The sequence below is a fragment of the Corvus moneduloides genome, chromosome 6 (assembly GCF_009650955.1).
Source record: "Corvus moneduloides isolate bCorMon1 chromosome 6, bCorMon1.pri, whole genome shotgun sequence".
NCBI lineage: Eukaryota > Metazoa > Chordata > Aves > Passeriformes > Corvidae > Corvus > Corvus moneduloides.
In genome coordinates, this window is record NC_045481.1 from 16,898,703 (window position 1) to 16,951,205 (window position 52,503).

General features: G+C 40.5%; 1 protein-coding gene and 1 long non-coding RNA gene across 2 annotated transcripts; one reads left to right on the forward strand and one right to left on the reverse strand.

Moving 5' to 3' along the window:
* Positions 1 to 15,141: 15,141 nt before the first annotated feature.
* On the reverse strand, positions 15,142 to 24,335 carry CALM1 (calmodulin 1). The gene is made up of 6 exons (XM_032112173.1): positions 24,124 to 24,335; positions 21,085 to 21,115; positions 20,013 to 20,156; positions 17,862 to 17,968; positions 16,274 to 16,409; positions 15,142 to 16,042 (listed from the first exon to the last, which is right to left on the reverse strand). The coding sequence occupies exons 1-6, from the start codon at positions 24,124 to 24,126 to the stop codon at positions 16,014 to 16,016; spliced, it is 450 nt and encodes a 149-aa protein (XP_031968064.1). The 5' UTR covers positions 24,127 to 24,335; the 3' UTR covers positions 15,142 to 16,013.
* Positions 24,336 to 31,896: 7,561 nt separating this feature from the next.
* Positions 31,897 to 35,830, forward strand: LOC116445520. The gene is made up of 2 exons (XR_004240802.1): positions 31,897 to 32,844; positions 33,227 to 35,830. It is a non-coding gene; the product is annotated as an uncharacterized LOC116445520 (long non-coding RNA).
* Positions 35,831 to 52,503: the final 16,673 nt, after the last annotated feature.

The following is a 52,503-nucleotide window of genomic DNA, read 5'->3' on the forward strand; positions in this document are numbered from 1 at the left end:
TAAATAAGCTGTCCAACTCTATTATTTGTGACATTGTGTATTTGTTCCAATGATCTTTACTGGGTAATGGGACTGCACTGCTTTGTGTCTTTTCATTCCAAATGACTAAAACAAGCTTTGTAAAACCTCCCCAGAAAAACATGATGTCCTGTTAAATCACTACTCCAATATGATTATAAAAACCCCTGACTCTTACTACTCTGTTAGTTTGTCATAAGCTGTAATAAAGCAGAGCAATAACTAGCCAGCACAAAAGAATGAGCATTTCCAGCAAAAGTGCAGAGAAGCATATAGGACATAATTTGTGTTCTGCAGAGCCTCAAGCCAGCCAGAGGCTGACACTCTCCCTCTCGCTGACTTCACTAGAAATGTCTCAGCATCTCATAGGATTGCAGAGCACCTGGTAAAATCAACCTCATCAGTGCAGTTCCAAGTACTCAGTGTTCACATCAGCTGTTAACATAAATTGTAGTTGAGGGGATGCAGTACTTGGTAAGAGCTAATTCAAACACTGGTGAACACCTTCACTGGGTCAAAAAGGGTGCACCCACTCAGCCACCCATGAAGGTATCATATCATAGCCATGTGGATGAAGCCATGTAAAATGATTTTGCAATATTTCCATATCATAAAATATGTACATACCTTGAATCCACCACTAAGCCATCCACAGAGCTTTTTGAACTGTCTTTAGGACCTGACCAAACCCCAGGTCCTGAGCCTTCTTTGATGCTAGGACCACTTTTATAGCACCCAATTACAGCTGTTTTTCTTATTTTAATTAACCAATTTCTTAATAGCAACAAGATACTTGTTAGACACGCATGCATTTCACTGTGAGGAGATAATGGCACAATAAATTTTGAAAATTCATTTGGTCTGTGACCTTGCATCCTCTAACATCATCCAAGTAGGCACTGGATTTACAGAATAGCACTGCATTGCCTGCAGCATCCAGACACCTAAGCCCTTGCACTTCACACAGAGACACTCATTAAAAACTGGCCTGATAGAGTGGAAATAAAATAAAAACAAAACATGGAAACTGTTGTTGCAAAGTAAAAAGTGGCCCAAAAAGGGCAATTCCAGTAGTACATTTGTTAATGTAAGGCAAAATTACAACTCTAATGGAGACTTTCAGTAGGAATCATAAATGAGCAATGAAGATACTGGTCTTTTCAAGTGCCACATGGTTCAGTAGAGAACTCACACCATTTTAATGAACAATTTGTTAAAGAGAAGAGACATAGACAATTTTTTCCTCAATTAAAGTCAATGGGATTGTATGTATAAGTCAACTATAACTCGAAGTGACATTCTTTAAATACTGATTGAAATTCTGTATTGATACATCTGTTGTTCTAATAATTTTATTCTTTGTGAGTGCAAAATTCCCTTTTTTCATCATAGCACACTACATTGCCTAAACACATCAAGAAAACATACAGAATTTCAAAATTATGCACTGTACAAAGTTTTTAAAACTGACTGCAAACCCAATGCCATCTCAGCAACCTTATTCAGAGGGAACTGGGGGGAGACTGATTACTTCTCTATTCATCAAGGGAAGTCTTGAATACCTAAGAAAGAGGCTGGATTTTTTTCCAAAATAATTGCCATTCTGCAGTTTCTGTTCTCTTTTCAACTGAGATATTACTGACTTTGAAAACCTGGCCCCTGGATAGTCTGCAAGGTATGAGTTAAACTAGAGAAAATATTTTATATAACTTTATATTAACCCTAGTGTTGTACAATGAGGTGATTAGGACACCTCACATATATTCACATATCCTGGAACTTGTCCACTTGAACACTTTGCATTTAATTTCTTTGTTAACTTTCTTTTTAAAGGAAAAAAAAAAAAAAACCACTTATGGGTGAAGGCATAAAGATGATAGTCAAACTCCCCCATAATATTAATGTTGGAGGGTGACTAACCGAAATGTATTTTCTTCAAAATTGATGTTTCTCTTTTCATTTTATTTTCTAAGTTAGGAAGGTGTGAGAAAAGGAGATTGTAATGGAAGCTCGGTTTCATTCTTGACCACAGCAGGCACTGGGAAGATCTCACTATGATTTATGTGCATATATCTGGTATTTAATGTCCTTATCTTTTTAAATGAGCTGTGAATAATTCAGGAAATGACTGTTTGGATAACAGAGTTTGTGCACCCCTGAAGATTGAAATCTTCTAATTACCCCATAACAGATACAGCTTGGAAGTCGTAACACCAGGTTTCCTTATCCCACCTACCCACAGCCCAGGGCTCATCCCTATGCATGAGCCCTTTGCTATCCAGCTCCCAATTAGTTCTCAGCTTGTCCTTCAAGACATCCAACAAGGCTGACAGTGAAGATAACATTCATAAGAGGCCACTTGCCCTAGGGGAAGTCAACTGTCACTATCAAACTTGTTCCAGCAAAAAATTAAATATTTGGCATATGATAATAACATACCTGTCACTATTGCCTCAGATCAGCCTTCAACCTCACCAGAGAGAGGGTCATAAATCCTTATTGAGCTCTTCATTTTATTTCCCAGTAAGTCCTCCTCTTTGAGCATTAGCTCTTGAGCTCATTGACCTGAGTACACACTTAAGAAACTCTGTTAGTTATCTAAAAAAAGATAAAATTAAGACAGGCAGAAGCTGAGTTAATCACTTGGACATATGGAAATAACGTGGCAATGCTGTTTATATGCAGGCAGGCAGTTCCCCAATAGCATCACTGCAAAACACTCAGGGTTTTTAAACTGGGAAAAAACCCCAAAACAAAAGAAGGGAGATATCCATGAGATAGCCAGAATTTGATGGACTTGATTGAAAGCTCTTCTGCTTAGTTTGCAGTGGGCATAATGAGCATGATCTGTAATTGCTACACAATATTTAAAAACAAAGGCCAAATTAAAGCTAAAAAACAAGAAAATTTTTCAGTTAGGTAAGGGAGGCTGGTTGGACAAAGGAAAAACAATGATTTTGCCATAAAACTCTTCTTGAAATACACTATAATGGACAGTCCTGGCTGCTTAACTTCTCTTCAAGTGCCGTAAGGGAGGTGAGAGATAGGCTTGGTTTTGGTGTTTGGAGATTCAGGTCACCATATAGTCTACTCCATTTGGTAAGGCTTGAGCAAAAATTAGCCATTTTTTTTCTCCCATGGCTACTCACAGAGTGGTGGCTCCAGAGCTGTGCTCTTCTGATGCCAGGAAAGCTTTCATTTCCAAGGTGGGTTTATGTGGGGACCCTCCTACCCATTTGTCCTTCTAGAATTATCCCTTGATTTAAATGACTTTTATTTTCTGGAATTTGCTTTCCTGGTAATTTTTATAGAGACCAATCATAAAAGTATTAAAGATGTTCATATTGATCCAGAAAGGAAAAACCCAGGAACCACCTGACTGACACAATATAAACAGCTGGGGGATGGGGAGGTTTAAAGGCGTAAAATTTCTCTTTGCGCAAGAATATCAAACATACTGTGTTTCACTTGATTAACAAGAGAGAGGCCAGTAATTAAGTTCAATTCTGAATTTGCCAATTGTTTTTGATGGTTCAGCTGCCAGTGTTTCATTCACAAAGCTGCATACAGCCAGCATCCAGTCGTAAGATGTTTCCTTCCCTGCATTTATATACCCAGGCGGCAGCACTGGGAGCTGCCAAGCAGAGACCAGTTTCCTCCAGTCCTTCCCACCTGCCGGCGTGCAAATGTCCTGCCACATTTCCCTGGGCAGTTGGGTGCCGTGGGCCAGTGAGCTGCAGGTGCCAGGTTTGGGGAACCAATCAGCTGGCCACAGGATCTGGCCCGGTGGCTGCTGTGCTCCTGTGGGCACAGGGAAGTTTTGGCTGGGCAGGAAGGAACCAGCTCCATGGCTGACTTCCTTGTGAAGGACAATAAAAGCAGTGAGGGAGCTCACACCAGCCTGTTTGCTTGAATAATGATATCAACAATAACAATAACTCCCCTTTTCCAGCCCACTTCTGTGGAGCAGCCAGAATGGACTTTAAGGATGTAATTCCCAGCAGCCGGAGCATTGTGTGGGGCTCCCACGGTTGGTTTAGGCTGGACTCATCAGCTGCCAGTGCTGATGTGAGCTGCAGAGTGCTTGGCACAGGCTGCAAAACCTGCCCAGAAAGGTACTGGTGCCCATCAGGTACCTGAGCCCAAGTCTCCAGCAGGCCAGCATGTGTGCCACCACAGCAGTGAGTCCCTGCCCCTCCACAAAGGGTGACAATGAGGACACTTGGCGAAACCTTGCTGGTTGAGCAGGTCCTGGTCACCACTGCAACATATGGAGGCTCGGACTCTGTTTGCAGGGTGGCCTGTAGAGCCATGTCCTTAAACTTCACATCTGTGTGTCCTCAGCCTGCTGAAAACGAGGACATCTCTTTAGCAGCTGGAGTATCACCAGACTGGGAGACAGTAGGTCCCCTGCCATAGCAACACCCACGAAAGGGAAATAGGCAACCATAGGTGAGGCAACATTTCAGGGAGGTCTCCTCTGCAGACTGAGAGCAGACATTTGCTGGCAGTAACTCAACTTGCAAGTCGCATCTGAGCTGATGAACTTGAGCTGGATGCTTCAGCACCATATTCCTTTCTCTAGGCCATTTCCTAAAATATTCAAAATGAGGAAAGTGCTTGCATTTGATTTTGCCACTAAGTGTTAATTTGGGACCTGCTATACCTTCTTTGTAGTCTCTGTTTCATTCTGTTTTAAAACTGGTGGGATGAAATAGAAAAATAGGCCTAGAGGTTAAAAAAGGAACTGGAAAATACAGTTCTGTCTTTTAAACCACTCATAACTGTTCTGTTATGTTTTAAGCTCTCATCTGACAGTTTTCAGTCAACCAGCTCATATTCAAGCTTAGTCACTTGTAAGGTTTCAGTCCTAAGCTGTGGTCTGCTAATATTTTAAAAATTGAGGAGAACCACTTGTGGGCAATAACTGGATATAGAGAAAACACCCTAAGAAATAGTACCCAGCTTGGAAACATGGATTGCAGCACAGGACACAGAGTCAGCTTTGAAGACTAGGCAGAAAGCCAAGCCATCCCTAGTCATGGCTGGAACTGGAAACACAAAGGATTGCATCCCACTCCTCCCAAGTCACTGTTCCCTAAACCCTTGCTCAGCTTAATGCAGGCTGTGGCAGCTTTGCCTCTGCAGCAGGGCTGCTATCATTTGTTGTAGGTTGCATTCCCAAGGCCATTTGCATGTTTCACGTTTTTTTAATCTATTTTAGATCTTCCCTCACACACTTCTGCCCCCGCTTGCCTCTATTCTCTGCAGGGATTCTCCCAGAGCTGGCTCCACAGAAATCTCTCATCATCCTTAGCAGAGCTCTTCTGTGTGAGTGCTTTGCCAAACACACTCGTCTTTTATTCCTCCCTAAGTCCATCAGTCAGGCTTTTCTACCTTTGTTTATATCAGTAACACCTTTTCCCTTTTAAACCTTTCTTCTCCTTTTATAGAGGGTATAATAAAAAAATACGTTAAACTACAAAACCTCATTTTGTAAAACCTTGTCTGACCTAGATCGCCAGAATCCAAGAAATTCTGAGCTAATGGTGAATCTGCCTTGTTCAGCTAATCATGCCTAATTGCCAGAGTTCACGGGCACTGAGTTGTCAGTGTAGGAACAGAACAAAATGATCACAGATTGGTGCTTTCACTGGTTTGTGCTGAAAAGAGTGATGAAGTTTTCTTATTTGGAAACATAAAATTGAGATAAAATTTGCTGGAAGGTGATAAATTTGCAAAATGGGTCAAATCCCAGACTGAAATATTTAACAGCAACCTATTCACTCAGCAGGGTGTATACCCAATTCATTAGAAAATCTGCACATAAGAGGACTGTGCCAATCTAATAGAGTAAAACTGAAGACACTAAATAAATTCCCAAACTAGCAGTCAACAGTGTGCAGCCAGCAATAGATCTTAAAAAATGGTTCCATTTTCTCACCAATTCAGCTGTGTGACCTAATGCTGCTTCCAATTGCTATTGTATTAACTGTTCATATTAATTTAATCTAGAATTTGGTCAAGACAATACCTGGCATGTTGCAAATCACTAAAAATACCTACACTGCCATACAAGTAGATTATATGACCTCTGGGTAATATCTTAGGAACTAAAGCTGCATGTGAGATTCAGTATTGTTCTAGTAATTAACAATCTGCAAACAGATTCGCTTCATACTTCATCCTTGAACTAATAACATAATTTGACTGGCAGTGTGAAGTAGCTTGCATGTGATGGACATTAATTGTGAATAAGAACCTGAACTCTTCCCTATTCTATTAAAGAGAGAAACATTGAATTACATTCCATTATTTCATAGTAAGCAATGTACTGAAAAAGTCTAAAAAAGGTACCTAGCTAGATATATTTTATTAAATATTACTTTTTCATTTATACATACTCACTAGTGGCAACAGCTTTGCTATGAAGAAGCTTTTTGCCACATCAGAGAAGGAAGGTTATTTTCCCCCAAATAGCAACTGCCTACAGTATGGAATCAGGTCTAATGTGTTTAAGTACAGAGTACTAAAATGACATTATTGTGAATGTTGCTTCATGAAACTTCAAACTACCACAATAATTTAATATCAGTGCAATAAACCTTTATGTGACTTTTTGTGCAGGCATACTTCTGCAATTGAGAGCTTCTTGTACTTCTTCTGTGTGGGTACTCCTGCAGTAGTTTAGCAAATAGTAACTGATGTCCTAATCTAAAGCTGCCTATTAACAGAATTAGGTTCAATGAGGTGGTCTTTGTAGAATAGGTAAATTGTGCCATGACATATAAGAAGAGATGGAGATTAGGTAAGAAGGGAAGACAAAGGGAGAGGAGAGTTGGTAGGAGAAGAGGGCTGGGAGGGATCTCTGTGTCAGTCCCTGGTATCACTTTCCTCCCTGTCTCACACTTATTCTGCACCACATTAAAGCCCTAAGTCCAAAACTTAGTGTCCAAACCTCTGCTGGCAACAACCCATGTGCAAAGACTCTCTTATAAATCTGCCACATTTTAGGCTCAAGATGGCTGGTTATCAGTGGTGGATGAAGTGAGTGCTTAAGCTTACCTCTAGTATGATGCTGCTCAGAAGTGGACAGTGAGGCTCTTCTTGATTGCAGGAAGATATGAGAGTGGTGCAGAAGATATGAGAGTGGGGCACTCCACGTTTACAAAAGCAGTAACTCTTCTAAGACAAAAGCAGCATTTCAGGAAAGTGGTGAGGCAGAGCAGTGGAGCCTCGCAGCCAGCACTCATAACCAAGGTAGACTCCCAAAAGCTGCCTAACCCTGGACTAAGTATCCCCAGCTTGAAGCTCGGGGCAACCTCCTCTGTATCTTCTTCTTTTGCAACCACAGCTCTCTGCTGCTGTGAGCCAGACAAGTCGGGAAGGCTCAGATCCACACCTGCAACCTGGGGCCTGAGCAGAGCGCAGGAATACTATCTTCTATGCCCTGACCTGAGTGATCGCCCTGTTTTAGGCAACACAGAGGATAAAGTTGCTTGGTGAGAAATCAACTAGTTAGGACAGAAAGTTGGTGCTTGTGAGATCTGAAAGAAGATGTATCATCGGCAGCCCTCACTAGTGAGAGAAACAGATGGGCTGATGTACTGGTTTGGGCTGAGGTAGAGTTCGTTTTCTTCATAGTTGCTCATATGGTGCTCAGTTTTGGACTTGTGAGACACAAAAAATGTTGATAACAAAGGGATGCTTTAGCTATCACTGAGCAGTGCTTGCACATCATCAAGACTTTTTTAGCCTCTCACCCTACCCCACCAGCGAGCAGGCTGGGGGTGCACAGAGACTGGGGGGGAACGCAGCCAGGAGAGCCGACTTCAACTGTCCAAAGGGCACTGCCCAGAGAAATCATGGATGCCCCATCCCTGGCAGTGTTCAAGGCCAGGCTGGATGGGGCATTGAGCAACCTGGTCTAGTGGAAGATGGGTTGGAACTAGATGATCTTTTAGATTTCTTCCAACTCAAACCATTCTATGATATCCCATACCATATGGCATCATGCTCAGCAACAATATCTGGGGGAAGAAGGAAGAGGGGATGTTGTTGGAGTTACTGTGTTTGCTTTCTCAAATAATCGTTATGTGGGATAGAGCCCTTCTTTCCTATGGATGGCTGAACACCTCCCTGCCCATGGGGAGTAATGAATTAATTCCTTGTTTTGCTTTATTTGTGCATGTGTCTTTTACTTTCCTGATCAAATTCTCTATATCTCAACCCACGAATTTTCTCACTTCTATTCTTCTGATTCTCTCCCCCATCCCACTGGGGAGGGGAGCTGAGTGGGGCTGAGTTCCCAATTAGGGTTAGCCAGAGATGAAAACTGAGAGCAGAGATGAAAAAGGAGCAAGGACTGTGGGACAAGGAAACCTGGTAAAGTCTGAGAGGCACAAGCTGGGCCTGACATGGGTAGGGAATAAAATGGAGAGGAAGGGGGCAGGCAGGACAGGAAGAGGGCAGGAGGTACGGGATCATAGTTACAGGGGATGAGTGGAAAAGCTTAGGACCATTAAAGCACAGCCTCCTGCAGAGCCCTGAGCTGCTCCCATGGTCCTGAATCCACCTTCCCTCTGCAAACCCATGGGCAAAGTGCTCCCTCCCCATGTTTGGTTGGCTGAGGAAGCTGAAGAGCTTTGGTTGCTGTCCCTCTCCTACCTCAAGAGGTCACAGAGATCTGTGCCAAACCCAATGGCAGCAGCTCAGATAATGACTCACTGGGGTGTCACCATGATGCCACACAACCAAGTTTCCTGTGCTGGGGGTGTAGTTCTGCTTTCCCTTTTGTCGTAGTAAATTACAGGATTGAAACAGCAATGAAAGTACAAAGTTACGCTGGAAAGCACAAAGTGCTGGAATTGAGGGGTTTTGCCACTTTTATTCCCCTACTTTCCTTTCACAAGCCATCACCACCACCCTATTTTGTGGTCCTAGCATGAAATCACCCTGGTTTTTTCAGTTTGTTCTCTTCCCTGCTGCTCAGGATGTGAATCAGTGTGGTGCAATGAAAGAAATGTTGCATAGTTGATGTCTTTTCTTCTTTTGCATGAACAATGCAATGCATAGTGAGTGATATAGGGGCTGAAAGAAGCAAGCTGACCTGCTGGGCAATGCAGGCCACTGCTGCCCTGGAACACAAGTGCTCGTGGTCTCTGCGTGGAGCCCGGTGTGGGGTGGGATGGACCGCTCAGACTCAGCTGTCTATAGGCAGTTGCTTCCTCCAGGCACGTTGGACAACAGTGGTCTGACCCAGAAGTTTAGACTGGTTTTCCGACTTGAAAGATGCTCATACTGACAAGGTGTCTTTGTACCACACATAAGGCACGATTATGATTCTGACAAATGAAAATGTCTCAGACTGATCTCTCAGAAATACTGCTTTGGACTTCAGTGCACCTCAGCTCCTTTGTTTGGTGAGGATAAAGCATGTCCTCAATTCACTGCGTGTCCTTAAAAGAAACCAGCATTTGTGAAGCACTCAGATACCTAAGTGTCATAGGAAAATAGTAATTCTGACTTTGGAACAAGACCTGGGTAGTGGGTAGTGACTAGGGTATGGATGGAATGTTGCGTTCAAAAGGAAAGTTGCAGTGAAATATTCAATACACTGATAGAAAGATGCTGAGGGCAGTATAGAATGAGACAAGACAGTGTCACAATGTTTTGCAAACACATTTGCAATAGGCCAGTCTGGAGTTTCATGGACAACCTTCATTGTCTGTTTTTTTTAAATTTTGAGTACTTAGTTTTGTAACCCTAAGACCATTTTTGTGCAATAGTATTTTCCAAGTGTGCAAGTGTTTAATATAGAAAATAATAACCTGAGCTATTTAAGAAATTGCCTTCCTCTATAAATTAATTTGATGGAAAATAAATCAAAATAAATTTTCGCACTTTAGCTACGCTTTTGTAACTGTACCATAGAGAAAGATATCTTTTTTGGTACTAAAAATATGTTTTACTGACTTTACTCATTGAATCTACTTGTCTTTAATTCATCTGTGTAAGGTGGACAGCATCACGCACACTGATTGTCAGGGCATCTGGTATATTTGTGTAGGAATTTTTATTTATTAATATCTAAATAAACAAATGAGTTATTAGGAAATATCCATCAAATTTCTTGTCAAAACCCTTGAGAGACTAATTTTAATTGACATTGCACAGAGATTCCTAGAGGGCTAAATAATCTGGGCTAAAATTTCACTTCACAAGATAGTCAGTAAAATCCTTCTGAAATCGTGGTTGTATTTTGTCTCCTAACAGAGTGTCTGGAGGAAATTATTCTTTTTAATATATTTTTTAAGAAAGCTGAGAATAAGCAGAGCACATTTGGCAAGTTCTGAACAGAGCAGCCTTACAACTTTTCCAGGTTGCATATTTTCAGGTAAATGTGAAGTTAGCATGGAGCAGGGGGAGTTATGGGGGACCAGAAAAAACCAGACAAACAGAGTAACAGCACCACTGCTAAAAAAACTTAATGCCCAGGGAGCCCACAGTTAAATATTTATAGCCTTATGGACAACAAATACTCTGCAGGACAAGACCACAAAGCAATATCATGCACAGGTATTCTTTTTGCTCTCCCTCTATCCATTTCTTTCACCTTACCTTTTTTCAGAACACTTATTACACTGGCAGCATTATTATTGCCAATCCCACTGCAAACTAGTAAACTGGGGAATGCTTTTTAATGCCTTTTTATGGATTCAGTTGATTCCTATTCAAACACTGTGTTCATTTTAAATGCTGCAAATTTTAGGGCAAGCATGACTTCTGTTCAGGAATCTGTTTTTCAAATGCATCATATTTAGAGATCTAGAAATAAAAAATATTCAGAAATAATTTTAATTAATTTTTAGATGATTAGAACAGTTTTCATATTGTACTTCAACCACTATTTTAGGAGGGGTTTTTTTGTCAGGAAAAGCCTGCACTATGAATAATTCTTTCAGTATTTCTGTGGATGCCAACTTCTAAGGCAACTGAAATGAAAGCAGCTCTTCAGAGGAGATCTGTGCAGTATTTCCCAGTCAATGAAACTTCTATGAAAGATCAAAACAAGAAGACACCACAAATGAGGCAGTGGTACCCACGGCCAGGCAGATCTAGCTTTGTCCATCACCCAGAGGGATGCTGGAAAGGACAACTTGCAACCTCTTTTTGAGGGTCACTGGTGGCAATGCTGGCACACCTGCTTCTCAACTACGGGAAATTTTGGATGTGGGAGAAATTTAACCCCCTGCTGCAATACACTATTTTTTGTATTAAATGTTTGTGGTTTTTTCTCCTGGAGTTTAATAGTTTGAGGGCCAAAAGGGCTGTGCTGTACTCTGAAGTGTGCTCTGCTCCCAGTTACAGTCAGCAGTTGGATAGAGCGTGACACACTCATTTACTGCTAGGTAACAACTGTGCTTAATCATCTATGAGACTGCAAGAGGTTCTCTTGGTGTCTACCTAATCAGCAGCTCTGCCATTTACTGGGATACTTGTTCATTTCAGTGCATAACCCAATTTATTACTACAAAAGAAATTACCAACTCTTTCAAATATCCTCTGACTGCTTCCCTAGGATACTCACTGATAGGGGTTCTTAGAAAATATAAAATCTGCTAAGTACTTGAGCCTTCATGCAAAGTTTCTATAGCAAACAACATCAAGAATCTTTGGAACCCCAGTTCTTTACACAATTCATCATGTAATTCATTAGTTCACAATCTTTTGTGATTTCAAAAAATCCCAATACCATTAATATTTTGGAATTGCAATGCTGTTAGCAAAAAAATCCCCACACAACTTGATACGTTTGTCTTGCTGATTTTAAAGATCCACCCACCCTATTTGAAAGTGTACCATTTGGTTTCCTAAATGTCAGTCAAGAGAACCAGGGCATCAGTCTTCACTGCCCATGTTCACTTGACAGTTGTATGTCTTGTGTATCAGAAGAACATGCTGTGGTTCTACCAGGCCTATGTCAAATTTCACTTGGTAAATTGAAAAAAAGCCCCAAACAATAAAACACCATAACTTAAACCAACAAAACCCCCCCATGAACAAACACACAAACAAAAAAAACTCCAAAACAAAACCATGAAACAAAAAGAACTCAAACCCTAATTAGATTGCAGCAAAACAAATGTTCCAGTTAGTTTCATGGCAGGGGAAAACCGAGCTCTATTAACTCCGGTATTTCTAAACCCCAAGACTGTGGTTTTAGTTTAGGATGTTGTCATCTGGGAACAAGAATCTGCATTCACATCACACACATGCTGCAATCAGGGACCAGGACACAACTTCACCCTACTCCACACTGCCCTGGGCAGGGTGCAGGGACTGGCAGCACTGTCCATGGCCCACAGATCAGCCCCACACCCACATGTACATCTAAGGCATCAATAAGTTATAGGGTCCTTTCTTGAACAGCTTTTTATGATGTCTGTGCTTCTGAAGCTGTGCAAGTGTGACAAATGGTTGGGGGAACTTTCTACATCAGTAGCCCTCCCCACCCCTTGCTCCAGCCCACCCCAGCAAACAGAACAAATGCCCCTACCTGGAGACATTTTTGATGCCTGAATTATTAATAAAATAAGCATGATTAATGAATAATCTATGTTAAGCATTTTCTTACCCTTTATTTTTTCATTATGATCAGAAGAGGAATATGATTAACAGCAGTTTAAACTTTAGCAGTACAAGTTCAGTATTAAATATAAAACTACACTGCAAGTTGATGTGTTTTAAAAATGGTTACGTATACTCTAGCCTTAAATTTATGTATCAAATACAAGTAACTCAATTGTTTCTTGCCTTGACAATTAACATATCTAACAGGTTTCAACAAGCCAGACATCCATCTTTTTCATTAAAAAAAATAAGCAAGCACACCAACTCTTATTCATAGCAAGGAGGGTAAAGACTCAACACTTTCCTGAGTGTTGTGCAAATAATAACAGGTTCAAGAAAGTCAGTTAAATAAATGTAATGATAAATCTAAAGCTAAGCTGGAGGACCTTTTGATTAACTTCATATTTCATATATTATTTGCATCAGTTGAGAGCAACATGAGTTACAGAACTTCCATGAAAACAAGCCACTTACAAGCAGGTGTTCAAGCTTGATCAGTTTATTAAAAGGATTATATGACACGGTTGCCTGCAATAGCAGGGGACTGGATCTGATGACCCAGGAAGTTCTTTCCAGTCCCATGTTTCTAAGCCATGCACCAAGTGTATCCAGCCCACACTTTCACATTTGGAAAAAGCCAAAGCCACACACACACACTCACAGGAAAAAAAAAATTAAAAAAAAAAAAAAAAAAAAAAAAGAAGACCTTGATGACACCATTTCATTTTTCTATTCACTATGCAGAAGGGAACAGAGCTTAAGTCCTGTACAGAGGATACATTTACTCGAGGTTGATGTGGTACTGAAGTCAGTTAATAATTAGATACCTCCAGGCAGATTCAGTTACAGGGCATACCAACACTGCACACTGCCAGACAATTTCTAATCAAGCCAAGAACCTCTTGCAGGATGAGGTCTCTGCTAGCAAGCACAGAGCACACTGAGTAAGCTAAAAGCAGCTGTTCTTAGGTGAACTACCCTACCAACCATGAGTGAATGACAGATGGTAAGAAGCATTTACCTACTAGACAAGATCTCTGCACACTCAGGCAGAAGTAATTAGTTCAGAGCCGCAACCATTGTTCCTACCTTGCCTGTCTCTTGAGTACATTCTCTTTAAAAGCTGGTCTACAGAATCAGTGCAGCCATTCTCAAGCACTACTAAAGTAGCAGTTTGCAGCTGCTATGCAAGACTCTACTTTCAAATGTTAGTCAGACATTCCTATCATTGAGGCCAGTTTGCCAGGACAGCATTCACAGCCACAGCAATAAGCCTTTGCAACAAATAGGTATCTAAGCAATTGCCTACATTCAGCCCATCTAACTTTTAGGCACTTGGTTAAGGTGTCTGGGTCCCTTGTCACCCCGAACTCCCCCCACCCCCCCAGAGGGGAGGGAAAAAAAAAAAAAAAAAAAAAAAAAAATCACTGAAGGCAGGTAGTCTCAATTGCCTTCTGGAGGTGTCTCTTGACCCCCACTGAGCAAACCAAGTTCTTAACACACGCACCTCAGTTAGACAGGATGAATGGAGACTTGCATCTCTTCCTAGAGACAATATCAATACTCTCCAAAACCAAATGCAACCAAGCAATTATGGTTTGCAACCCATTACATTTGGAAACAAAAACTTAGTCGGTAATTATGCTGCAGTCCCTCCCTCCCAAGCATAAAAGCCTTCCACATGGAGGCTCTGCTTAAAAAAAATAAGAAAAAAGAAAGGTAAGCATTCTTCTTTCAGACAAAGAAGAGTGCACACGGATGCTTTGCCACTCATTCATGGGAAAGCTGAAGGATCAGAGAACACTTATTCAGAGAACTGGAATGACTAAGCACTGCTAGTGCATGCAAAGCAGAAGTAACAAGATCATTTTTAAATTAACCCTAGTCCTCTTCTCCACCCCACAAAATTCATGCAAGTGTTTGAGAAGATAAGTCAAGACATAATAGCCCCAGTTTCCAAAAAGGCTTAGTTTGTTTTTTTTAATACATATCGTAAAATGTCCTTTTGTTTTCTTTCTGCGGGTAGATAAATGCATTTTTGGCATGTTCGAGAATCACAGATATCTATGAAGTCCATGCTGTTTAAATTCTCCAACTAGTTTTTATATCCTGTCAAAAAAACATAAGCAACCTATACATGTTTCCCCAGTATTGACATGCATGCTCAGAGCTCTCCACTGTAGTGAAATGAGGTGTTACTTCTGTGCTGACAGTTGACGAGTCAGCATTACACGACTTTGAGACCAACTAAATTAACATTGTCGTAATATGAAAGGCAAGCACAAGTTCATTTATTTATAGCAAAGGTCTTGGGTTACAGGAGGTCAGTTCTTGCCATCTTGAAAAGATAGGGGATAACTTATTGCATACATGTGCATTATAATTTAGCAGCAAGTCATTCATAGAAACACTTCCCTCCTACTGCTTTTTTTGGTTTATTATCTCAATTATATATATATATTTTAACTTTACAAAGCATTTAACACCACCTTTAAGTTAATGGTCTTTTATTGGAAAAAAAAGACTAGCATTTACAACTTGGAATGGACATAAATTGTAATATCTTGAACAGCAATGTTGATAGTTGTGCTGAAGTCCACAGGCTACTCCGCCAGCTCCAAGTCATGGTACAGAAGGTTTTAAAAATATGAGAGTCCAAAGATGCTCCCTTGGTGAAGGTTTCTTTTAAAAATTTTGTGAACGGTAACAGCCTGACACCCGTTTCACTATAGTGCAATGCAGACAATGTTAAACCAACCAGTATTTTAAAACAGACATGCCATCCATAGTTAAGATCATCCTATTTTTGGAGCACACTGCTACGTACAGGAGAACCACTCAACCTTTAGGGCATTTTCTTTAAGTTTTACATCCTTCAACCATTTTGCTGCATACCATCCTGAGGTATAAACCAATTTTAAAGTAAACCAGCTATGACAATTTATACTACAAATTGAACTAGAATCCACTGTTGAACAAAAGAGTGGATCCTTTAGGTTTTTTTTTTTTCCTTTTAATACACATGTCTGACTGTGCTCAATTGTCAAGCTGCATGCATGAAAAACTGGCCAGCCCAAACAGTGTAATAGTCATTAGCAAATGGAACTTTCGAGTTCACTAAGTGCTTCCTTTTTTTTTATTTTCAAGGTAGTACAATTATTTATATTGTAAAACTGATGTTTAACTTTATCTTTTGGGGACAGGACCACCAACCATTACATGCAGTTTGTGGACAGAAGGTAATTTGACATTCAGTTTTGCTATACAGAAACAGAATGAATAAATGAACATTTTTTTGCAAGAGGTAAGTAAAAGATTCAATTTGATTCTTCTAGAGGAAAAAAGGTGTAAAGGAGGTCTCTTCACTTTGCAGTCATCATCTGTACGAATTCTGAAAAGATAAAAAGTCACTGTGATTTACTGTCTCCAGAGTACTTCAAGTCAAAAATGTCTTAAACACAGTTGGCATAAAAAAAGGCACCTTTCACAGCATCTAAGGTTTTGTCCACAGAAGCAGACAAACAAATAAACTAGTGTCTCAAGTATTAAAAATTAATGCCCTATGCAACAGGCTTTTCTCAGTCTGAATAATGGTGTTAAGTAAAGATAAGCATCTTTTTACCTTCATAGTTGACTTGCCCATCCCCATCAATGTCTGCTTCTCTGATCATTTCATCTACTTCTTCATCTGTTAGCTTTTCTCCTAAGTTTGTCATAACATGGCGTAGTTCTGCTGCACTGATATAGCCATTGCCATCCTACAAGAAAAGTGTTACACAAGACCATGAACAACAATCCTGACATGGACTAACTTGGAACCTACACCTAGGTTTCCAGTCACTGCTTCTGAAGTAGCCTTATGGCTTATGCTTATGAAGTAGCCTTGGGACAGATGTACAGACCTGGCACACTGTACATACTGCAATATGTATTAGTTCCACTGCCTTCTGAGGCATGCATGACACCATATCCTTCTACACAATTACTGTGCTGTAATAACAACTGCATGCTTGACTTGTACTTGTGATAAGGTATTTTTAATGCTTTTAAAGAGCTTTCAAAAATAAACACAGAAACAAAACCAAAGAAGTTTTTGTTTAGTCTTTGCTGCCTAAGCAAGGCAAAAAAGAGACCCATTTCCCACCAGCAAGAATGAAGTCAACTTTCTCTTCTGTGTTAACACTACCTATATAACCAGACTGCAGCTGGCTATGTTAGGCTTCTTGGATAAGATGATTTAGAAAAAAATCAAAGAAAGTATTTAAATTTTACTCAAAAGGAGTTTTGAGAAGTTTTATGGCAAAACTGAAGAGAAATTGACGCTTCTAAGCCAGTGTCCCCATTTATAATATCCAAACCTAAAGCTCACCCTGAGCCACTTCAGTAATTCCATACACTGAACAAGTGCACTGTCTTAGAGCAGGATATAGCTATCACCAGTAGATAACCTACCTCAGTGGCTTTAAATACTAATCTAGTCTGCAAAAATATCCCCAAATTTTCAGCAAAGTACTGCAGACTGACACTTTTTTCTATAAAAAGTAGTAGTAAGGTCTTCTTCCATACATGTGTGTGCATCAGTTTTACAGCTGCACCAGACATTACTCAACACAATTCTTGTATAACATCTGTCATATCCAAACAACCCAAACAGGGGAACCCCTGTTCTAGAAAACTGACACATGCCCACCCAGGTATTCTTAAGCAAGGTCAAGGGAGCCGAGCTCTTGAGTTTTCACAAAAGCAATCTCAAGGTTTATATGTTGAAAACGGAACTTTGTGTCCCTCTAAATACTGATGACATCATCTTGACTTCAAAAGCTTCCATAAGGTAGTATAAAACCTCATGCATCCACACAAATGTTTTCCCATTACCCCCAAAGTCAAAAGATACAGAAAAATTCCCCTCCTCTACCCACACATCTCAAAAAAACCCCACGCTCCCCCAAGCATTAAGTTCTGCTAATCTGTTTCTAAGGAAAGGCCAGAAATGGTTTTTTTAGGATGAGCCTAAAGCTTAGACCTTGCTGTATAAAGCAAGTAGAAGCAGGCTGCAACAGTTCTGGTTCTACATTCAGAACCATCTCTGCTCTGTTTCCAATTCCTCTGCCTCTCCTAGAGAACTCCTTCTAGAGAAGAAGGGAGAAAACACTGAGGAAAATATAGATATCATTATTGCTTTTGAAGACTAGCTGTCCTTTTATTAATACCTTGTCAAAGACTCGGAATGCCTCACGGATTTCTTCCTCGCTGTCTGTGTCCTTCATTTTTCTGGCCATCATGGTTAAAAATTCAGGGAAGTCGATAGTGCCATTGCCTTAATAAAAAGAAACTTTCAAAAATTAAACTTCCACGCTTTTCTTCATTAACAAAAAAAAAAAAAATCTGGCATTTAACTTAGCCAGGGACAAGACTAACAGATCCTGTTAAGTGTTCTTGTAGACTAACTGGTTCTTCTCTCTAAATTGCTACCACTGCCTTTTTTGTTATTACAACATGCAGTAGCCACAGCAGCCACTTGTTTCAGCACAGAATCAGCCACTGCCTTCTCTCCAGGTCAAGCCACACCATTTGCCACTGAAGCTGCAAGTAAAATGTCACACTGATGCTTCAAGATTAACCAATAATGAGGCTTATCTTTACCTCAAATTGCTCCCACAAAATTAACCTTTTAATTTCTTTATAATCTCCCAATTGTTGTGGGATACTCCAGGAAGAAAATATATTAAAATGGCATTACAAACCCAGGTTATCTAGTATTTGGGAAAAAAATCACACTTCACTAAACTGTTCATAAATACTTTTTTCTTTCTAAAAATCAACTACCTTATCAACCAAAGTTGCACACCACAAAAGCAACATACCATTTTAAGGGGCAACAGGGATCTGCAAATTCCAGTGACTAAGAAAAGCTGCCATTATTTGTTATTACTGATAAGCTTAGCTGTAGGTGTTCTTATGGGTATTTTACTGCAAAACTGGAAGTCCCTGCTGACATCCAGGCCTCACCTCTAAGATTAAGCTTTAATTCAAATCACAGATTTAAATTTCAGGCTGCTCAAAGCTAGGAAAAAGTGGTATGGTGAAGAAACTAGATTTTTAGTCAGGATTCAGCTCTATATGCCAAAAGGCACATTAAGTAGTTCACAAAAACCACATTAAACAGTTCACTGTGCAACTAAGACCTACCCATTGATTTAAAGAAGCATACAAATTCATTGTGCAAGTACAGCTAAGAAGCTAAACAAATACAGTTTAAGAAAATCCTTGCATCCTAGGAATGCCAGCCTGAGACATACAAAGCTATTTATCATCCTGGCCAGCTTTCTGTACCAGTTAAATATGAACACAGGTCTCACACTGAGTTTTGAAAAAATCCTCATTGAACATGTAGAAGAGTAGCAAAGCATTCTGTGTAACCCAAATTTAAACAGTTGGGCAGGCATACTTATCTGAAATCCTCAGTCTCCTGTTTTAAATCCACCAGAGCAATATTCTGTCTGCAGCCTAAAGCCACTATACACAAACTCTACATACCACTGCAGACTCTGAAGCTTTTCAGTTTCTGCAAAGACTTAGCAATTAAGGTCAACTTACACTTTTAACAAAGTAGTTTAATTGATATGGCCTGATAATCCAATAATTTATACTCTTGTCAATACACTTCCACTTTTCTTTCACAAAAAGGTTAAAAGAAAAATCACTATCACAACCAACATACAAGACCAAAGGCTTGACATCACTGAGCAGGTGAAGTATTATTCCTTTTCGAAACTGTTAGCCTATGTGGAGTTCAGAAACACAGTATGTAGCTACCCTTTCTGGTGTCCATTTAAAATAATCCTGTTAGCCTTGATATGGGAAGGGTTTTCTGCCTTTGCCTCCAATAGCCCCTCTCCATCTATTAGGGATTTAATGCATTAGATAGACTATAGAGTGTCTTCCTGTTGTGCTAAACATTCCAAGAATTGAAAACACTATTCCACTCCTAACACATTTTTTGCCTTAGCCAAAACCACAGACATTGGTAAAGCTATCAAAACCAACATGGGCTGACAAAACATATACAGAAAAGCTGGATGGAAAGACAGGTTAATGGCAGGTCAGGGAAAGTCAGATAGCAATAGGAAGCCTGTGACCCATAAAATATTAAAGACAAATAGCATAACTTTGTCTCTGCCCATTGCCTGTTTTTACTCTCATGAATACTGCTAGCATCTTTGACATCCTTCTGAGTTTAGATTCTACCAGCATTTTGAAACTGCTTTAAGAGATCTATGTCAGTCTTCCCTATGCAGTTTAAGCCTAGGTGTGGAGGTCATACATATTAAAGATGATCACAGCACCTTCCCAACACTTACCATCAGCATCTACCTCGTTGATCATATCCTGCAATTCTGCTTCTGTTGGATTTTGACCCAGTGACCTCATGACAGTTCCCAGTTCTTTTGTTGTGATAGTACCATCACCATCTTTGTCAAATAGGGAAAAGGCTTCCTTGAATTCTAGAGGCAGAAACAGTCCCAGTGTTTAGAGACATTACCAGCATGAGAAAACTGCAGACTAAAAATGCACTCCATTGACAAAGCCTGGTACAAGTCTAAGAAACATTTTCTCTTTATCTAACTGTCCCTGTATTGAGAAAATCAACACTCTCAAGCACAAATAAAAAATTATTTACAGTATCAACACAATTTCCACAGTAAATTCAAACTTATTTCATGTGGCTATTATCTGCATTGCAACTCTGTAATTCATTTCCATGCATCTGCATCTTGCCTGAGGCACAGTTGTTCCACAAACAGCAGCTGTTTGAAGTAAGTGAAAGGAGCCACTGGGTTCCCTTTACAATTAAGACTTACAGGAACAAAAGTGTTGTGACTTATTTTTAAGTCAGCAGACAATAAGAATTAGCGTCAGCCACAAGTGGGGGACTGGTCTCCAGAAGGTCAAGTAATGCTCCTTCTCCTAACTAGGCTGAAGTACAGCCAGTCCACTAAAAGTTTTATTTAAAAGACACTGGCTTGTAACAATGCTCAATAAACCCATGTGAGGTTTATTTGTTGCTACTTCACTTGTAGTTTATCTTCTCTCTTTAATAGAGTACCTAGGCCTGCTTTGACTCTAAGTAGTTCACTTGAGTCTAGCAATTATTTGTTTGCAAGAAATCTAGCAGAACTTGGCTCAAGTCTGAATATCTAAAAAAAAAAATCATTATCTGTAGTCCAAGGAATAAGCAGTCTAAATTAAGAGGCAATGAACCAGTAATCTTCCAGAATATTTTTGTCTGGGCTTTTTTAAGTGAGTGCTTTTCAAAAGTGGTAGTACAGATTTAAAATTGTCAAAGACTGTTTTTTCCACTATGCTTGAGATAATATATTTTCTTTTAGTCACAAGAGTTAGCAAAAAAAAAATTATCATCAAAACACTTACCAGCAATCTGTTCTTCAGTCAGCTGATCAGCCTACATGAAGAATAGAACATTTTAGAATACTGTTTACCTCTAGCTATGTCAATCCATGAGACACTTCCTTTAAATTTCAGAAGTGATTTACCATTACTTTCACGAAGTCACTTTCAAAACCAGGAATTCTGTCTCTACAAGGAGACTCCACTCACCTACACCATGCAGCTGTTTCCAAAAGCATATAGGCTAACTTGGTTTGAAAATGCACATGAAGAAGCAAACACCATCCTGCAACTTGGTGAATCCAACTTGGTCCAGTGAAGGACAGAGGGCAGGCTCCTCGTAATTGGTCAGAGAGGCATGAAATCCCCAATGCCATGTGTTGGGGTTTCACAGCACATGCCATTCCCAGCGGTGCAGTGCCCCAGCACAGCATGGGCGTATATGCGTGGGCTGCCATGCCGCCCACGGCTCCAGCCCTGCCTGCCCTCCCCACCTCACAGCAGCAGCTTCCAGCCCTCTGCGAGCCCCACAGAAGGGGCTCTGCTGCAATATTACAAATTACATCTCGGTATTAGAGAGATTTTTGCCACCTCTGACAAAGAAAATTACAGTTTTTACGCATCCTATTATTTTTCCATTCAACCAAACAGTTTAAGGTGCCTCATCTGACATGCAGGTTGTTTCATATATAATTTTAACTGGCAAGATTTAAAATGCCTGCTTATGACCTTCTGTACATCAAGAAGCTACTGCTGCATACAAAGGTATACAGCTCAGCAGGCAATCAAACGGCCTTTCTAGAGCTTAAATGTGACAGCCACATCCTTCCAGAAGCCTCTTCCTATGCATGGATAGAGCATCACAAAAAGCTCCACTGTTTGGACTCAAAGGAGCTAACTAATTCTTCATGGAAAAATACGTCTTTTCCTAGTAAGGAAAAAAAAAAAAAAGAGGATTTTACATGCCAAATCACAGATACTGAAGAATACAAGGTACTAACTCGCTTTAAACACATTTTACTGGACAGTTTTTACAAATAGAACAGAAAATTTTGTAGGTCAGAGAAGGCAGGCAAACACTTTGCTCTAAAATATTATTATTTTAGTATAAAAACCATCTAATTGCAGCAAAGAACAACAAATACAATGGAGAATTAATCAGCTATACAATGTTAAGCTCTTGCATATGGGAATAGGGTAGGGTTGAAAATCTGCTTTATATTTTAAGGGGAATACACAGATATCATCTGTAATTAGGCAGGGGGTTTGTTTTAATGTCTGTATGTAATGATTAAACAATTCCCCATTGTGTGTTGGAGGAGGGAGAAAAGGGTAGAAATGCTAACAGCTAAAGACAGTCTTCTTTAATAACAGCAAAAAGCTTGTGTCCAGCTCGACTTCCTCTACTCTTTGTGACTTTCCAGAAAATGCGAGGTTTCACCTAAAGATTATCTAAGGAATTTACATAACAGACTCACTGCCCTGCAGAACAGGAAACGGAGCCACACCTTGGCAAAAAACCTCCAGCCCACAGCACTAGTTCATTGCCCCATTAATCAGGGCTTATTGAATGTTTATAAAAATCGTATTTCAAATGAAAAAAAAAAAACCAACAAAAAACCCACAAAAAACCCACACAAGAAAACCCCAAAACCTTTGCATACCCGGCGATGCCGAGGACACAACCCGACCCTACACTGCCGAGGGGTTCACCTTCCCGAGCAACAGGCACAGCCACTACCCCTTACCACAGCTACAGGACAAAGGTACCCAGCCAGGAGCCATCACCCACCCAGCCAAGTCATCAAATCCTGTCCTGGTGATGTCAGCCCTTCTCCTATGGGAAGGGGAGATGGAGAGACAGTAGTCGAGGAACACCCAGATTGCCAAAAAGCGATTAGACGTCAGTCTGCAACTGTTTCACTGCTCTCGTAGGAAGCGAAAAATGGCCGGGAAAATCCCAGCCCTTCCTCTTGCTCTCTTTTGTGAGCAGCGCTGGCTGGCTCCGCAGCAGCCGGCAGATGATGCGATGCGTTCCGGCGGGCATCGCCCGGCCGGCGGGGCGGGAGGCTCGCAGCCCGCCGGCGCAACAGGCGCCCTTCTCGGCCAGCAGCCACCCACTGCTGCAGTGCGTCCCCGTTTCCCCTCCCTCCCTCTCCAGCCGGCGGCCACACCACGTCCTCATCATTCAACAGCGAGGGCGCCCGGGCTCCGCGGCCAGCCTTTCCTCCCCATCGCCTTTCCTCCAGCGGGCGGCTGGGGGCAGGAGCTTTTCCCCCACAGCCCGCGGGAGAGGGGAAGGCTGCGCCGCTCCCGCCCCGAGTCCCCCATGCAGGAGCTGGGCCGCTTCCAACCGAGCAACACGCACTGCACCCCGGTCCCCGCGGCCGGGGGGTGCGCGGGGGCCGGGAGGAAGAGGAGGAGACATGATGTAATGCAGACAGCGATGGGCTTCGCCGCCGCGGCTGCGTTTTTTTTTTTTTTGGGGGGGGGGGGGGGGGGGGGGGTTGGGGGGAACCGGGGGGGGCGCAGTAGCTGCAGCGCGGTGCCCTCCCCCGGCCGCCCCCCCCGCTCCCTGCGCAGTGCAGCTGGTGCCGGAGCCGAGCGGGATCCTCGCCCGCAACCCCGCGCCCCGCCCCGCAGCGCGCCCTGCCCGGCGCTGGGGCCATGGCCCCGGGGAGACACGCCCGGCCCTTTCCGCAGGGGAGGGAAGGCGAGGCGGGGTGGGAGGGCGCGGGGCCGGGGCGCCCACACGGCAGGCCCAGGGAAAGGGGAAGGAAGCGGCGGAAGAGGAAGGGCCGCAGCACCGCGGCGATCCCGCGCAAGGCGGCGGGGGGTGGGGAGACGGAGAGTCCGCAGCCACCAACCCGCTCACCCCGCGGGGACCCGGGCGGGAAGGGCCCCAGCGCGATTCCCCCTCCACCCCTGCTCCTCCCCGGAGACAGCCCGGCTCCACCAACCCGACCGTCCCCAGCTCCGCAGCGAGCGCACTGCGCACCAGCCCCCGCGCCAGCCCAGGCACCCCGTGCCACACCCGGCCGGTCGAGCGAGCGAGCCCCCTACCATGGCGCGGCGGCGGCGGGCCCGGCGGCGGCTGCACGAACTGCGCGACCACGAGCGGCGGCGGCGGCTGCTGCCTCCTCCCGGCGCGGCTCACAGAGTGCTCGGGCTGTGAGCCTGCGCCGCCCGCTATATACGTGGGGCTGTATCCCTCCGCCGGAGCGGGGCCCTTTTCCCTCCTCCCCGGCGCGGTATGTGCGAGGTGACTGCGACGGGCGGCCCTGCCCCCTCGGCGGCCTGGCCCCTCCCCCGGCGGGGCCGCTCCCGCTCCCCGCAGCCCCTCGGCCGAGCGCTCCCAGAGGGGCGAGGGCAGCCCGGTCCCGGTAGTGGCTCTTCGCCGAGCACTGGTGCCGGCGCAGCCCGCGGGGAACTGCCTAACCGCCGGGTCCCCGCCGTTCTCCAGGCTGGAACCCCCGGAGCGAGGGCATCTCAGCCAAGCTGGTGCTCTTTTAATTTTCTAGACAGCATCCTCGCCAGCGGGGCGGGCCTGCACTCCCCTGGGGAGCCCGGAGGGGCACCTGGAAGAGGACGATGGCGCGGGGACGGGGGGAAACGTTAATAAAGCACTTCTTTTCGGTGACAAGGCGTGTGCGACAGCGACTGTAAAACTACAACGTTGAAGCGAGCACAGCTGCCTTTTTATTAATCATAGGGCTTTTGTCAAGCACCAAAATCCAGACGACGGCGAAATCCAATCCAGAATCGGATGGTCTGCAACTGAGGTGTCACTTCAGGCTCTTCAGAAGCCTGCAACTGAGAGGCAGCAAAAGCATGTCCTGATGTCAGAGGGTTTTCTTCATTTCTTCCCTGACAGCTCTGAGGATTTTGTCCACACTGGTAATAACCCAAAAATATATTGTAGTATTCACATTGTACCTCCTTTAACAGGTATGGAAGCACAAACAAATATGGACCCACATTGGAATCTAGGATTTTGGTTCCATTCATGACAGGTTCCCTTAGATTTTTTTTTTTTTGTAGTTCAAGATATTTTTGGTTGAAGGTTTTAGTTTGGGTCTCTCTCTGCATTGGGAGGCTTGCAGTATTTCCAGTGTGGTCATAATTCTGATAAATCTGCTTGCAGTATAGCAGGAAATCTTTTGAAATTCATTTGTCTATTCTGTTTTTGAAAAATCATGCATACTTTCAGTGTTTGCAATAAAGACAAAATCAGTTTGGTTCTGTTTAACAGTTTCAATAGCTCTGCTACTGAAGTTACAATTTATTTGCTTGCCTTTCTGGAACATAGTGATAGGTTGGCAAGCACAGCAGTTACCTGTTTGCAATGTAGAGGGATTTCTCAGCAAACAAAATAGCATATTTAACGTGTTATAGTTTGGTTCCCAAACCATTCTAACATTTGTTTAGCAACTACTATATGAAATGGTGTCAGAAAACCAATTTGTAGCTGGCTAGTGTGCAAATGATAGGTTTACAGACAGCTTCCATTTTAGATGTGGAATGCCCAGCCTCCTATTTTTAATATACTTTTTTTTTTTTCACTACCAAATAGTGATGCTGTTTTTTTTTTTATTATTTTTTTTCTTTTTTCTTTTTTTTTTCTGTAGAAGAACATGCAAATAATTGATCTTGCATTTTCAAACAAGACCAGCAATTTTAAGCTCTTGCTTCTCTAGCTTAATTTCTTTCTGGAAAGCATGGTGCAATGTTTGATTGGTGTGAGCTACAAGAGTATTTGCTTGGATAAGCGAATCTTGGAACTCTCTGAGACTCACAGGGATATGTAAAGAACAATTTTCATGTACAAATTGTTCAACTTATTGTGCTGGTCTTACACAGTTGAAGATCTCATTGTTAAACATTGAATTCTACATAATTATGGGGCTAATAAATGTGTACAATTATCTTGCAAAGAAAAGGTATTATTGGAAGAATAATCTTACCAACATTTAAATGTGACAGTTTAGAATGTGGGTGCTTTATTTCAGTCTCCTTAAAGTTAATTTTAAGCACACGTAATATGTTCTTCCATTGATCCAAACCTTCACTTGTTAAAAAGTGAAGGGATTAGATTTATCTGTTGATTTATCTGTTGAGGAGAGACTACAAGACAAGTAATTAAAATTTATGTATATTGTCTTACAAACTATCAGTATTACAGCATTTGGACATACGTGATGAAACTTGGAAATGTGAAGTAGAAAGCCACTCAGTCACATTCAATGAATGTTGCCTAAGATTAACAGGGCCTTTGAGTAGAAGGATTGCTGTGCATTTATTCCTATTTTTTTTTCTTTAGCTTTTGTGTCTACTTTTCCTAACTTGAAGGTTCATGTTAATAATTCATTTATATTTAAAATGAAATTTGGAAATAAGGTTACTTTTAAAGTAGTTTGAAATATAGTTATCTTGCTTTATTTTAAAAAAATTTCAGGATGATCAAATAAGGTGCCACAGTTGGGTTCTGCAGTAGTTTCTGTTTAAATTGCATCATTCTGTATTTGAAAATATTTCACAGCTCATGTTCCGAAATACCATTCTGACTAAGGGGAATTTTTTCCCTAAATTGACATATGGCAATGATAAATGTACACAAAACAGAATACTAATCTTTTGATGCTTATTTAATGCAAATAAAAATCGTCTAAACTGGCATCTCCCTGCTCCTTGTAAATCTGCTTTCACTCAATTGTACAGCTAGATCTTGATCAGTATTCTTTGTTCTCTTAAAATTTACATTCGGTTGTGGCCAGGCAAGAAATGCCCCTGTCATTCCAATGACATACAATGTCAAATGATTTGCCAGGATCTTCTACAGCCTCATTCAAAATCTCCTGAATCTCAGTGGGAGCTGGACTGGGCCATGGAATTACTCAGTGTTTGTGCCTGAGACCATAGAACTTGGCCATCCCATTGCTATAGAGCTTTTCTATGAACAGAGGGCTATGCAACAGCTATTAAGATGAATTTTGACTGTATAAATTTACTGTTCTAAATTACTTTACTCTCTAAGCGTGCTCTTGTTGACTTGTGTTTGAACTGTAACACTAAGAAAACACTATTTTATACATTTATTTGTAAAATAAATAAAATGGTTGCACTGGAAGACTTGCAACCATTCTACCTAGTATACCTAGTATAACGTTCCTCAATTTCGCCATGATGTGATAGTAAGATTACAGTCTTACAGTCGGTCTTTGTTTCGCCAGAGACTTAATACGTCCATTCCATGGGAACAGCCTAAGATATAAAGGAGGAATTCTGTTGAGAACCTGACAAAATAATAAACCTCACTACTTACATACAAGGTGTGCTTTTCAGCTCTGGCTTTGTTAACATAAGCACCGATGAACACGGCCTCACACGCATCACCTGTTTTCTTATATTATATATACATAAGTTAAACCCCCCCCCCGAAAAATAAATTAAAACATTTCACAGACATCTGTCCTGAGAGAATGGATGTGAGAACAGATGGACAGAAGTTGTCACATCATTTAATGCACAGCTGGGAGGCTGATATTATGGCAATAAGCATAGATAACCAGTTTATAATAAGTTAGATGTACAAGAAGCCAAAATCAAGTATATATGTGCATGCAACATCTGTGCAACTGGAAAAATTAATGATTAGTTTTCATGGGTATAATATTGCCAGTGAGCTACCCAAACTAAATTTGTTGTACTGCTTTTCAAGTCAGGTGGAATTCTGTTGGTACATCAATTTTTTACACTGTCGACAAAATTACCTTCATATAAGAAATGTTTTTTGGGGACACCATTTTCCATAAAAATTAATGATTCTAAATGCCATTGGCAGCTGTGCAAACCTAAGCAAGTATCCTTATAAACTATAAGCATCACTAAGATTGCAAATAAGTGGGTGGAACTCCATTGAAATAAAAAGCTAGAACAGAATTGATTTTGACCACATTTATACAAGAGGTGAAAATAAAAGTTGCTTTCATCTGAACATTTAAAGTTCCGCACCTGGAGCACTTTTTAATGGGTACATACATGTTCCTGTAAGTAACTGGGTTTTTTTCTGAAAGAAATTTAAAAAAATCCCCAAACTCCCCAATCTTTTATATGCTTGTGATTTTTTTTTTGCATTTGCCTCATTCCTACTGGTGTGCATCAATAATCACATACAATTATGGATTTTCACTGAGCATTTAGTGTTCAAAGGCCACCTATGTAATTGAATCATCAGTGATTGTTACCTACATTGAGTGTCTGTCGTCTTGTAAAGTTTTAGATGTTGATATGAAACTAATTAGTTAGAACTAAATTATTTACACATTGCAAGTAAATTTGTGAATTCTTTTTCATGTACCTATGTAAAATGGCATCCTTGAGACCCAATAATTTGAAAGTTTCATGTTTTAAACTTAGCATAATTTGAGTTGGGAACCTTAAAGATCCTGTTGTAAAAAGACGTGGAAATATGGGAATTACAGACCTGCTTCCACACATAGTCTCACTCATATAGCTTGCAGGTTAAGCATCATAAAACAATTCTTTTAAACCAAAGTGCTTTTTCCTACTTTTTTTTTAACACTTGCAATGTCAAATAAATGAAAAAAGAAAAAAACTTTTCCGCATAGTCTTAAAACCCCCAACCTTTCTTCATTGTCCTATAAAGAGTTCTCTAGAGACATTGGAATATGTGAAAACAGGATTTTCCTTTTCAGTTTTTGCAATTGCCAGTTTCATAGAAAGGTAAACATTGGATGATTCATGATATAAACAAGTTACTCGCTCCATTTTTCTGTGTTTTGTTACCGTTAGTGTTTTTACAGATAAAAGGCAAATTGTATCCACTACTTTTCAAGAATCAAATGCAGAAGAGGAAAGGATATTTATGTATTATGTGTTTGCTGAGTATTTCATATTTTTCCATCACATTGTCAAGCATACCTAGGTCTTGCTTCTTTGCTGATAGACACACGTATAAGAACTATATTCCCTGACAATGAGTCCAGGTAATGCATCTGTCAAAGGAAAGTAATGTATTTTTACCATAAATATATTTTAAAATATTCTGTATAGCATGATACTTATAGGAATGGTTATTCTAATGATAGATGAAAAACTCTGTTTCTAATTTAAGTAGATGCACTCCTCAAAATTTTAAGTGCTATAATGTAACAAACCATTTTTGTCAGATTCACCTTATTAGGAATGTCTTGAGTTTGCATTTTATTTCTTAAGAATATGCTGGAAAAATGAGAGGGTCAAAAACTGGCTTACTTTATATGTTCAAATTTCTGCATTAGAACTGAAAAAAGCTGAACAGCTGTTGCCATTAGCTACAGCTTTTGAACTAATATATAGCTTATAATGGTACAATAAACAATGGTAAACAAATATCCTTCAGAATTTAAGTGTTGAAGAAAGGCTGGAAATCAGTTTGTTCATTCCCAGTAATGTTGCTCCTCATGTCAGTTTGTCCTGCTTAACATAGGAAAAAAATCTTCACAGATACTTAGAATTGCTTTTTTACATAATGGTAATTATTAAACGAGCTGTTTGCATTGTTTTTTATACCTCCCCTTTGACCATGAGTGATCAATTTTCATCTGAATACTCCTGTGGAGCAAATTGGGATATCAACTTTGCAATAAAAGTCCCAGATAAGTTTAACAAATATAGGAATATATATGATACAGGCAGACAGGTATTTAAAATCCACAGATACATCCTCGAATGGCCAAGTCTCCCTTACTTAACTCCAAATTGTAATTTTGTAGTAGGTCTACGTTAAATGAAATTTCTTTGGGTCAGGTGAATCTGTTGTAAAAGTCTGTCCATCAACTCAGGTTCAACCCACTACATCATGCCACAGCTAATGGTAAAAACTTCAACAACTCCACATATACGGTTCAAGGGTGATCATAATTTTAAATCAGAATCATAATTTCTGCTACAGATTTTCAGCAATGTAAACATGCCCTGAAGTTAATAAATCCATGTTAATTGCATCAGTTAGGGATTTATTCTTTCCTTCCTTTCCCTCATACACTTGAATCGAGGTGTTTCAATAAGTTTGGAATAGAATCTTATTAAAGGATAAGAAGCTACAAGATCAAAACCACCTGAATTAATAATGGATGTCAAATACTGTCATCCAAGACACATCCAGCATTCTAATCTGCCATACTGCAAAGCTGGCCTGAGGTGGGAAGTATAGATGCATTCCAAATTACAGATGCTGGAAGGCAGCACCATTGCCAAATGACACTTCTTCCTTTGTCTTACATACAGGAAGAAAACTATGGAATCATTACACTTCTTTGGATAGCTATTTTATGTTGTTTGTGAATGCACCAGTAATAAAGCCACCTCATAATGAAGTAAGTTCTCCAACTTATCAACACTTCTGGGGAGGAAAAAACCCTACTTTTTCAGCAACCTTGAAGAGAAGATGCATTTCTAGTATAAAACTATAAATTCCAATCTCTGTAGCATATTGTCAGAGAGCCAATAGACTGCCTCTCCCCTGGGAACATTCCACGGCAGTACCTAGGAAGTCCTCTCCTAAGGGCTCATCTCTTTTAAAGTCTTGTGGTGAACAGGGACATCTGATGCCTCCAGAATGTAGGTTCTGATATCTCCCTTAATGTTTCTCTTTGATCCAGTTCTTTGTGTAGAACTTCAGCTTTTTAGTTTTGGGGACACTAGCACGTGTGAAGTTCAGCCTCTTAAAATGTCTAACCCTCAGAGTATGCGTCTCCATCATAAAGCACCTCCCACCATTGTTGAAACTCCAGAAATTGTACCAAGAAAATCCATCTTTCTTTGTAAACTTAAAAAGTAGAGCTGTCCCATGGGGCTTTATATTCTTCCCCATGTTTTTGTGAGGGTACAGTTCACATCAGCTACCTAATTAAACTGTTCTGCCTGCTTTATTCTGAGGCTATCACCTTCTGTGGAATAAAAATATGCCTAAAATCCGGTCTGTCCCAGGCATGTAGCACTTTGTACACACCTTTCCTAGCAAGCAGCATTGACCTTCCCCACAGTATGGCTATTTGTTGTTATTTCTGTGGTAGCAGAAGTATTCTAGATGCTAATGAAGTACTTATATTTAGTAAGTGCACTGTTATGTGCTGGCTGTGAAGCTGTCAGCAGCGCTGTTAAAGAGCACAAGCTTAACACAAAGGTGCACTGCACTGAGAATGGGGGGTTTTATGCTATATAGAAGGGAAGTACATTTAATGAGTTTATTTTGGTTAGCCTTTGGTTTAGTTTCAGATCTGCCAATACTGACATCATTTTTCCAGGCAGGGAGCACCATCTAAGACTTCTCTGCATCACTACCCTCAGGGTGGGCCTGTGTGTGGGCTGATGCAGTGCTCAGCACTCCAGATCATTTCACTTTGGCAACCATTCTGCTTCTGCTGTCTCTATCTCCATATTCTATTTTAGGGGCTTATGGAGCACCAATCCTCTCAACTAAAATATAACTGAAACAAGATATTCAGCATTAAATAAGCAAAAAGCAAAAGACTCAAAATAGGCTATTTTGTTATTACTATTATGGGGTTAAATCACTTAAACATAGATATCTTCCTACTCCTCCTCCCACTTCTTTCTTTAGTTTGTCTCCTCTTGTTATCTCAGGACCTACTGATGGCCCACAAGCTTGTGCAAAAAAAAGATGAACTCTGTTCTGTGATGGGTCCATGGGTGCCAAATAGTCATCTAGCTTAAATCTCAAAAAAACCCTGTTATTGCTAGAATTTTTCTGTCCTGAGATCCTTGCACCAATCCCTCAGCCTCCAGTGGGGCCAGGGAGTATCCTTTAGAGAGCGATCTCACACGGCAGAATTGTGTTGGCATGAAAACATAGCTACACCTGAACCTGCACTTCAAAGTGAAGTGCATTTATTACTTGGTCAGCGGGTATGGGGAAGCAGGTGGATTTTTAAGCAGGTACACCTTTGGTAGGTGTTTGCAATGATATAGTGGAACAGCTGTCCGTATGCTGGGGACTTCACCTTGCCACAGAAGATCCAAGTTATTTGGTAAGACACCAGGCTTCCCTCATGCCCTGCCCCTCGCACCTCTCCCCGGGGCCGCTCAGCACTGCGGCTCCTGCCGGCTCTCCCGAAGGCGCTGTGGCGGCATCCGCAATTAACCGAGAGCCACTGCAGGGCTCTCAGCTGTGCCCCTCGCAGATGCCATTTGCCGGCTTGGCACAGGCAGCTCTGCAGCTCCTCTGGAGGCACTTTAGGATTCGCCTGAACCGAGGCTTCGGCTCAGCTCGGCGCTGGTGATTCTCCCGCTCTCCACGCAGGAACTGCCGATGGCGATTAGCGTTACACCCAACAGCGGGGGCCCGGGCGGCACAGCACAAACCGCTTCGTTTTCCCGGAGCCTCCTGTGCCCTCCCGAGGGACCCTGTTTTCCCCCTCTTTCCCGCAGGCAACGGGGCCGCAGCGGGAGGGCTCTATGCCGGACTCGGCAGCCGTTCGCTGCCCGGGGGATGGCGGCTGCACCCCGCGCGCAGCCAGGTCCTGCAGCGCCAGCGAGGGGGAGGCAGCGCTGGAGCAGCCGATCCGATCCCGGTTCCCTCCGTCCCTCGGCGAGTAGTTCCCGCCAGCGAGCCGCTGGGCGGCGGCGGGACCTACATGCTCTGGCGGAAGGTTACCGCTGCCTGGCACAGCGAAGCCCGACGGAAGCGGTGCTGAGGCATCTGAGGCAGCACTTTGTCAAGGAGCGCCTGATTGGCTAACGGGACTCTGCAATGGTTATCTGGTAAGAGTCAAGGCCTCTGATTGGTCGCGCGGTACCTGCAATGCGTCAAGTGAGGATGCTGGGGTGCGCGTGCCTGAGCGCTGCCGGGGGGCGGCCGCGGCTCCGCCGGGAGCGGCCGCCTGCAGCCGGCCCTGCCCGCAGCACCGGCCAGCTCTGGGCGCTCTCGGTCCTTCCCGGCAGCATCAGCAGTCCCAGCGCTAGATTTCCCGCCTCTTCGTACCGCTGCAGCTTGCAGCAATAGCAGTTGCTTGGCTCATGTGCCAGAGCTGGCAGGAAGGAAGAAGCTGTTCCTTAGTCGGTGACCTCTTTAGCGCAGGGTTTTTACATAAAAAAAACAGCAGAAAGACAAAGCCTCTTTTCTCAATCCTTTTCTACAACACAGGGTGCCAGAGGTGCAAAATGTGGCAGTACAAACCTGCTTATGCTGCCCTTGCATTGTCCGTGTGAGAAGCGTCCCTTGGACCGCCATTCCAAGTGACAGCTTGAGTGGCAGCTGGGGGAGGATATGCACGGCGAAGTGATGACTGATCGCTGAAATATCTTGCTGAAACGCTGCAAAATCTTTCAACACAAAAGAGATGCTTCTGCAAAATTAGCTCCGAACCGCGAAGCTATGCTGAGACACGTGAGGTTGGTCTGCATTCATGTGGGACTGGTAGCCCCCTTGGGCCTGGCCAAAACCCACTGGCCCAAAGCCGTGTTGCATAAGGAGCTGCAGAGATACCATAACCACTCGTGTGGGGTCTTTTGTATGTCTCTAATTGAAATAAACATAGATAAACCAGAAGCAAACAAAATCGTCTGCACTAGTAAGACGCTTACAGGAGTGCTTTAAAAACGATGGGGGTTTCAAAACAGCAAGAACTTCCTGGCACATCTGTGAAGCTTGATGCAGTAAGTGTCTAAAGGTAGAAGTAGGTTACAGACGCTCATTATCTAAATTCTTCAGTATTTCTGTTACTGGAGTGTTTTCATTGCTCTTTTTCAAAATCTCATTCTTGAAGAGTGAGTCAGCAAGAAGCCTGTGAATGTGTCAGGGAGCAGTGTTTTAAATACGGTTTTGCTGTTAAGGAATTATTAAAGAACATGTTTACATATGAAAAAATTACAAATTTGCATATGAACATAACAGCCCAATTTTTTTCACTCCAATGAAAGTTTTCTTCCAAACTACAGTTCTCAGGATAACACACTTGATGTGCTAGTATAGGGATTGTGAGTTAAATTCCTTGGTAATTTGTTTTCTTTGTTCCACTTGCTTACCTGGAAGTAGATCAGTTTTTAATTTAAAATTATCGTGATTTCCTTTTCAGAGCCCTACTGAGTACAAACTGCTTTCCTGCTGGCATGAACGCTTCTTACTGTCTTTTTTCCAAAGAACTCTTTCAAAATATTAAAAACAATCTAACCACTTTTCCTTGTAATCCTAGCCAAGTGGAACAAGTGCAATGAAACCTTTATGGGAAAATTATATGCCTGTGTAATTAATAACGTTTATGAGTCCAAGTTTGCTAAAGTGAAACATAAAAGTGAGACTGCAAACTCATTCTGTTTCTTACCTGGTCATTTTAAGTATGATAATGTTTTTGAAAAATTAACGTTTGAACACCTTAGATCTAAAGGCGGTTGACGTCTTAAAAAACAGAAAGGAAATTGGTATAAAGCATTGCTAAAGGCATCAACTCGTTCTGGAGTATTTTCCAGAACAACCTATATGATTCATAAAACAAATCTGTTGTATTAATTTGCTATAATAATACTATAATGACTGTACAAATAGTAGAACTACATTAATGTCAGAGAACCTGAAAAAAACTTTTAGAAGTGACATCATCCCATCATTCAAAATAAATATACCAATTTCAGGGTTAACAAATAAGTAATTGTTGCCCCAAACAGTCTCCTGTAAAGCAGACTATTTAAAAGATAACCTCAAGGGCTTCAGTGTGTTTAGGGCAGCAATATATTCTACGAGTTAGCTTACAATGACCAAAAGTTCTAGAATGAATCAATGGGAATAAAAACCTATTATGTGTTTATTAGAAAGAATTACATTGCTCAAATCATGGTAGTTCCCAATCAATCAGCTCGAGTGATGATGCTACATTTTATTTTCTTATGAGTGCTTTATGTAGGCCATGTCCAAAGCCATCAGATTGTATGGCAAAGGCAGTATGGAGTGATAAGCAGAGTTTGTTACAGTTCTAAATATATCACATTCTAAACATTCTGACTGAAAACATGCCCCATCCATTTAAAGGAACCATTTAAAAACCAATGTATTTACAAGCAATGTCATTACACCAACATCTGTTAAATGTATGCAGGTCTGCCATCTTATGGAGCCTGAATGGTACTGCCAAATAACAGAATGTGGAGCTACATGTTCATATTAGGTGAATAGTTTGACTTTTTCCTTTACAGGTAATGTGTGCTTTCTTCTGAAACTCACACCATTTGGATGTACTGTTTCTGTTTAATTTGTATATTTGTGGGATTTATGTGTGCATGCAGGTGTACACACGTAAACACAATCAAATAAAGGTATCACACTGCAAGTTCAAGCATACAAAAGCTGGGAAGAGTTGAAGCTAAAGTTGGTTGTTTACATTATATGACAGCCTGGAACAACATCATCATATGCAATTTTTTTGGGGAACCCTGTCTGATTTCTCTGATTCAGCATTCAGGTTAGATGGTGCTATTTGGTGAGTAGCTGTTCAGAATTTTGCTTTAGCCTCTTTCTTTGGAGTGTGACTGTGTTGTATTTGCTGCAATCTAGTCAAGGCCTGTTCTAAAGATGAAATTATTAATTCTTCTAATTAATTCTTCTAATAATAACAGCTTTTCTGCAGCTGTTATTATTAGAGTATTATTATGAGCAGTTTTGAGTTAAGTTTGTACAGGCCAAAGCAAACAATCATCATGGCAATTTTCAGCCAAAGTGATTAAATTCTGGCAAAGCTATTAAAGTTGCTAAAATGATGCTTGTTTGTTTGTTTTTATTTTCTATTTTTATAAAAGCTGATATCAGATAAACTTGATAAGTGACTTTTGGGTCAGCCAAGAACAAATGCACAAGAACACAAGAATGTTATAATTAGTACATCAAGTATTATTATACATTATTTTCTCTTTAACTGGTGCAAATTTATTTTTAAGTGAAAAGGATTCTTCAGGAAGACCTTATTACTTTGCTTTTGAAAAGTTTGGGGTGAGTTAGGAAAGTGGTTGATCTAAGTGGTTGTGATACAGTCAGATGTTGTAGTGGAACACTTAAGATAGGCAAATTGTCCAGCATTCAGTGAAGTTTTGAAGAGTTTTACCAGCTGCTGGAAAATCTGGTAGTGCCTGGAATCTAAACACATAGGAGGATGCCTGATTTTTCCCAGTTGTACCTGTACTAGAAAATACTGTACATTATACTTCTTCCATTTAGTGTCATTTGCAAATAGTCACATCTACCCTGCTACTCTTGCTGGAAAAAGACACTAAGAATGAACTGCCATTTAGATTACTGTGAACTAACTTTGATGATGTGAAGTACTGCCTGCCACCACAAGGAATTCTTAGCATAATTGGTTTTCACTACTTGAATCAGTTCATTATTGTCATACATCATTTTTTATTTGTTTTTCATCTAAAGGTTTTCCAGTTTCAGATGGATGTTAGGTAAGCTTGGCATTTTGTTTGAGAAAGTTATCTTGTATCTCAAAGGTCATGCCATATGTTGCTGTGTCTTAAACAGTACAAAATAAGACATCTTTTTTTTTTTTTCAGTCAACAAGAAATTAACTTGTAAATCTGTAAACCACCTATGTTATATGATAGCAGCAAATTTTTCCGTGTTCAAAATTTACATTATCTTCAAAGTGGTTAGTTTTGAAGGTGGATACAGATACACATTCAGACCCATTGCCATATACATGTCTCACTGGAGACCTGCTGCCAGATGCAGATACCAGAGGAGTATTTCATACTGCCTAATTCTTAGCTCTAGGCGTGCTCAGGCAGGTGCATCCTCAGCATGATAGCCAGTGAGCATAGGGTTTGCTAAGTGCATTGATGGCATGTATATTACAATGCAAACAATCTCCTGCTACTATAGGTATCCACATCTTTTTATGAAAGACTAGGAATGACAGCAAATTGGCATAACAGTATGATTTTTATATGAGTGGCACTCATCTGAAAAATTCCTAGAAACTGCTATATGAACTCCTCTGTAGCTGCATTATATAACCCTCAGTATTATATTAAATAGTTTTAAGCCATCCTCCATTGAATTTACCTCTTACCAAGTTAGGGAATATAGTTTCTAAGATTTGTCTTTGACTATTTTCAATGGCTATCCAAATTTGATTAACCCGATATATGCTAGTTAGTTGAAATAGAATACAAGAATGAGCATAGCTGGCTTCTTGTGGTATGGTTTCAGAGGTTAGTAATGGGGACCACAGTGGTAGATTAGTGTGTCACTGAAGGTGTCAGGGACCTTGCCAGTCTTATATGGAAGTTTGTAAAGCTGTTGGTAGCCAGCTTGCAGTCCTTCTGAATACCACAGCTTTCAATTCTTGTAATATTGAGAATTTACTTGCTAGAATTTCTGTATAAATGAATTCATTTCCACCCAGCAAGTTTGCATGGTACTTCTTTTATTTCTTTATCCTACTGGTGTGTGTTTTTTGTAGCCATCATAAAGACACTATATTCAGCACAAACTGATCATAAAGACCATTGCTTGTGTAGCTGACACACCCACCCACAGAAGAGCATTTACTGTGCTGAGAACCAGGGGCTGTTAAAGAGCAAGTTGCTTTATGGAAAGCCCTACAGTCAGTAGTTGTGTGCCATATCCTGTCAGGTTTCTTACAACTAGGCTGTTACACAGTGAGCTTTTTCTATAGTACCCTGCTGCTCCAATTGTTTGATTTAATTCTATCACAGGTTTTATGGCAGGAGGTTATGGTTCTGAGCCTTCTTTCGTTGTGGTGCTGGTTTGATCAGTCTCAGCATGTAATTGACTTTCTGGATGTAAACTTTTAACTTGTTTGCTATCCATCCTAGCATAGATTCCATGACAACAAAACAGACTAATAGAGAGCAGGGGCTCTCAGGATTAATCTGTTGGATAGGGGCAGGCATTTGGTGCAACTGGTAGCATTATACTTCTGTCCCCAGACTGATGTGCTGGATGTGCAGGAAGATACAAGCGTCCACACCGGCCCTCTTATGCTACTTCTGCACCCGTGTCCATGAATCATATACTGAGGTCCCAAATTGTAGCTTGCTTCCCTCATCTCCAGAAAAAGAAGTCGGCTTCATTTCCTCATATGCCTACACTCCATCCATGTCACATTTCTGAACTTGTCTTGGTCCCAAAGTCTTGGAAAAGGTGGCTCTTGACTAGGTTTAGACAGTGAGGGCAATGACAGTGCAGAGACAAGAGCTGCTAACCTGGACAGCAGCCAAAACACTGCCCATCAGCTGGCTGATCTTATCTGCTGGTTATACACAACTCCAGGGTGGAGGAGCTTCCAGGCTGCAGAGAACCTGCTCTGTGCCAAAGCATAGTGGAGATACACAAAAACTTCACAGTATGCATGGTTAGTGACTGCTTAGAACTACTTTTGCAGTGGAGATTGCTCCACAGCTCGTGTATATTCAATTTGTGGCCTCCTTTGCCACAAATAGTGGCAAAGAGTGTTAAAAAGGCAAAATAATGTTGTTAATTAATGGGATTATTGATCTTGTCTGAATCAGAGACCACTTTAGCCCTTAAACCCTCGCTGTGTTTCTCTGCTTAAAGTGGCCCCAAGTACAAGTGAAAGTAGAATGTGGGTCAAGTTTTTGTGCAGAGCTGCATTTAAAAAAAAAAACCAACCTAACTGCAGAGATTAAAACATAGTTGATTTACTATGTTGAGAAAAAAAGATTATAAATTGGTTTCATTGTTTATGTGCCTTATTCTTAAAATGGTTGTTACTGATAAAGCAAAATGGGGGAAAAAATTACCTGAAATTGGCATCTCCTCTGCTTTCTTCAGCTCCAAAACAGCAGGGAGATCACAGGAAGCTCAGAGGTTGCTATGTAGAAAATACTGTTCTGCATCAGACTGGAGATCAGACTAGGTCAGTATCTTTCTACAGCCATGGCAAGATGAGGTCCTTGAATGAAGTACTTGTTCCTGGTAAGAGGAAACAGTCCATCCCCATGAAGGACGGTATTCTAAACCTTAACAGTAAGAGATTTTCTTAACTTTGAAGCATGACATGTAAAAAGGCTTCCAGAGTTATTGTGAGCAACCACAGCTCCAGGTAGTTTCGTATTCATGCCCGTTTTCAGAATTTACTCAGTTCTTGACCTTGGTGGATTTCTGCAGCAATATATTTCACCAAGCAATTACTTATTGACTTGGCAAACAGTAATCAAACACATTCTTTCTTCTACAAAAATGATGCAAGATTTTATGTTCCATTACAAAGGAGGAAACATTTTGGCTCTCTTCTTTTGTCTGAGAAATTGACATACAGCAAACTGCATTCAGCTGGCTGTATCTTTTAGATCTGATTATCTTAAAATGTCATATTGGGATTCTGGTGTTAATTTGCAGTGTCAACATGTCTTAGGGTGGATGCTTAGTGTTTTACTGAAACATAATGTTTTCTGGGTTTTCCAATAATTCAAACCAGCTTTATCTAGTTATTTTCAGCTTTCATAATTATGTGTATTTTCTTTACCTCCATGCTTAAATCAATGGGTATTATTTAGTCCAACATTTGGTTTACTTCTGTTTAACAATAAAAGCCTGTACAGATGGCTGCAAAACAGAACCCTCAGGCACAGTTGGATTTGTACACTTGTGCTGATTTCTTGCTTAAGGGAGCTCAGTTCAACATGCTGTACTACCAGATCCATCCCTGCAGAAATTCTCTTGGCTTCAGTGGATGGCCACATGGGATTGCCTGTGCTATCTGGCTAAGAGATTCCGTACAATTACAAAGGGATCTGTTTGACAATATGAAAAAATGAAGTCTGAAGAGCATGCTAACTGTGTTGGGTTTTGGACAGTTCAACCATTTTGTTCAAAGTAGCGGCCATAAGAGCCAGTTTCCATTCAGAGACCACAAGAAACAATTACAACTTTGATTTACATAATGGGCAGTAGAAAATACTGTGATCACACTGGATCCCGTGCAGGTGCAGACAATAGGAGGGTCAAAGAGTTCAGCTGATTTTCTGAGGATTTAGGAATAATTTCAGAACTGAGGCGGTCTTTGGGAAGCTGCACTAATTCTGTCTGTGTGGCATTAGAAATGATGGAAGTTTAGAATACAGCTGCCTACAAAAAGTCCAGGAACTACAGGTAAATGAATTGTTCCTATTCATGTGAATTTCTTTGTGCTCCATAAATCAGGTTGTAATGCCCATTATTCGTAAAAGAACAAGGATCATATCAAATTTCATCAATTTCTTTTCCTAATGGAAAAACCCTTAAAGATGTAGAAATCTGAGCAACTCTTGGGGCCAAAAGGAATTGATACTTCTAGAGAATATAGTATTCCACAAGATTGCAACATAGGAACAGGCCAACAACTTGTTTGGCTTTGTTTGGTATTGCTTGTACACGGCAGGCAAAACATGCAGAACTGCAAGTCCTGAAGCTGACTTGTTTTTATGAAGTTGTGCACCTTATCTGAATAATTAGTTGTGAATTTTTGATCATCCATTAAAGGCAAACTGCGATAGTGATTCCGTTAAAGTAAAATTACTTGTGCTCACTTCTAAGTTGGCTTGCTTTTCTCCGGCAAATGATGTTCTTTTAAAATAATCCAAAATGGTAAGCACATTTATGGTGCAATACAAATAAAACAGAATAATCAGCTATCCAGCACTAAAATGTACTTCCACACTGAGAGGTGATCATAGTTTGTCGGAAACAACTGTGCTTGTAAGCAGTGTTAACACTGTAACAACCAACCAAGACAGAGTCACTGTGTAACTTCAGCTGAATCCTGAGGGTCATGCAGCTCAGTTGGGCTGGAGCTGACCCAAAGATGGAATGCTTCTCAACACCTTACTGCTCCTAATTGTAATGTTTCTCATTTTCTTTTGCAAGTAATATTTTATAGTGTAAATGCCTCACTGGTGGTGTAACCCTATGACATTTTGGCCTTTTCATTCTGCTCCCATACTTTCCTCCAGAAACTGGCCAGGATTCTTGCTGTTGGTGTTTCAATGCTATCTCCCCAGTTCCTTGTAGGAGAGTTTGTTGGGTCAGATACCCAAACTGGATCCGTGCATGTGTATCATATTCACCTGACCTAAAAGGCCTCCCATAATCCTGCCTGCTGGGGATCATTTCCACGTGAAGGTGCCTGCAGCTGGCCTGAAGCCCAGCTAGGTTTGAGCTGTTCCTGAGGGGAAGCAATGTGGTATGGCTGCAGCATGTTGACTGTCACTCCTGAATCTGGGAGCATGGTGAGGAAAAACTTCAGCTGTTTTTTCACAGAGGTCACTTTGGTTTTACAGAATTTATGATCTCTGGCTCTGTGGGAAGGTGCATGTAGTGTTTCAAAGCCACGCACAGTCTTGCAAAAGATGTTTGTACAGTTGTGGGCTTCAGCTAATGCCTATGCTGGATTCAGGGTGGTTGGTTTTACACTTGTGGCACAGATAACCTGCAATGAAGATAATCTAATCGTAGATAATTGAGAATTGGCTCAATGGGTGTTACAATCCTGCTTTCAGTTCTGATCTTGCACAGTCTGTTATTTTGCTGCTGTCCAGGCACCACTATCAGCATGAGGTATTCCCGTTTCCTTGCTCCTGTTCCTTCTTCTGCCCGTGGCATGCCAACCATTCAGTTGTGGTAGCAAGTGAATGTGCTAGTGATTATCACAATCAATAATTCTTTTTTAACTCCACTCAGTTCCTTGACTTAGTGCTGACAACTTTTTAATGAACCTCAGTTAAGAAGCCCTGCGGGCAATTTTGTTGGCACAGCTGAGGGGCACAGGGGTATTAAGAAGTTTTTAAGCTACTAGTGCCATTTTTTATCATGAAACAGTAGCCACATTTTAATCATGAAACAGTAGCCACAGTTTAACTGTATTTCTGTAATTCCACTGATTTTAGTAACTATTCCATTATAAATTAGGAGTAATCTCAAAACAATGCTTTCATGATCACCAAACATGTTTTGAGAAGGTGAAATATTAGAAAAAAAAAGAAAAATGATGGTTGGTAGTTGGAGATTTGAGAGAAGGCTTTTTCTGCCTTGCAAATAAAATAATTTAGGAGTGGCATCAATAATAGAATTATTTGATTTCAGCAGATGAAAAAAGTATTATCTTCATTTTAGTACTGAACCACCACTTAGAAAACTGCAGGGTTACAAAATCACAAATCACACACAGTACTCTCTGAAAATCCGGATTGCTTCACTGAGCCGTGTACCACAGTGCACTTCATGGCTTGTTGGGAATGAGAAACAATAGAGCCTCGGGTTTGCCAGTCGTCTTTGTCATCCACTTCAGTGAAGAAAAGGCTACAAATAAAGTTGCCGCGGGGGCCCTCTGCCTCGCAGCCGGGTGTGGCGGGGCCAGACATTGCAGAGAAATAAATGCCTTCTTGTCCTTGGAGCTGCCTCTCTCACACCACCCTGCTTGTGGCGAGGGGGGAGGGAATGGACAGGGTGGAAGGATACTGATGATCATCAGGCTTCAGAAATCCCATCTAGGAGTGCCATGTGATATGTCTAACTGTGGTTTTCCTTGAGAGGGTAAGAATCTTTGTGTGCAGAAAACATAATGGAAAAGGAAAAGAAATCCAAACAAAGGGAATAAATGCAGAGCAGGCACTTTGACAAGGAGCAAACAGATTCCCTTTTGACAAGCGACGGAACTGATGAATGTCAAGCTCTTTCCTTGACAGGGAAAAAAGATGTCAGAATCTGCCGCTGGAGAAATCTTCCACCCAATCTGACTATCAAAACACAGCTGGCAACCCCAAGGAAGAAGATCCCTGAACAACAGGTCAAAACAACACATGAAAATACTCTATTTCTTTTGACCTGAGAAGAACAAATTCTATTACCAGGAATTCTGTTTGGCTACAGCTATTAATTGACACTATTGGCATTTTCTAACTCTGGCGTTTCTTACTGCTCTCCTCCCTCCCTCCCTTTCCTCCTTAGTCTCTCCAAGCACCTCTCCCCATCTTATGTTGTTCCTGACAACTCACTAACTCACTAACTCACTGTGCTAATTATTTGAATGTCCTTCTCCCTGAGTTTGTCTGTGACTGCTAGTCCTAGTAATTTACCTTCTTCAAATAGTTATTTACTGAATAGCAATAAAAAGTAATAGCTTCTAACAGCCAAAGAAAAGCCCTGATGTTAGCATTTTACAATAGGATCCTTTACAGACAAGGTCTTAAAGTCTTCAGGGTTCATATTTTTGTAGTGGTACTCTAGTACAGGGCCTCTGTTAACTATTATGGCTGTTCAAGCACTTCTATAATGTCAACATTGGAGTCTTTTTCCTTTCTAGTATAGTGTTACTGATTTTTTTCTAACAATTATGGGATACCAACTCACAAGCTGAAGGTACAGTGTTCTATAAATGAACTTGGATGAACCTAGCAGAGCCTGCTTTATGTAGCTCTTCCTAAATGAAGGCTGCTTTGACAGTGTTTAGAGATTCCGCAGTTCATATGAGGCTACTGTGTGCTTCTGCCAAGGGCCGTAACGTAGTTTGGGGTGGAGTGCAGCTTCCCCTTTCAGTGTGAAGGTGCCGGAAGTTTTTTATTTAAGCATATGGTGTACTTTCTTCATTAAATCAGCAATGTGCTTAGCTCAGGAGAATACTTAATTCTAAAATTCACAGATACCCTTTTGATAGCATTGCTGGAATACCATTTCAGTGTTATTTGGATTTTAGGACTTTGAGCAGCCCTAAATATCAGGAATCAATGGTTGTGATTCCTGGGAAATATAGCTGCAGCGTTTCATTGCTTTCAGCACAAGATTGTCTACCATGATTAGCTATACTCAGTGAAGTTGTTCTGGATATACTGATGAACACTAACAATAATTTCTTAGTCATTAATTAATTGTGTAAATTATCTGCCTTCCTATTTACTTCTATATGGATTTTCTATATTGTTTTATATATATAATATGATCTCTAGTTCAGAATGGTAACCTGATGTAATCACTAGGCTAAATTATAGAAAGAAGAGCTCATATCTAATGTGGATAATAATGGAAACACTAGACAGGAATTGTTTATCAAAGCAAAGTGTATGGAATAAGAAACTGTCACTGAAGCATCTTAGAAGTTTTCCATATTTACATGACACTTCGTGTAAGTAAAGTGAATTCATGAAAATAAGTGAGAAGTCCTCTGTCAAAAAAAACCCTTATAGCCAGAGGGGTAGAAAGTATTTCAGATAATGGTTGTAGTTGAGAAAATGAACTCAGGGTTCATGAAAGCCCAACAGCCTTGAACAAAATTTATGATCTAAGAGAAAGTAATGAAGAATCTGTGGGGAATTAAAAAAGAAAGTAATGTTTATTAAGGGAAGAAAGAGTATTTGGGATAGACAGTGAGATAAATGATTGGTGTACAATACTGAGTGTCTGGAAAAAGAAAGGAACAATATATGCCTGGCCATTTGTGAGCATCTAGATGGTCATGTGTGGTCATGATCATCCTGAATTTGATTACCAAAAAGGGAATAGTATATATGGGAGACAGATCTGTGCTACAAGCTTTTTGACAAAGGGTTGTCATCTGGTTTTGTGCATGTCTGGGTGTGGAATAGTGGTTGTGAAGAGAGAGAATTCTAGAGAGAGAATTCATACAGCATCATAGTACAGGTCAGCTTGGAAGAGCCTTCAGAATATCTTCTAGTCCAGCCTCCTGCTCACATGGGAATGGTTGCAAACATTTTGATAAAGTTGTGCGTGTTCATATTAGTGGTACAGACTAACAGATTTTTGAATCTCAATTTTCTTGGGAATTTGTAAATTTCAAACTGCTCCACTCCTGTATGTGTGTATAAAATAAGATACAGAATATTAAAATTGTATATACATTTTCGCTCTTACCCTGATGCAGGTATATGGGCATTCAAATTATTTTGGCTTAGGCTATTCTTATTCTTGCACTATGAACTAGGTTTGAATTGCCATCATCCTTACTTTTCCTCCTAATCCATTTCATATATGTATAACTGGTTCCACCTTCTGAGCCAAAAGAACCGCTTTTATGCAATTTAATGGGTGTAGCAAAACACTGAGGGACAGGTAAGGTGAAAAAGAAGTGCATGAAAGAAGCACAGACATACCTTTGAGGAAGAACCATAAAAATAAAATTAATGTTCCTTCTTCTCTACATGAAAATTAATTGCCAATTGCTGTTATAGAGCTTACCCTCTGTACTTACCTATGCATTCTCCTCTTTTCAAGGTTGTGCAGCATACTGATGCTTTTTGGGTTGCAAAGAACAGCTCATCAGCAGAATAACTGCAATCTGTATGATGGGACTTTCACTGGTAGTAAGATAGAGGATTAAATTTTAATAAATATATAATTGATTAGTCCCAGTTCATACGGTATTATGACTTAGTGATGCCATCCATAATTTAGGTATATTAGGTTGGGTTTTTTATAGGTTTAATAATCTTCAGTGTGCTGAAAGAACAGTGTAATAGTTGAGGACAGCAGGATTTCAGGCCACTATGTTGTAGATTTTTTTAACTGTGTATTTATCAACTAGCTTCAATGCCTGTCATATCAGTTGTCTAGTGACAGCAGTCAGCATTCTGGCAGAGAGGTGACATTGCATACAACTCAAGCATTATACAAATTGTCTGGTAATAAGCTTTTCAATACCAATAATAGATATCTATGTGATATTATTTACAAATTGAAATTTTCTAGAAAACTGGGGAAAATTTATGGTCTTGTTGGCAGTTGAATTAATGTTACTTTGCAGCACAAAAGGAGAGCGGAGAAAGGAAACTCTGTAGGCATCTGAGCTGAATTGTTGGTGAAACATAGGGATGAGGAAGATTTCTGACAAGGTTGAAGAGAGATTAAAAAATGCAGCTGTACAGTGGAAGACATGGGCTGCTAATTCCACTACAGCTCAGATACTTGTGCAAGTGTCAACAAAAGCTTTTTATTTTTCTGGGTACAAACTGATGCTATTTTAGACTAATTTATGTAGGTAGTAATGATGGGGAGGAAACTGGTTGTGTTTAAAGTCAAAACAGAACAGTCCTCTCTCCATCCCCACCTGGTTGAAAATTTCAAATGAAATGAAAGAATAAACAAAACTTTTTGGACAAAGTTTTAGAGGGCTTTTTAAATACTATAAGAACAAATATTGATAAATTAGACATAGTAGTTGAGGTAATAAATCAGAGGCTCAAACATGACAGAGATCTGGAATTTATCTAACTCAGATACAAAAAAATGTCTGGAATTTACATTCCAGGTATGAAAGAGAGATGAGTAACTACCTTCACAGTCAGAGAAAAAACAAGGAAAAGCTCTGTATAGAATGGAGAAGAGAAATGAATGAATCAAGAAAGCTATGATTTGGAGTCTTGGAGGTGCAGACTCAAGGAAGATTTGCCAAACCTAACTCAGAGTTAGATCTTGCAGAATACTGAATCAAAATGCAAAAGACTATTTAGCATTATAGGCAGCACATTGCAACTAGCACATAAAGAAGGGGGATCCCTAAAGGTTTTGTATACTCTAGTTGCATTCCCCAGCCTAATGAGTAATTTTTGCAGCTTTCAGAACAGACAAAGATGTAGAAAGGAAAGTCAAAGCCAGAAGAGGATATACGTGAAGTGAAAAGAACTGTGGGATGGAAGCTAAACTAGGAGAGCTCAACTTGTTCAAAGGGGTGGGGAGCATTACTGACCAGCGAAAAAACTAGGGAATGAAGTTTTATGGCGTATGGTAGACATTTTAATCCACCTGTGGTATTGTGGTGGTGCTATATGGCAAGCATCACTTTTATTTTATAAACATTTGCTATATTAGCAATTATTCTGTTAGTCTACAACAACACACAAAGCTTTAAAATAAAGTTTGAAATTAATGAAAGTATGGAAATAAATGGAAGATAGGATAAAATGCAGTTCAAGTTTACCAAAGATAGACTGTGAGTTTATTTTAATGGCAGCAGAATTTTTATGATGGAAACCTGTTAGATACAATAAATTTTTATTTGACAGTTTACTACTTGTGAGATTATTAGGTGAAATGGGAAATAGCACAAGAAATGTAAGTTAGATAAAGAAGTGGCTAAAAAGAGGGATGAGAATAGGCCTGTGCTGGAAATGGGACTATGAGACCAAAGAGGGAATTCAACAGGGGCTCCTTATACCAACATTTGGCCAATATTATTTAACAAAGGCAATGACACAAAAATAAGAGTGTGCTAATTAAACTTGCTGATGGCAAAAACAGAGGCATTGCTCACAACGAGCCGTATCAAAAATTTCAGTCCTATAAAACAGGTGATCTAGCAGCTTGCAGTAATGGAAGTAAAGCTGAATTTAATACAGAATAGAAGGGCATGTCCTTAGGGATTAATAACAAGATTTTCTGGTATAATAGGGGGAATTCATAGAAGGGAAGCAACTGTTTTGAAATGCCCAATTATAGTTAGTAATTATGGTCCTTATGAGCCGCTAGTATGATTCAGCCAACTAAATGTTAAATGCAGGGCTGTAGAATATTTCCAGTAGAGACTGAGTACCACCGTGTCTTGAATACTGTGTACAATTCTAGTTCAGAATATGACCTGAGAGAAGTGCAAAAAATTCAGTGGACTGAGCAACGAAAAATTTTAAATTGCTCATTTAATGGCAGAAAGGCTGAGTGGCATATGATTACTGTCTGTGCATAGATTACATCCAGGTTAGCACCCTCATGAAGCAGAGAGCTATTTTAAGCCATAGGAAATTGCTGGCCTAGAAACAGATGGATATAAACATGAATGTAATTAAGGAGGAAGCCAGGATGTTTCTAAGCATTGGAACATCGTGGTTCTGGACCTGTCTCTCTACATCAGTTGTGGGTAGAAAAACCCAACAAATTTCAAAACTGAATATATGAAAAGACTTATGTGGTGAGGTTTTCTACAGAGAAGGCTGAACTCGGTGACTTGGACCATCCCTTCCAGACATACGGTCACAAAAGGTTAGAGACTAGGGATAAATGCCAAGAAAAACTTTACTTGGAGGAAAAGTCTAATGATAAATTAGCATGGATTTTACATAAGAAATAAATAATGAAATCCAGGGAAAATGCAGAATTGCTAAATGCAATAGAAAATGGAAAATTCTGTTTGTGTAGCTTTTTTATTTTTTAAATACTATTTAAGCATGTAGGCTGCATTTTGAAAGGTTCATTCGGAATATGACTCCTCCTCCGAATTAACATCTGATCCTATGATCCCAAGACACTAAAAAACCAAAAAACTCACTTCATTACAGTAACTGGAAGCTTCACCTGTGGCTGCATGATGAAGCCATAAAGTCACCTCAAAATTATGCAGTAAGTTGAATGTTTTCTGACAAAATGGCATGTAACACTTGTTTTAATTTGAGAATAAAGAAGTATGTCAAAAGCATTTTTCTTACAGGACAATCTATTACTGTGGTATTTTTAAAAGAAAGATGGCAGAACTACAGGGTACAAAAGATACAATTAGGCCAAAAATAAGGGTGGATGTGGGGTGGTTGATTGTTTGGTTGGTTGATTTGGTTTGCATTTTTTTTGAGGATTAAAATTTGTCGCCTCTTTTCTCTGCAAAAAAGAAACTGGATAAAATTGCATGGGTCTGGATATATACAGGAAGTTCTGATCATTCTGAATTTCTTAAAATTCTCTAGTCTTCATCATGAGAAGGCCTGTATAAAATGCTAGTGGGCCTTTCTAGCAAACAAAATGCTCTGCTTATGTCTGCAAAATACCTCCTTTCTCTTCTACTGTGTTTTGTTCACAGTAAATGTACTGGGAACAATATCAAGACCCTCATGTTTCTGGAATCTATATAGAAATAACAGATTTATATTCACATATGCATACATGCATGCATAGCAGAACTTAAAATACTTTACAAGTCTGAGGTTTATGTCTAAACACCTCATAGACCTCTCTTGAGTATGGCTTTGATACAGATTTTTCATATTAATTTTGTTGCTGTTTCTGTTTTGTATAATGGAACAGTGTATACATATTTCAAACTTGCCTACAAGATCAGTCTGACCATGGCTTTAATTTGAAGTTCAAGGCCAGCACTGCCATGCAGCTTGAAGAATCAAGTAAAAAAACTCCTTTAGGTTTTTGAAGTGTAGCATCAGAATGTGTATCTGAACTGAACCAGTTATCTTTATTACGTGTCCATCACAAATATACCTGTAATAACTGATCTACCCAGCAAGCACTTGATAGCCCAGCAAGCTTTTTGTAAGTGAAGATCTTACAGATAGGACTTGGATCAGTAAATAAACCACCAGATTTATTAAAGCATTAGAAAGATGGCCTGACAGCCTTTGTGAAAATATTAGCAATAATGCATTGATCAACTTGTGTATGTTTATTTTCTGTTTAATTTTATCTGTTGAAGGAAAAACATTTCACCTTTTCCATGTAATTTTATATCCCTATTTTATTAATAATTTGAACCACTAAGATTTTATTCAGGTATTGTTTATTACATTGTAAGAAGAAGGCGGTAGAATTGCATTTTTATAACGTAATCTTCAAAATATTTGTATAAAATACTTTAGGAAGAATATACATACTGACCTGCAAAGTAGGTCCTTTGAGGATAAAATATGATACATCAAATATAATAGCAGTATTATATAGTATCATCAACTGGAATACTTACTGTACATGTAATATAGTAGATAATTAAAAACTGAAGAGGACATTAGTAATTGGAATTTTTTGCTAAATATGAGTTATTTCCCTTTAAAAATACAAGAGAAGCCCTTTTGAAAGACAGATGTAAAATTACTATACCTTCATATCCAGCTGTGTTTAGTTTTGATCTGTCAGTTTTGAGGATTGGAAGAATAACATTAGACATTTAAGAAGAACTTTTTCTTAGAAGACATCTTCTTGAGTTGCCTCTCTCAAACAACAGCAAAGCATGAGACGATGGAGAGCTCTACATCTTTTCCTCTGTGAGATGCCCCAGCCATGCCATGCCTGATGCAAGCAGCATGAATCTGGTTAGTTGGGAGAGAAAGCAGGCAGGGAGGAGAGCTGGTGGAGGTACATCAGACATGGGAAGGGTGAAGGGCTGGGAAGTGTAACAGCAGCTTTGCTGGGAAAGAGAGCACAGCCAGTCTCCAGCTCCCCACAGCCCTGCCCTCCCCAGCCATGGGCCCCTCCAGGCTGGGCATACTTGTGGGTCTCTGTCCCAGCCTGTCCTTGTCCCCAAGGTGGTGCCTGGTTCCAGACTAGGGCTGTCTCTGGTGCTGCCAGTGCTCCCTGCTCCTGACTGGGAAGCTCCTGTCCTGGCCCACACAGCTCCTGGGCCCCCAGGAGCTGCCAGCCCACACAGCACCCTGACAACAGGGTAGAAAGAGGAAATTAAATAACTATAGGGACTTCAATAGCACCATTGAAGTCCTAAACATGTGATGGTCCTGCAGGAGATAATTTTTCCGTGCTGTTCTCCTGGCAAGGCCAGCCATGGGATGGTGCTGAGGTTACAGCCCAGCAGCTACACGACGCACCTGGCAGAGCTGAAACCAGAGTTCTTGTGTTTCTGCCTGCTTGAGTAGGTGTCAATAAAAAATTAGCCCTTGGTAAAATTACTGAGTAGATCTCAATACATCTGAGTAGTGCTGGCAAAAGGATTTCTTAGTGAAAAGGATTTCTTAGTGAAAGAAACACGAGGAAGGGCTGGAAAAATGTAGAGTAAGGCTGGAAACTCCTGTTGTGCTCCACGAGTCCCACTGCAGGGAGATAACAGCTATAGCCCCTTCCTTTTACATTCACCCAGTTCCTCTCACTCTTGGAATATGCTAAATGCAGGGTATCAAAGCCATGTCGGAGTAAGCTGCACAAGCATTCTAATCATGATATGAGTGCATCATCACATGATGCTGGCAGCACTCAGTTCATCAGTGAGGTTTGAAAAGGCTGGAGCAAAAGCCTGCTAGTCCATCGCATTAGGGTTGTTCAGGGGAGCCAAAGATGGCTCCCAACTGTTCCTCTAGCTCTGTGACCAGAATGGAGATCTGAATTACTGCTTCACATGGCACCCATTTCACAAATGTCAGATTCACAAATATCCACTACAATTTCATTGTAATAAGGAAAATGGGTCTTATGAGAGGGCTTTTTTTTGCCCCTAAATATAATGCCATGATTTTAATCGAATCATACAAAAGAACTCAAATTCTAAATCTACTGTAATCAATCACTCTCACATCTGTTTAGGCAGTTCAGTACATTACTCATTGTAAAGTTTTTCAAAGAAGAAAATCCTTATCAAAGAACAAAAATCCTTAAAATTGATTAATTAAAAAAAATTAACTCTACCAGACTTTATTATGTTAAATAGGTAGAAACAAAAAAAGCAGACCAGAGTGTTCTTAAGGGACTTGTTAGTTCCTCTAGTTGGTTAGTTCGTTCCTTCTTATTAACAAGGAACTCATGTTGTATGCACCTATTGTGGTTTTGCCTGCAATGTAAAAGGCTTGATGGTTTGCTTTTATTAGGATAGAACTGAAAAAAACTATGCTGAGTATTTCTTTACTCTAGACATCAAGAGGTCCTTTGGTTAGGTTTTTTAGTAAATCCTAAGGAAAACTGTGGCTAAACTCTGTTGAGGCAACTTATTTATTTAATACATTCAATACATTGCAGAAAACTACATTTCATCAAAATGGGCCCTGCTCGCTCAGTAATACAAGGAAATGTCAAAGTAGATTTTACTAGAGAGCCAACTTCTACTAACATTAAATAGCAACTATTTGTGCAATAATCTAAGAGCAACATTCACACAAGTTTAACTTCACTTGTGATAATGGAAGAAATTGCTTTCAATTTTGTGGTAGTGTTAAATATGTTTGGTTGGGGTTTTTTTGTCACAGTAAGAGATGTATGGCAACAATAATAACACTTCGTTAATGCATCCTTCTCTTTAGCCATAATTTGGTATGACTTTCAGGGACACAGGGCATAAATCTGTGTTTAGGATTCTTATAAACTCTATCTTTGGTCATTTGCTTTACTCTCGAAAAGCACATTTTCTGTATTCTCTTTGTTGAGAAGCCATTAGCTACCATCACTGTGAGCAGCTGAGAGACAGTGTGAAAAATGACATTCAGCAAATAAACGGAACGCTTTTTAATTAAATCTATTTAGTTTCTCTTGCACTAGAGCATCAAAAGCTTGAAAGCGCTTTGAGTCTCACTCCTAAGAGAATAGGGAAATAATTATTCTTCTGTAGATTGGTGGTAGTTTTCCCATTGCTGAAGTATGCAGAATAAACACATTTACAGATTTCAGAAACTATCCAAATAAGATGATAACAAATATTTCCATGAACAGGAGAGTTCTGACTCAACTTTCTCAGTAGGACAGTCTCCCAATGTGAA

Coding starts and splice junctions, on each gene's coding strand:
- CALM1 (XM_032112173.1), bottom strand. Junction 20,157..21,084: donor GACTGAAGAACAGATTGCTG/GTAAGTGTTTTG, acceptor TTCTGCCTCTAG/AATTCAAGGAAGCCTTTTCC. Junction 16,043..16,273: donor TGGGCAAGTCAACTATGAAG/GTAAAAAGATGC, acceptor TTATCTTTTCAG/AATTCGTACAGATGATGACT.